This window comes from Dermochelys coriacea, chromosome 7, assembly GCF_009764565.3.
Source record: "Dermochelys coriacea isolate rDerCor1 chromosome 7, rDerCor1.pri.v4, whole genome shotgun sequence".
Taxonomy (NCBI): domain Eukaryota; kingdom Metazoa; phylum Chordata; order Testudines; family Dermochelyidae; genus Dermochelys; species Dermochelys coriacea.
Window position 1 is genome coordinate 30,358,055 of NC_050074.1, and position 66,637 is coordinate 30,424,691.

At 55.9% G+C, this 66,637-nt stretch overlaps 6 protein-coding genes across 9 annotated transcripts in view; 3 read left to right on the forward strand and 3 right to left on the reverse strand.

Annotated features, from left to right (window-relative positions):
- Positions 1–225: 225 nt before the first annotated feature.
- Positions 226–12,496, forward strand: BBS1 (Bardet-Biedl syndrome 1). Of its 3 annotated transcripts, none has more exons than XM_038411378.2 (17): positions 226–434; positions 2,614–2,690; positions 4,593–4,627; positions 4,972–5,244; positions 5,470–5,516; positions 5,891–5,929; positions 6,626–6,698; positions 6,962–7,093; positions 7,251–7,357; positions 7,780–7,900; positions 8,212–8,370; positions 8,649–8,718; positions 9,073–9,231; positions 9,815–9,948; positions 11,518–11,652; positions 11,731–11,817; positions 12,024–12,496. In XM_038411378.2, exons 1-17 carry the CDS (start codon positions 406–408, stop codon positions 12,108–12,110), a joined length of 1,764 nt encoding a protein of 587 aa, XP_038267306.1. In that variant the 5' UTR covers positions 226–405; the 3' UTR covers positions 12,111–12,496. The 3 variants fall into 3 exon arrangements, with proteins under 3 accessions (XP_038267306.1, XP_038267307.1, XP_038267309.2); XM_038411379.2 differs by having other exon boundaries at positions 293–434; positions 11,518–11,598; XM_038411381.2 differs by lacking the exon at positions 6,962–7,093 and having other exon boundaries at positions 293–434.
- A 103-nt stretch (positions 12,497–12,599) lies between these two features.
- CTSW (cathepsin W) lies at positions 12,600–17,955 on the reverse strand. 2 transcript variants are annotated; one of them, XM_043519540.1, is made up of 11 exons: positions 17,812–17,955; positions 17,101–17,167; positions 16,514–16,627; positions 16,129–16,265; positions 15,797–15,896; positions 15,120–15,200; positions 14,450–14,563; positions 13,930–13,994; positions 13,713–13,803; positions 13,519–13,577; positions 12,600–12,967 (listed from the first exon to the last, which is right to left on the reverse strand). In XM_043519540.1, exons 1-11 carry the CDS (start codon positions 17,905–17,907, stop codon positions 12,854–12,856), a joined length of 1,038 nt encoding a protein of 345 aa, XP_043375475.1. In that variant the 5' UTR covers positions 17,908–17,955; the 3' UTR covers positions 12,600–12,853. The 2 variants fall into 2 exon arrangements, with proteins under 2 accessions (XP_043375475.1, XP_038267311.1); XM_038411383.2 differs by having other exon boundaries at positions 16,132–16,265; positions 17,812–17,954.
- Positions 17,956–26,316: 8,361 nt separating this feature from the next.
- On the reverse strand, positions 26,317–28,909 carry LOC119858688 (transmembrane emp24 domain-containing protein 10-like). Its single transcript, XM_038409861.2, has 5 exons — positions 28,303–28,909; positions 27,863–27,983; positions 27,439–27,512; positions 26,917–27,043; positions 26,317–26,737 (listed from the first exon to the last, which is right to left on the reverse strand). Exons 1-5 carry the CDS (start codon positions 28,504–28,506, stop codon positions 26,616–26,618), a joined length of 648 nt encoding a protein of 215 aa, XP_038265789.1. The 5' UTR covers positions 28,507–28,909; the 3' UTR covers positions 26,317–26,615.
- A 7,989-nt stretch (positions 28,910–36,898) lies between these two features.
- On the forward strand, positions 36,899–47,221 carry FOSL1 (FOS like 1, AP-1 transcription factor subunit). Its single transcript, XM_038410303.2, has 4 exons — positions 36,899–37,426; positions 43,419–43,661; positions 44,999–45,106; positions 45,550–47,221. Exons 1-4 carry the CDS (start codon positions 37,298–37,300, stop codon positions 46,036–46,038), a joined length of 969 nt encoding a protein of 322 aa, XP_038266231.1. The 5' UTR covers positions 36,899–37,297; the 3' UTR covers positions 46,039–47,221.
- Positions 47,222–60,090: 12,869 nt separating this feature from the next.
- On the reverse strand, positions 60,091–61,750 carry CCDC85B (coiled-coil domain containing 85B). The gene is made up of 2 exons (XM_038411214.2): positions 61,624–61,750; positions 60,091–61,441 (listed from the first exon to the last, which is right to left on the reverse strand). The coding sequence occupies exon 2, from the start codon at positions 61,222–61,224 to the stop codon at positions 60,613–60,615; it is 612 nt and encodes a 203-aa protein (XP_038267142.1). The 5' UTR covers positions 61,225–61,441; positions 61,624–61,750; the 3' UTR covers positions 60,091–60,612.
- A 4,552-nt stretch (positions 61,751–66,302) lies between these two features.
- The window catches only part of LOC119859297 (FGF1 intracellular binding protein), a 6,151-nt gene continuing 5,816 nt past the window's right edge, over positions 66,303–66,637 (forward strand). The window contains exon 1 of the mRNA XM_038411210.2: positions 66,303–66,454. The gene's annotated coding sequence lies outside the window, so the exon portion shown is untranslated. The remainder of the gene's footprint in view (positions 66,455–66,637) is intronic.

Below are 66,637 nucleotides of genomic sequence, written 5' to 3' on the forward strand. Positions count from 1 at the left end.
GATACAGGGCCTTTTCCCTCCTGGGGACGCTGGTACTGGTGCCTGTACTGTGGGGCAGTCAAGTTGGGGGTCCCAGCACCGCTCCTAGGGGGACCATCTCCCTTGGAGGCTGGATCCAGGTGGAAGTCAGGCTCTTGGGGTGACTCCTCCCTTGCAGGAGCTGCTCTGCTGTCTTCCTGCCCCCGTCGCCTCGCGCCCCAGATTCATTGGGGGTGGATGTGGGGTGGGAGGCGGGGCGGAAACAGTCCCCACTCATCCGGAACCCTGAGTTGCTAGGGTTGGTCTCCCCCGGAAGGACCCTTTTGAGTGAGACACCGTATCTGGCTAGGGGACTGTTTTCCAGTTACTCCCATCCACAGCCGTTGGTTGCCGCAGCAACCGATCCTGCCAGTCCTGGAGAGGAACATGGCGGCCACCTCCTCCAGCAGCGAGAGGTGAGGGGGGTGTTGGTGACCCCTGAACCCCATTTTCCTGGGCCTGGTTAGCTGGGGGTGGCAATGACTGTGATCCTCTTCCCAGCGGGGGAGGGCCTGGGGCTGGGAGCCAGGACTCCTGGGTTCTATCCCAGCTCTGGGAGGAGAGTGGGGTCCAGTGGTTAGTGTAGGGGAGGGGCTGGGAGCCAGGACTCCTGGGTTCTATCCCAGCTCTGGGAGGAGAGTGGGGTCCAGTGGTTAGTGTAGGGGAGGGGCTGGGAGCCAGGACTCCTGGGTTCTATCCCAGCTCTGGGAGGAGAGTGGGGTCCAATGGTTAGTGTAGGGGAGGGGCTGGGAGCCAGGACTCCTGGGTTCTATCCCAGCTCTGGGAGGAGAGTGGGGTCCAATGGTTAGTGTAGGGGAGGGGCTGGGAGCCAGGACTCCTGGGTTCTATCCCAGCTCTGGGAGGAGAGTGGGGTCCAGTGGTTAGTGTAGGGGAGGGGCTGGGAGCCAGGACTCCTGGGTTCTATCCCAGCTCTGGGAGGAGAGTGGGGTCCAGTGGTTAGTGTAGGGGAGGGGCTGGGAGCCAGGACTCCTGGGTTCTATCCCAGCTCTGGGAGGAGAGTGGGGTCCAGTGGTTAGTGTAGGGGAGGGGCTGGGAGCCAGGACTCCTGGGTTCTATCCCAGCTCTGGGAGGAGAGTGGGGTCCAGTGGTTAGTGTAGGGGAGGGGCTGGGAGCCAGGACTCCTGGGTTCTATCCCAGCTCTGGGAGGAGAGTGGGGTCCAATGGTTAGTGTAGGGGAGGGGCTGGGAGCCAGGACTCCTGGGTTCTATCCCAGCTCTGGGAGGAGAGTGGGGTCCAATGGTTAGTGTAGGGGAGGGGCTGGGAGCCAGGACTCCTGGGTTCTATCCCAGCTCTGGGAGGAGAGTGGGGTCCAGTGGTTAGTGTAGGGGAGGGGCTGGGAGCCAGGACTCCTGGGTTCTATCCCAGCTCTGGGAGGAGAGTGGGGTCCAATGGTTAGTGTAGGGGAGGGGCTGGGAGCCAGGACTCCTGGGTTCTATCCCAGCTCTGGGAGGAGAGTGGGGTCCAGTGGTTAGTGTAGGGGAGGGGCTGGGAGCCAGGACTCCTGGGTTCTATCCCAGCTCTGGGAGGAGAGTGGGGTCCAATGGTTAGTGTAGGGGAGGGGCTGGGAGCCAGGACTCCTGGGTTCTATCCCAGCTCTGGGAGGAGAGTGGGGTCCAGTGGTTAGTGTAGGGGAGGGGCTGGGAGCCAGGACTCCTGGGTTCTATCCCAGCTCTGGGAGGAGAGTGGGGTCCAATGGTTAGTGTAGGGGAGGGGCTGGGAGCCAGGACTCCTGGGTTCTATCCCAGCTCTGGGAGGAGAGTGGGGTCCAATGGTTAGTGTAGGGGAGGGGCTGGGAGCCAGGACTCCTGGGTTCTATCCCAGCTCTGGGAGGAGAGTGGGGTCCAATGGTTAGTGTAGGGGAGGGGCTGGGAGCCAGGACTCCTGGGTTCTATCCCAGCTCTGGGAGGAGAGTGGGGTCCAGTGGTTAGTGTAGGGGAGGGGCTGGGAGCCAGGACTCCTGGGTTCTATCCCAGCTCTGGGAGGAGAGTGGGGTCCAGTGGTTAGTGTAGGGGAGGGGCTGGGAGCCAGGACTCCTGGGTTCTATCCCAGCTCTGGGAGGAGAGTGGGGTCCAATGGTTAGTGTAGGGGAGGGGCTGGGAGCCAGGACTCCTGGGTTCTATCCCAGCTCTGGGAGGAGAGTGGGGTCCAGTGGTTAGTGTAGGGGAGGGGCTGGGAGCCAGGACTCCTGGGTTCTATCCCAGCTCTGGGAGGAGAGTGGGGTCCAATGGTTAGTGTAGGGGAGGGGCTGGGAGCCAGGACTCCTGGGTTCTATCCCAGCTCTGGGAGGAGAGTGGGGTCCAGTGGTTAGTGTAGGGGAGGGGCTGGGAGCCAGGACTCCTGGGTTCTATCCCAGCTCTGGGAGGAGAGTGGGGTCCAGTGGTTAGTGTAGGGGAGGGGCTGGGAGCCAGGACTCCTGGGTTCTATCCCAGCTCTGGGAGGAGAGTGGGGTCCCGTGGTGAGAGCAGATGGGGAGGGATTGGGGCGGCTGGAATTTCTGTTCTTTGTGTTGATTGAAATCTATCCCAGTTTCTCACTGTCGCTCTGTGTCCCCACCCTGTCCACATCCCCCTCCAGTAATGAAGCCAACTCCAAATGGCTGGATGCCCATTATGACCCCATGGCCAATCTCTACACGTTCTCCTCCTGCATCGGTAAGTCCAGGATCCTCCCATAAAGCGCCCTTAGCTGAGAGAGCTGGGGAATGGTCCAGTGGGATTCTCCTGGGAGGAGGCCCATTGAGTAGTTAGAGGCGGGGAGGGAGGGGAAAAAGGGCCTGGAGTTCTGGCTCTGTGAGCTGAGTGAGGGCTAGTGGTTAGATTGGAGGGGGACTGGGAATCAGGACTTTTTGTTTCTATTCCAGTGATTATAACGTGTGTGTGGTGGGGTGCTGAGAATCCAAACAGTTGAGTTCTGTTCCTGCCCCTGCCATGTTGTCTCTGTAGGTGCTTAGCTAAGTCCCTTCCCTTATCTGCCCCCCACATTCTCCATCAATAACTTAGTGAGGTACCTTGCAAATGAAGCTCTTCTCAAGGTCACTTAAGCACATGTGATGCTGGCAGATGGCAAAGCATAGTTATGTACAGATACATGGGATCTGAACCCTGGGAATACGAAGTAAACTCTCCCCTCCCTCCCACCCAGGTTTGTTAACATTCATGGGGATGGGAGCTCTTGTTTTCTCCATAGTCGCCTCTCTCTCTCTCACAGTGAGTGTGTGAAACACACAACCACAGCAAACAGGATGTGGAACTTACAAACGCAGGGAAAGGTAATGAAGGGATGGTCTGATGCTTATTTAAGTCTGAGGCCTGATGCCCGGTTGGCAGGAAAGTGTCCTCTGTTAAAGATTTAACCCCTCCCACTCTTCAGTGAGAGAACCCCAGCTCCACATCTCTAGGTCCCCCAAGGAGAACTCACTGGAAAGCAGCTGTTGCATTCCTGATAATGCTGGGAAGAAAACCTTATAACTGTCTTCATTATCCCTTCCCAGAACTGGGGATAAACCCACATGTTCTAGCCCCGAGCTCTAACCTCCTGGACCCTACTCGCCTCCCAAAGATGAGGTTAGAAGCTTGGTTCCCAGCCTGCCTCGGATTACCATTAAATAACTAACTGTAGTGCATTGCAAGCAGCCCCAGCTGCCAGGGCCCTGTGTAATCCCTTCTTTGTTGTATGCAGTGTAGATGTAGCTGTGTCAGTCCCAGGATATTAGCGAGACAAGGTGGGGGAGGGAATATTTTTTATTGGACCAACTTCTGCCGGTGAGAGAGAGATGCGCTTTCAGAGTACCTTTCCCACACCGGAGGAAGAGCTCTGTGTAGCTTGAAAACTTGTCTCTCACACCAACAGAAGTTGGTCCAATACCTTGTCTCTCTAATTCCTTCTATGGCACCTTGCCTTCATCCTGTCCACCACTAACATCCCTGGGAGGGGGAGATAGATGGGAGCTGTGCTGCCAGGGATAATGACTAATACTGTTGGGCTCACACTAGCTAGAGCCTGTGAGGGCCACCCATTACAGGGGTCTCAGATACTCTCCCCTAGGGCATATCCCCCAACCTTCCATGCCACTATGGACATTCGTGGGACCCTGCTGAGAGCATCCCAGAGGGGAACCAGACACACTGCAGTGATAGACACAGCCCTCTGGTTACAGAGCACTGAGCATAGTGGCTAGATAGTCTGCCTTCTAGAGTTGAGGATAGAACTCAGGAGTCCTGGCTCCCAGTGATGCTCTTACACTCCATGGTTCCAGAGTCCCTTTCACCTCAAAGTCCTTCAAATTGTTACATGGCTCTGGAGCACAAGCCTCCACAGTTGGTATGGAATGAGCCAGCACATCTGTGAGGAGAGAACACCTCCTACTACTCTCACCCCCAAACACTCCCTGCAGCACAAGCCCTCTGGCACCATGCTGGGGCGCTGTGGTTAGCATTCACTGGGAGGGGAGAGCATCCCCTTGGTCTCCCATGCAGATACTGCACATGGCTGGACCTGCTTAGCCGGGGGGAGCTTGTCAGGGATGCTGACTCCACATCTCTCTTTTGTTCCAGCCCTGGCTGACCTGCATGGCGATGGAGAGTACAAGGTGAGGAAAGATGGCCTGCCTGCCCACCCCAGGCAATGGGCTTACCCAACCTGGTATCTCCCCCTCCACCACCTCCCAGATCAGCCCCCTGGACCTGGTATCCCGCACACTCCACCATGTCTTGGCTAACCCCCCAGGGGCAAACAGCATCTGGATGGGGAGTGTGTCTCTTGGGGCGGGATGGGGGCAAGCGTTCAGAGTGGGGGTGAGCATTCTGGGCCGGTTGCCTCTCTGGGCAAGAGGCAGTGAGGGTGTCCATGCCCAGCCCAGCAGGTGGGAGCTGCCCTGGGGTCGGGGGTGAGGACCCCCCAGCACTACCCTTCTGTCTCTGTCTACCCCCCAAGCTGGTGGTGGGTGACCTGGGCATGGCTGGACACACCATGAGGCTGAAGGTGTACCGGGGTACGGGGCTGGCCAGCGAGAGCACCTTATTGGACCTGCCGGCTGCCGTGACCACCTTCCTAATGGACCAGAATGAGCCACGCACGCCTGCTGTGGCCGTGGCCTCCGGCCCATTCATCTATGTCTACAAGAACTTGCGGCCCTACTTCAAATTCACCCTGCCCCCCCTGGATGCCAACCCCTTGGAGCAGGATGTCTGGGAACAGGCCAAAGAGGTGAGCAGGTTGGGGGTGGCACAGCCAGCACAAGGTACCTGTCCACACCCCTGGCCCACATCAAACCAATGGGCCCACCCCTCCCTGGCACTCCACAACAGACCCAGCTCTGGGAGTGGGGTCTAATGGTTAGAATGCAGAGGCTGGGAGCCAGGATGCCTGGGTTCTATCCCAAGCTTGTAGTCATGTGCCTTCCCGTCTCTCTCTGTCTGCATCTCCTTCCAGGACATGATCGACCCCCTGACTCTGAAGGAAATGCTGGAGGGGATCCGGTGAGTGGCTCTTCCTTCCCCCCATGAACTGTCACATCACCACACCCCCCAGAAACTCCATCCTGGTCCCTGGCTTAGCAAGTGCTGGGAGCTAATGCCAGAGGCATTTAACATTCAATCCCTGGGTGTGGACACTGGGGAGATCCTTGAGGTTAGAGCTGGGCATGCTGAAAGCCAGGACTCCCGGGTTCTATCCCCAGCTCTGGGAGTGGAGTGGGATCTAGTGGTTACAGTAAAGGGGGTGAGAAATCAGGACTCCTGTGTTCTGTTCCGGGTTGTGGATGGCAGGGTCTGTGATGGTGAATGTATCATACTGAGTTTCTGTCCAATGTCTTCCTCTCTGTTCAACATCTTCCTCTCTTGGTGTGTGTCAGGGACAAGGCGGAGATCCCCCTGTCGGTACGATCACTGAGGTAAGACCATATGGTACCACTGAGGGCAGGGAGTGGCATGAGCACTTCACCCTCCAACAATTTCCTGGCTAGCACCAAAACCCTGGGCTGGGAGCTCTAGGAACCCAGCTTTTTCAGGGATTGGAGCAGGGAGATTGAGGCTAGTGGCCAAGGGAGAGGGGGTGTGCAGGGGTCAGGGATGGATCCTGGCAGCAGGGAAGCCAGGTGGTGTAGGGAGCACAGGCTGGAGGGGTGGGAATCAGGGAGGGATCTTGGCAGTGGGGAGGCAGGGGGCGTGGGGAGCACAAGCCAAGGGGGTGGGTGGGGATCTGGGAGGGATCTTGGCAGTGGGGGGGACGGGTGGTGTGGGGAGCACTAGCCACGGGGCAGGGATCAGGGAGGGATCTCGGCACTGGGGGAGGCAGGTGGTGTGGGGAGCACAAGCCGGGGAGGTGGGATCTGTGCGGGACCTCGACTGTGGGGGAGGCAGGTGGTATAGGGACCACAAGCCGGGGGGGTGGGTGATCGGGGGTGGATTTCGGCACTGGGGGAGGCAGGTGGTGTGAGGAGCATAGGTTGGGTGGGGGGACATTGTCCCAAAGCTTGGAAGGCTCTCAGCAGAAGAGCTCCTGTTCTAAGGGGTACGGGGGACACTGGGGGCCAGAGCAGGCTATGTCACTATCCCACAATCCCCTTCTCTGTCTCCCCCACCCTTAGGTTCCTGGCCCAAGATGTACCAGAGATGGAGAATTTTGTAAACCTACATAAGGGGCAACCGATCAAGCGCCAGGTGGGTCCTGCCCTGGGTCTGGGGGAAACTCCCCAGTGGACCCTCCCAGAGTAAGGGACTCAGGGGGGTAGGGGTTGGAGAAAGAGAGTATTTTAGCATTGCCAGTTCCCCACCAACGTCTTGTGGGTCCCAGCAGGGCCTTCCGGGTACCCTTTCTTTTCAGCATACCCTCTGAGGAGACTGGCACTGCCCTCCCTGGTAGAGAAGGGGACTGGGGAAGGGGGAGAGGTCCATGCCCCTCTCCTACCCATCTCCCTATCCAGACTGTCATCACGTGCATGAGCACACTGAAGAAGAACATGGCAGATGAGGACGCGGTCAGCTGCCTGGTGATCGGGACGGAGAGCGCCGATGTCCTCATCTTGGACCCTGAGGCCTTCACTATCCTGGCCAAGGTGAGTGGGGTGCCAGGTGAGGGGGTCCCTATATAAGCAGTCCCCGCGTCCCACCCCAGAGGTGGCTGCATCTCAGTACCAGGCGAGGGACCCCTGCTCATATATAGCTTGTTCCCATGGGTGTGGGGCTGCCCCAGCTTTCCATTTTCTATTGCAGATGACGTTGCCAAGCGTGCCAGCCTTCCTGGATGTGATGGGGCAGTTCGATGTGGAGTACCGGGTAACGGTGGCCTGCCGGGACGGGAACATCTACATCCTCCGCAGGTGACAGCCAGCCGTGAGGGGTGCCTGGGGCTGCAATGGGACAAAGGGGAAGGCAGGGGAGTGCTGAGGAACATCAGATAAGGAACCTGCTATGTCTCCCCCTCCTGCCAGATCAGATCTATGGTCCTTTCCAGCTTGGTATTCCTTTCCCTCTCCAATCAGATCCATGGGCCCATCCCAATACTCTGCCTCCCTGCTGCCCCACTGCCCAACAGCCACCAGTGCCAGGCCCCAGTGCCTGAAGGATTAGTTTTGCTGTAACATTCCTGCTGGTGAGGCCTGTCTCTGCCCATTCCCTGGGTGCAGGGGGTGGGGAGGGTGACTGGAGCCCACAAGGCAGGAGTGCGAGGAGGGGACTTGGTGGGGCAGCAAATACTGTGGGGGACTGGCACTGACCTATCTGCCCTCCCTTCCCTCTCCAGGGAGTCCAAGCGGCCCAAGTACTGCATCGAGCTGAGTGCCCAGCCTGTGGGGCTGGTGCGGGTACACAAGAATATCGTGGCTGGCTGCTCCGACGAAACCCTGCAGGGCTATACACAGAAGGTGGGAGTGGGTGAGGGCACCCCCTATGGGGCACTAGGGGTGGGGCAGCTGGGCAGGTCTTGGAACCTGTGTGCCCCCAGATCTGCTCCCTACACCACCTGTTACCAAGGCGCCTTTTCCTGAGGGCCAACGGGAGATCTCCATGGCTCCATTCTAAGTCTAGTCTGCTTAGAGGGTCAGTGTCACAGGGGTGCCACACAAGGGATCCTTGTATAAATAGCCCCTCTGCCCCACCCCAGAGTCAGATAAACAGCCTTGCACCTCACCCAAGAGATGGCTACCTCTGAGTGCCAGATTTCTTTCTCTTACAGGGGAAGAAGCTGTGGACAGTTTATCTGCCAGCCCCACTGATGACCATGAGCCTCCTAGACCATAAATCACGTGGCTTCCAGGCCGTGATGGTAGGTCTGGCCAACCAGGAGGTGCACATGTACCGGGATAAAAACCTTGTGGACATCATCCGCACCCAGGTAATTTCCCCACCAGGCAAAGCCAGTGCCAGGGGTAATGCAGGACTCTTGAGTTCTATCCCAACTTTGGGAGGAGAGTAGGGTCTCGTGGGTTAGAGCAGGGGGCTGGGAGCCAGGTCTCTTGGGTTCAATTCCTGATTCTGAGAAGGGAATGGGATCTAGTGAGTTAGAGTGAGGAGGCTAGAAGCCAGAATTGTGGGTCTGGTGGTTATGGGTGAGCCAGGACACTGGCCGAGCTGCCTGATACCCCATTACCCCACCCCCTCGCTCCCCCACAGGACGTGATCACCAGTATTTGCTTTGGCCGCTATGGGCGTGAGGACAACACCCTGATCATGACGACTAAAGGTGGGCAAGGGACGTGCCGGGTGGGCACCATTCAGTTCCATGTGCTGCTGTGCAATACTGAATGCACCCTGCAGGGGATACTGTCGGTTGTGTGCAGGACACCCTGCCTAGCCTGATCTGTAAGGATACCTTGACCCTAGCTTAGAAATTCTACCCTTAGGCATAAGCTGGGCTCCAGCTGATGGGTCAGGAAGGAATTCAACGTCCGTGGGACAGTGCAGTGCAGCAAGTGGCATTAACGGGACCAGCCACTATTGGAGACAGTACACCACGGGGGATGGGCCCATGGGTCTGATCCAGGAGAGGGGATTCAGGAGCTTTGTGCCCATTTGTACTCTATCCGGTACCACCCAGGTGGGGGGCTGATCATCAAGATCCTGAAGCGCACGGCCGTGTTTGAGGAGAAGGACTTGTCACTGGGCCCTCCTGTGGCCCAGAGCATCCGACTCAGTGTGCCCAAGAAGACCAGGCTGTACGTGGACCAGACACTGCGGGAGCGCGAGAATGCCATGGGTGAGTGGGGCAGGAATGGTGGGTTGAGGAGGGGGACTGCTTGTGGGCAAATTGGGGATAGAGCAGCTGGGAGTGTAGGGGAATGAGTGGGGGGAGTGGAGATTGGGGGTGGGAGGCGAGGTGGGGCATCTCCCACTCCATTTCCCATGCCCCCCCGACTATGGGTCTCCTCCCATGTGCCCAGCCATAGAGCCACCAGTCCCACTCTGAGCATCCACTATAGGAAAGATAGAAGCCACTGGACTGGGATTTACTTACCAACTCAGCATGTCAGTGCAAATGCATGAGCCAGCCACTGGGGGATGCTGTGCTGCAGGAAGCAGGGTGGGGACTCAGTGGGAAGCACTCCCTTCCCGCAGTCAGTGCTGCCTCAATGCCCCGGGGGGCGCTGTGCTGCAGGGAGCAGGGTTGGGGCTCAATCAGGGGTGCTGACCCTGATGCTGCAGTGCCACACTAAGGGGCACTGTGCTGTAGATAAGGCATAAAACCAAGATCCGTTGTGATTGGTAGAGACCCCCCTTGTTGACTAGCTGCTGGCCCCAGGCTGACTTTCTGTCCTCGCTGTCCCTTCACCCCTCACCAGCCATGCACCACGTGTTCCAGATGGACCTGTACCGGCTGCGGCTCATGGCAGCCCGGGCCTATGTCAAGGCGCTGGAGTCCAGCCTGGCGCCCATCACATCCACACTGCAGGAGCCCCTTAAAATGAATGCAGTGGTGAGTGGGTCATGGGGACACCAGACCCTTGGAATGAGAAGGGTATGGGGCATTTGGAGGGAGCCGGGAGACGGGGTGAGAAAATTCAGGATTGTGCAATCGGAGGCTGGGAGCCAGGAATCCTGGGTTCTCCACAGCTCTAGGAGGGGAGGGGGGGCCTAGTGGGTGTGGGCTGGGCTGTTTTCCCTGCTGTGGGTTGTCCCTGTGTGGACTATTTTTTAAATCTTGCTCCCATCCTGCCCTGCAATACCCACTCCTGCCTTGTCTCTTGAATTTTTATCCTGCTCCTGCTATTATGGCAGTGGGACCCATGGAATCCCAGTCCCACTGAAGCGCTCTAAAATTGCCCCAGCAATGGCTGAACGTGCTGCTTTCAGCAAATGTCTCCCCACCAGCACCCATCTATTCCCTGTACCCCTGTGCAATGGGATGGGAACCCCCTGACCCTCTCAACTTCGCCGTTCAGAGGGATTGGAATCCTCATCCCTACAAGGGGATGAGCAGCCCCTGCATCTCCTCTTCCCTACGCACAGGGATTAGAAACCTCTAACCCTCCATGCAAATGGCTGGAGAGCCCCTGCATCATGATGCAAAGGGGACAGGAAGCCATCCCCAGGCACAGGCAGGGAGAGTTCCCGCTGCCACCCTTAGTTCTGCGCAGCTGCTGGCGGCGGCGGCACTACCCTCAGAGCTGGGCAGCCAGAGAGCAGTGCCTGCTGGCCAGGGCATTCATGTTGTTTGCAGTGTGGAAGGACTATCTTTTTAATCCTGGCCCCGTATTGTTTCTTGAATTTTTCTCCCGCTCCCACTGTTTGGCAGCGGGACCCTCAGGATCCCAGTCCCGCTGCAGGGCTCTAGGTTGAAGCTCATGGTCTAATCACTAGACTAAGCTGCCTGCTTTGGCAGGTCACTGGTGGGAGAGAAGCATCTGACTTCTCTGCTGCCCAGGGCGGAGGTGCTGGGAGCGCAGCAGACAGCGCCTGCGAGGCCACTACAGGATGCTGCATGCACTTGGGGGGCTGCTCTTCCACGAGGTTACTGACCCACTGGGGAGGGGTCAGCGAGGAGCCATGCGAACAATGCCAGACTGGAAACCCTGGGCCTCAGGGAGCCCTGGTGGAAGAGTTCCTCTGAGGTCCTAGGGGGGCTTGATTCTGGTCTTTCTGCATGGTGGGAGGATTTGTGGGAGCAGGGCGTTCATGAAGGTCGCAGACCAAGTCTGAGCAAGAGCCAGGAGCCACCATCAGCCACAGCCAGTGTTTAACAGGGAGAGGGATTTGCCCTTCGAACAACGGGGGGCAGGGAACTCTCCATTGCTTGGGGGCTTCCAATCCAGAGGGGATGTGCCTCTAGTTCACTGAGCAGATCTGGGCTGAACTCGGGAACGGAGGGGGTGAGATTTGGGATTCAATCATCTCTTTAGATTTCCAGGGGGTCCTTTCTAGTGGCTCCTGTGATAGAGAACCCCCCAACCCCAGGCTGCCTGGATTGGCTGTGGGATCAAGGACTCCTCTCTCCCTTACATTGAACCTGTGCTCAGGATCTACCCCCTCCCCACCCCACCCCCAGGTCCAGGGCATCGGTCCCACCTTCAAACTGACCCTCCACATTCAGAACACGTCAGCTGGACACCCTTCCATCAACCTGCTGGTGAGCTTCCTCTATGACCAGAGCCTCTATGCCATGAAGAGAGCCTTCTTCAAGGTACCCCCACCCCACAACACCTCTGACCACTCCTATGCGCCCCTGCACTCTGACTAACTCAGCTTTGTCTCCCTGTAGGCCCCCATGCTGGTCCCAGGACTGAACTACCCCATTGAAACCTTTGTGGAGTGTCTGAGTGACAAGGGGATCTCGGACGTCATCAAGGTTTGTACAGGGACACCCCACCCCAGAGAGATGCCTGACCCTTTAAAATGCTCCCACCTTCCTCCTGCTGTGGGTGGATGGGGGGTAGGACCCAGAGGTGGCTGCATCTCAGTGCCAAGGGAAGGATCTGTCTATAAAGCGTCCCTGCGCCCCACCCCAGAGGTGGCTGCATCTCAGTGCGGGGCTCTCTGTCTCCTCTCTTGCAGGTGTTTGTGTTGCGCGAAGGCCAGAGCATGCCCTTGCTGACTGCCCATATCAACATGCCAGTGAATGAGGGCCTGGCTGCTGCCTGAACCGCCTCTGAGGGGCGATAGAGACCAGAGCTGCAGTAGATCCCATAGGAACCCTCATTGGATCAGAGCCAGGACTGGGAGCCGAGGCCCCCTGCTGTGCAGTGAACCATCAGCTGCCCTCAGGGTGCACACTGCTGACGTGGGACTATGTAGAGGGGGTGTCAGGGCTGCCGTCCCCAGCCTGGGGTGCAGACCCAGCTGCTTTGTCTGGGATCAGGCCAACTCCTTACAGCAGAGGGGGCGGGGGTAGGACTTATGCCTGGTTTGGTATCAAGAGCTGCTGGAGGAAGGGGTGTTTCTCCCCCATCCACGGCCCTGGGGGTAGCACCTAGAGACCCCCTTAGCTGTGATTGTAGCATCCCAATAAAGCCAGGACAGTTGCTGTACCAAGGGTGCTGGTGTGTGGAGTGTGCAGCATAGGGGGAGTCAGGGGTGGTACACTCAGATTAACAATTCAGCAACCTCCCCCAATCAAAGGGGCCACACGCATAGCACATAAAAGCAGTTTAATGGCAGTTTCACAGGCCCCTTTTGCTGCTGTAGCAAAGGGAAGGAGCATTCGCTTGGAGGCAGTGTTGCTGGAAGGGCTGAGCCCAGCTCTGGGTACCTGTGGGTATGGAGCTATAGCAGTCTGAGTATCGAATTCATTCCCCCATCACACAGCGAAGCCCCATGGCCCCAGTTATTTCTGTCTTGGTGATGGCAGGGGAGTCAGCAGGCTCTCTGCAGCAGCAGCACCCCCTTCAGGGGGGGCAGTGGACTTCATGTCCTGGGGCCCCAACGCGATGGACGGTGGCTGTTAGAGGGAACGTGGTGATGCCACAGGCGTTACTGCCACGATAGAGACGGTAATAGCCCTGCCGAGGGGACACACAGTTAGGAACAGATAGTACTGGACAGTCTTTCCTCACCCAGGGCTGCTCTACACTGGGAACTTACATTGGTGTAGCTCTATCTCTCAGGGGTGTAAAAATCCACACACCCTGAGAGATGTAGCAGTGCCGATCTGCCCCTGCAGTAGCCTGTGCTAGGTGGATGGAAGAATTCTTCCGTCAGCCTAGCTCCTGCCTCTCGGGAGGTGGATGAACTTCAGTGACAGGAGATCCCCTGCCATTGGTGGAGGTGGCGGTGCAACTGTGTCGTGGTAGCGGTTTAAGTGTAGACATACCCTCACTCAGCCTTTGCATCAAACTGGAACGGGTCTGAACCTGGACAGGGAGTGTATAATAAAAGCCCACACCTCACCCCAGTGGTGGCTGTTTCTTAGTGTTAGACAGGGGATCCCTGTTTAAATGGTCCCTGCACCCCACCCAGAGGCCATCTCTGTAAGATCCTACAGCACAGCTTCCAGCCCACACACCCACAGACAGCACCGCCCTGTGGGCAGCCCGGTACGCTCCCCACTCACCTTCTCTTCCCAGTCTTTCCCCCAGGAGTTCTTGATGACCCAGTACTGCCTTCTCTTTACTGCAATTAATTGATGAAGAGAAAGGCACAGTGGTCTTAGAGTGCTTGTGACAGCTGAGCCCCCTGCCGAGCCCCCAGTTCATTTAACCCCATCTCACCCAAATCCAAACCCTTGCACCGCCCATCTCCACTCACCATCCCCGTAGCCAACCAACAGGGCAACATGATCCACCTGGTCTGGACTGCAGTTCTTCACCAAGGGCTGTGAGATGCCCTTTTTATAATTCTGCAGAGGCACAAAAATGAGCAGAAAGTGAATCGGGGGGAGGGGGGCTTAGTGGGCAGGTCACCATGGGATGGGTTGAGTAGCCAGAAGGCTTCTTCTGCATTGCTACAACAGGGAGGCACGTACCTTCATGGCAGCTGAGTTCAGGGTAACTGTGATTGGGCCCTTAGTTGCGACGTGTGCAGCTATTTCTACAAGAGGAAACCCAAATGTACTGGGTGAGGAGGAGGACCCAGGAACAAACATCCCTGACCCAGGCATGGCTCTACCAGGCTGCTGCTGTCCCCACACACTGGCTACATTGGCCCTTGCCCCTCCCTGTGTCCTCTGGGCCCTCTGCCCCCTTCACATTCCCTCTCTGCTGCTCAGAGCTCCCCTGGGGGGAAGCATGAAACTAACCAGCCCCCTGTTGGTTTCACACACACCACCCCATGCACAGCTGCCTGGAAACTGACCAGGTCTTGATCCATTCTGCCCCCACCCAGTCCCTGCTTCTCTTCTTTTCTCCCCAGACCTCTGTTACCCCCTAATCCTGTTCCACTCCCCTCACTTGCTCCCTTTGCCCCCACCACTCCACCCTGGATGGCCCACTTCCCCCTGGCCCCAGTGCTGGCCCGACCCCAACCCCTCTCCCCCGAGACCTCACCCTCCTCATCTCTAGGTAGTGTCTGGAAGCCCTGGATATAGGCAGTCGGATCATGCTGCTGGCATTTCTCCTGTCTCCCTGTGTAGGGGTAGGCAGCCTCGCTGGTCAGTCCACCTGGGAGGGAGTGTATGTGAAAGGTCTGGGATGAGCCCAGAGCGCCTCATTCCCTGCTCCATCCTTCCCCTGTTCTGGACTCAAGGGTCAGAGTAAACTCCCTCCCCCCAAATTCAACCTGTCACAAGGAGTGGGGCCAGAGCAGGGTCTAGGAGTGAAGAGGGATCTCCCTTCCGTATACAGTATTGGGAAGATTGCTCCTGGTCTGGGTCAGGGTCCATGCAGCACCTGGTGTGATGTGGGCCCCCAATCTCAGTCAGGGTCTGCGCAGTGTCTGGTGATGGGGACTGCAGACTGGGCTGGTGTCTGCACAATGCTGGGGGTCCAAATCTCAGTCAAGGGGTCTGTGCAGCACTCGTGGTGACAGGCCCCAATCTGGGTCTGTGCAGAGCCTGGCATGATGGGGTGCCCCAATCTGAGTCAGAGTGAGTCTCCATGCACTAAAATATCCTCACAGTAAACAATTGTGAGTGGTGAATAGGGGACAGACCAGGGGGATGTTGGGGATTATTGCCTGCAGGGCAAAGGACCACACGTCCCTCCAGGGCCTACATACGCTGGTGTAGCACCGTAGTGAAGGCGTCCCACACGTAGCCCCCTTTGCATCCCGCTCCGCACCAGCTGCAGTCCAACACCTCTGCAAGGGAAGTAGTGGGTGAGCAGCAAGCCATCTCCCCTTCACCCCAGTCAGACCCTGGAATCCTCCTCCTGCTGGGTGGCACACACTGGCCCATCCCACAGCAGCTCCCAGCGGGGTGACCAACCCACCCCTGGATGGAGAGACTCAGCACCTGCCACCCCTTGCTTTAACATCTGGTGGGGAGAGTTCCACAGGCAGGGCTCAACTGAACTGGGGAGGGGATCCTAGCCTACAGGGAGGCAAGTCTGTGGTGAGCTGTCCGCGGCCTGCACCCCAGGGATTGCAAATGTGGTGCAAATATATGAAACCCAATGCATGGGGTCATGGTCCCTGTATACCCCACACACCCAGCCTGCTCCCAGGTCCCTCGAGGGTTACAAGCTCCCAGTTTGGGACAGGAAATGAAGGAGGTACTTTACACACACCCAGAAAGATTCTGGGCTGGGAAGGGGGCGGAGCTTAGAACATCCCCAGGCACCCCCTCCTCTGTGCCCCATTCACCCTGGCCTGTGGGGCTGCTGCACACAGCAGGGCAGTGCTAGGGTGCCCTGCCCTGTTCCAGCGGAGGGGGCGGGGCTCCCCCCAGTCCCTACCTTGCACCGAGAGGTTCCGGGGCTGGCGGAAGTGGATGTACCAGAGGGACTCGATGTTGGCGACGGCAGCGAAGGCCCAGCAGGATCTGCAGTTCCGGCCCTGTGGAGAGAGGGGTGAGGCGCTAGCGTGTGCTGTGCTGTGGGGCAGGAGGGGGAGCTCTCCCCAGCCTCAGCGCTGTCTCCAATGCCCCAGCTGAGGGAGGGGACAACTGGGGTTAGCAGTGGGGAAGAGGGTTGGAATGATTTTGTCATTACTAAGCCCCTCATGACACCTCCTGTCCTGCCCTATCTAACTGTCCGTCTGGGGGTTCCCAACCCACCCGTCCCACAACTACCTGGTCCCTCACGGCAGTCACGGCCCCCGCCTTCCTCCAATCGCAGGACTTAGGGAGTTTCTTCCTTGGGCGCCAGGCCTCCTGGTGCATGGTACGGGGCGGGGGGCTTTGGAACATCCCCCGGAACTCCTCATCTGGGCAGACAGAGGGAGATGGTGCTGAGGGGGTGCTGGAAGGGGGAGTGAGGAGTGCAGAGTGATGGGGGTGGGGAAGGGAGGAGTGCAGAGTAGGGGGGCAGGGGAAGGGGGCGCAGAGCTGTGGGGGCAGAGAAGGCACAGGAGGGGGGCAGAGCGGTGGGGGGCAGGGAAAGGGAGGGGTATACAGCTGCAGGGGAGAGGGGTGCGGCGCTCAGAGATGCTGGGCGTCGGAGGTCACTCCCTACCTGTCCAGTCGCTGAAGCGGGTCACCCCGTACTGCCCCGTGCCCAGCTCCGTCTCTTGCAGCCGCCGTGCCGCAAGCAGGCTCTGCTTGAAGATCCCGAAGCGTCTGCGCTGCTCTGGAGGGAGATGAGAGGTCACGGCACTGGGGGGGGCACAACACCCCCAGCCAGTGGCATCGGACATCCTGCCCCCCCAGCACAAATCGGGGGCGGGAATCTTCCACCCGTCCAGCACCTCTTTCCGCTGCTAGCTGCAGAGCTGAGCCACAGGGAGCTGGGTGTGAAACCAGTGGGACGGAAAGAGCGACACAGCAGCGCCCCCCCCCCCCGCCCTCATGCGGCCCTGGGACTTGGAGGGAGGGGAGCATGCGGCCCCAGGGTAGGCGGCTCACACCAGCCTGGGCAGGCCAGACTCAGAGGTGGCTGCTCACAGAGGCGTGGAGAAGAAGATCGGACTGGTCTGTACACTCCCACCTCAGCCCCATCCATCCCTCTGCTGCCCCCCGCCTTCTCCCCATGGTAACAGCCCCCAGGAAGAGCCGCCTGCCCCCCCACACTGACAGCCCCCCCACACCCTGCCTGTCCGTCACCTGCGGGGCTCCTGTAGGTTCTGTTGAACTGAATCATAAAATCCTTGAACAGTCCAGTCACTTCAGCCTGAAATGCACAAACCAGCAGGATGGTGGGCAGCGAAGGGGCATCCCAGCAGCCAGTGCCCCTGCCTCAACCCCCACTCCCAGCCCCGGCTACCCACAGCCCTTCTGGTGCCCCCCAGTCTGCACCCACAGCTCCCTGCTACCCCTGCCCTGGGCTCCTCCCACCCACAGCCATGCTAGTGCCCCCCAATCCCCTCCCCCAACCCCCTGTTAGCCTAACCCTGGGCTCTGCACCTCCTCCAAGCTCTGCCCATAGCCCTCCATCCCCAGCCCCTGGCTATCCCTGCTTTGGGGTGTAGGGTGGAGCCCACTGATGGATGGGGGGATATACCCATCTGGGTGAGTGTGTTGGTGTCTGGGGGGGAGCACATGGACGTGTGCAGAGGATGGCATGTGAGTGTGCAAGGAGCATGAGGCACAGACTGGCCTACAGTGGGGGGAATGGCTAACAGACCTTCCCCTCGTGAGGGTGCTGGCTCCAATCCCTGTCCCTGGATTCACCATGCATGCACCAAGGTGCTGGGTCTCAGCACAGTAGCCAATGGCTCTTGGCACAGATACGCGGTGTCTTCTGTGTCCTTCTCTGGCTTTCAGGCCCACTCTGCCCCAAAACTGCTCCCTCCAGGTGCGTCCTCCATCCCTTACCTTGCTGAGTTCAGGGGGCAGGACAGAGCCAGCTGGGAGGGCACAGACCCAAACCCCCAGCAGCAGGAGGCAGGGACTCAGGACTCTAGACCCCATGGCAGTAGCTGCTCTGTGTCTACCCAGGCATCCTGTGGGGGGGGGGGTTATATGGGCAAGGCAGGCAGAAGAGTGACGGAAACCACAGAGCAGAGGAGCTGCAGGTGTGAGATCCGGGGACGGGGCAGATCGGGGGTGGGGAATCCAAGGTGTGGGGGTTGGGTTTCAGACCTCCAAGCAGCATCCAACCTGCTCCTGTGCCCTCGGGGTCCGAACCATGGAGGGGGACAGATTTGGGGACAATGGGGTATTGTTCCATCCATTCCTATCACTCATCTGCTCTACTACATTTAGCCCAAGGTCCCATCTCCTGGTGACCCCCCCACACACCCCCATGGGAGGTACCAGCCCGCCAGAATCCAGGGACCTCGGGAGAAAAGACGCTTATGGCAGCCACAGCACAGAACCTCTGTGTGGGGCTGGCCTGGCCACGCTGGAATCTGGCCCGGATGCCTGGGTCTGCACCCTGAGTCCAGGGAAAAGGATCAGCCATGACCTCCAGGTAACACTGCACTGGAGAGGTGAGGCACATAGCGCCCCCTACTGAGCCCCCCGCAGCTCAGCACCCCATCAGGCTCCACTAGGGCACTGGGGCCAGCACTGATTGTGAGGGGAGAGTGCCCCCTACTGAATCCCCACCCTGCAGCCTGTCTAGCTACCCAGGCAGGACCTGATCAGAAACATGACTGAGTCCACTCCCACCCCGCTACAGCCTTGAACAGGTGCAGGCACTGAGCTTGCAAACAGCTAATCACCTTTACAGATTTCAGCCCTGCAGGGCCCCACCCTGAGCTCATTGTACCCAGCACCACAGGGCTTTGTGCTTCATCCTGACACAAGCAGCCCCCTGCTAGCCCAGCCCTGGGCTCCCCCTTACTCTGCCACTGAGCCCCCCCATGACAACTCCTCAGCTTTAGACCCCATTTATCCCCAGGACCCCAGGCTCCCAATCCCTCCTCCTGCTCCCCACTTGGGCTCATTTAGTTGAGCAGCCACTGTGTTTTAAGGGTCCCAGACCCAGGGCCTGTGCAGGAAGGTAGAGGGATCATTAGTGTGAAAGGTCTGAAGTCTCAGTCATTTCAGGAAACATGGTGCCTGATTCACCAGTGAATGGGGAGCCTAGGGCTGGGAGAGCAGGGGGCAGTGGGTCGGGATTGGGCCCAGGGCTAGGAGAGCAGGGGGCAGTGGGTCGGGATTGGGTCCAGGGCTAGGAGAGCAGGGGGCTGTGGGTCGGGATTGAGCCCAGGGCAGGGAGAGCAGGGGGCTGTGGGTCGGGATTGAGCCCGGGGCAGGGAAAGCAGGGGGTCGGGATTGGGCCTGGAGCTGGGAGAGCAGGGGGCTGTGGGTCAGGATGGAGGTGGGTGTGTTCAGCAGTGTTGGGACAGATGTTCCCTTCATGGCCCTATTGGAGTGGGGAGTCCTGTGTGAAATATGCCAAGGTCAAGTCTGTCCGTGCTGGAAGTATCTTATAAAAGGGTTTCATCCAGCCCAGCTGCCCCACCCCTGGATTCCCCTACATCCTGTCCCTGGCTGCTCTCTATCCCCCAGGACATGCACCCACTGCTCCCCATGATGCCCCTGTTCACTCTTCTGCTGTGCAGGGCCATCTGGTCTAGCTGCTGTGCCCCTCCCCACATGGACCAGGACCAGGGGACCCCATCAGATAGCAGCAGCCTGACCCTCAGCTGCAGGTGAAGGGGGATGGGAATGGCTTGGAGCTCCTAGGAGCTTGGGTTCAATTCTGGGAGCCAGGACTTCTGGGTTCTAGCCCAGCTCTGGGAGGGAAGTGTTGTTAGAGCCAAGGGACTCCACTCTCAGCTGATTGTGATGAGTCTGTTTCCTGCTGCTGTAGCCCAACGTGGGTCACAATGCCTGTGGGCCAGAGCAACCTCCTCAGGGTCCCAATCCCCAACTCTGCAGGGCCAGATCACTCAGTGCCACACTCCCTCCTCCCTTCCTGCCCCCAGAGACAGCAGTGCTCTGGTACTCCCTTCCCCCAGGGCACCTTCTGATCAAGGAGCAGGGAGTGGTGCTGAGCTTACAGGTTTAGGGGCATTTTGGACTCAGAAAGAGCCTCTAACACTGAAGCAGGGTGGGCTGTGGGTCAGGATTGAGGGGCACCAGCAGAGCTAGTGTGGGGATCCCAAGGCTGGGATTGGGGGTGGGATTGAGGGACATCTGTTCTTGTGTTGTCTGCCCAGCTGCAGGGAGCAGGCCCAAGTGTGTGTGTGTGTGTGGGGGGGTGTTGTGTAGGGAGTTCTGGTGTGTTTGTGTTGTCAAGTTTTCTCTCCCCAGCTGGTGGGGGTATTGTGTTTTTATGTAGCAGAGATGTGCTGGGGATGGGGGGTGCTGAGTAGTTGTTTTTTTATGTAGCTGTGCTGTATTGTGTTGTGTAGGGGCATTGTGGTGTGTAGTTGTGTAGCAGTGTTACGTTGTCATTCTCCAGCTGCAGGGAGCAGGCCCTTACCCCATGAGGATGATGTTGTATAGCAGTACTGTGATGTTGTGTAGGGGGTTATGGTGCAGAACTGTTGTATTGTGGTATGTTGTATAAGTGTTGTGGTGTGTAGTCATGTAGAAAGGCTGTGTGGTGGTTGTGGTGTGTAGTTATGTTGCACTGTTTGTAGCCATGGTGTGTTGCATAGGATTGTTTATGTTGTGTAGTAGTACTGTGGTAGGTTCTTGTGTTGTGGTGATTGTAGTATGCAGAGTTGTTCAGCAGTGCTTTGTTTTTTAGGGGTTGTGTAGCTGTGGTATGTTGTGTAGCAGTGTTGTGTTGTGTGGTTGTTGTGGTGTGCAATTGTGTAGCAGTGTTGTAGTGCAGGAGATCGTGTTACGTTGCTATGTAGTACTGTTGTGTTGTCTCAGGGACTACACTGCTCTGGCTGCTGCAACTGGACTGAGCCCCCAAGATCCCAGGCTCTGAGGGGGGGCAGCTGTGGGTGGCCTGGGCCAAGGCCAGCACATGGCTCCCAGCATCCCCTGTGGGTAGCATCTGAGTGAGTGACACCCCCTGCTCCCCTCTCACCTGGAACACACCCTACAGCCCCACCCTCTAGTCCTTTCCCCCTGGGGGCAGCACCGGCGTGATACCCTCCCCCCTTGCACCCCACAAAGCCCCCCAACCACCTACCCTCACATTGATTCCCCCCTCCCCTGTACGCCTCCCAGTGACCCACTGCTTCTCACTTTGTACCCTCATCCTTCCTTTGCCCCCCTCAGTCCTGCCCCCTTCTCAGGGGTGGGGGGTCAGCACTGGAATGAGTGACACTCCCCTCTCATTGGCTGCTGCTCGCCTACTCCATAGTAAACAATCAGGTGATCCCGTTTGTGTGTTTGCAGATATATCTTCCCAACAGATGCTCCCTGATCTCACTACCTGATAAAACCACTGGATCCTTCCCCCAGCAGCCCATGAGGGCCAGGACTCCTGGGTTCTATCCTGGCTCTGGGAGTGATAACTAGTGGTTTGAGCCAGAGGACACCAGAATTCCTAGCTTTGCCCCTTGCCTTCCTGAAGGTCTTGAGGGGGGACTTCTCTATAACCTCCCCTTACATTCTCTCTGCAGACCCCAGACATCTGGTCCCTCCCATTCCTATCACCCCCTGAGTTCCACAGCCCCCAAAGGACCCCCATGTGGAGACAATCCCTCCAGTCCCTACTCCTCTTCCTCCTAGACCTGCTGACCCCCATAGGCCCCAATTCCTGAAGACTCCTCTGCAGAGAACAAAAGCCCCAGTCCGTTTCCCTGTGACTGAGAACCCCCCTCACATCCTCCCCTCTTTGCCCCCGGATCTCATCTGGCAGAACTGGGTGCTGCACCCCAAGTCCTTCGCCTTCACTGAGTTCCTGGGCCCGAAGCCTGTGGCCTGGGCCCCCCAACCTGCCAGACAGAGATAGTCACAGAACAGGTGGGGAAGCACCACCTTTCTTTATGCTTCCCAGCTGCCACCCTGTCACATGGCTGGTGGGGAGAAATGCCTTGATCACTGCAGGGTGTGGGGCTGTACTGTCTAATTCCTGGGGGAGACCTGGTACCAGCTTGATCATAAGAGGAGGTGAGGGCCCAATCGTAGCCCGATCCCTCAGAAGAGTGGGAGGGTGACCAGTATTGGCCCAAGCCCTGTGTGGGGTGCCCTGACTCACTGCAAGTCGTAGTGGTGAATTACTTAGGGAGAACCCCCCAAGCTGCTAGCCCTCGGTTCTCCACCCTGCAGGACCCTGGCTGGCTTCCTGCACAGCGCAAGGCTGGAACTGCATCTGGTCCAGCCAGATGGCACCTGCTCCTACACCCCCCTCGAAAGCCTCAGTTTGGACCTCACCATCATCACTGTGGGGATCTTCCTGGGGGGGCAGCTGCTGCCTTAAGTCACTCTCTCTCCTTTACCAGCTGGGTGCACCCCCACACTGCTCCTCCCAACTGTCCTCCAAGCTGTGGCAACACCATCCCTTGAGGGTGCAGTGGAGACAGATGACTCTGTGGAACCTAAGATGTCCATCCCCTCCCTGCCCCACTGAGCCCCATAATCCAACAGGCACCCCACAAATCCCTCCTACTGCAAGAGGCTGCAGTACAGAGCTCCCTGCATGACTTTGGGAGGGGTTGCATTTGAACAGTGCATCAGGGGAAGAAAAATAATGGAACCCTGATAAAATTACCCCTGTACAGGTCAGTGTTATGGCTCTGTGACAAGTGGGGACACAGCTTAGCTACCATCAAAGACCCCACTACTCTCCCATGCTGCCAGTCACTGCTCATGACTCCAAGACCCTGATCCTGCCCATGAGGCTGGATGCCAGTGGGGGAAGGATTCCTCCCCAGAGCTGATGGCTGGAATTAGACCTTCTGTTCTGCTTTGAGCAAGAGACCAGCTCAATTTCACAGCTGGGTCTGTTTCTGAATAATTCAGAAGGGTCCATCAGATCATCTAGTCAGCCTGGGTTTGAGAAAGAGGAGGAAGTAACCAGGAGGACAGCCATTGTACAGTTGAGTCTCACCAACAGGGAGGAAGTGGTAGTAAACCTAGACGTGGAAGGCAGTTTCAGTTAAAGTGATCAGGAAATGCGTTCATTCCTCTAAGGAAAGGAAGAGCTGAGAGCAGCAAAATAAGGAACATGGACTTCACCAAAGCAGACTTTAACAAACTCTGAGAACTGGTAGATAAGGTCCTGTGGAAAGAAAATCTATAGGATAAGAGAGTTCAGGAGATTTGGCAGTTTCTCAAGGACATAATATTAAAGGCACAACAGCAAACTATCCCAGTGTAAAGGAAAGATGAGAACAATAGTAAAAAGCCACTATGGCTGCTTCAGGAGCTCTTTACATCACCTGAAAAATCAAAAAGGAATTCTACCAAAAGTAGAAACAGAGGTAAATGGCTACGTGGGAGTACAACAAACAGCACAAACATGTAAAGACAAATTCAGAAAGGCAAAGGCACAAAATGAGTTACAGATGGCAAGGGACATAAAAGGCAATAAGAAGAGGTTCCTTAAATAAATTACAAGCATAAGAAAAATGAAGGAAGGTGTAGGCTCACTACTTAGCATCAGTTACTGACTCTCCTTACCTGCTATCAGGAAGGCTGAGGTGTTTAATGCCTATTTTGCTTTAGCCTTCACTAAAAAGCTTAATGGTGACCAAATACTCAACACAATTAATATTAACAAAAAGTAGGAAGTCATGCAAGCCACAATAAGGAAAGAACAGGTTAAAGACTAGGTTAAAGAACAGGTTGGCAGGGCCTGATGAAATTCACACTAAGGTACTTAAGGAACTAGCTGAAACAACCTCAGAACCATTGCCAATTATCTTTGAGAACTCATGGAGGAAAGGGGAGGTCCCAGAAGACTGGAGATGGAAAAACATTGTTCTCCTTTTTAAAGACAGGTGCTATCTCATTTCCTTCTTTGATAGGGTTAGTGGCCTAGTGGAGTTGGAGGGAAGCAGTAGATGTCATCTTGATTTTAGTTTCAGAGTAGCAGCCGTGTTAGTCTATATCCACAAAAAGAAAAGGAGTACTTGTGGCACCTTAGAGACTAACAAATTTATTTGAGCATAAGCTTTTGTGAGCTACAGCTCACTTCATCAGTTGCATGATTTTAGTAATGCTTTTGACACAGTCCCATATGACATTCTCATAAGCAAACTAGGGAAATGTACGCCCACTTTATAATTTATTCTAGACCACAGCTGGTTGAAAGACCATACTCAAGTAGTTACCAATGGTTCACTGTCAAACTGGGAGGATGTATATCGGGGGATCCCACAGGGGTCAGTCCTGGGTCCAGCACTATTCAATATTTTCATCAGTTACTTAGATTGCAGACCATGTTTATAAAAATTTGCAGATGTCACCAAGGTGGGGTGGTTGCAAGTACTTTGGAGGGCAAGATGAGAATTCCAACTTACGTTGACCAATTGAACTGATCTGAAATTAACAAGATGAAATTCTATAAAGACAAGTGCAAAGTACTGCACTCAGGCAGGAAAAAAAAAAATCAAATGTGCAACTATAAAATGGCTAGGCGCTAGTACTGCGGAAAAGGATCTGGGGGCCATAGGGGATCACAAATTGAACGAGTCAACAATATGATGCAGTTGCAAAGACAGGCTCACATAATTCTGGGGTGTATTAACTGGAGTGCCATATGTAAGAGACAGAAGGCAACTGTCCTGCTTTACTCACCACTGGTGAGGCCTCAGCTGGAGCACTGTGTCCAGTTCTGGGCACCACACCACACTAAGAAAGATGTGGAGAAATTGGTGGGAGTCCAGAAAACAACAACAAAAATGCTAAAAGGTTTAGAAATCCCGATCTATAAGGAAAGGTTAATAAAAACGGGGCATGTTTAGGTTTGAGAAACGATTGAAGGGGTTGTGACAGCCTTCCAATATGGTAAGGGCTGGCACAAAGAGGTTGATGATCAATTGTTCTTCATGTCCACAGAAGGCAGGACAAGTCATGGGCTTAATCTGCAGCAAGGGAGATTTAGGTCAGATACTAGAGGATAGTTAAGCCCTGGGACAGGCTTCCAAAGGAGGTTGCAGAAATCCTGTCACTGGAGGTTTTTAAGAACAGGCTGGACAAACATGTCGGGGGTTGTCTAGGTTTACTTGGTCCTTCCGCAGCACGGGGGCTGGACTTGATGACTGCGTGAGGTCCATGCCAGCCCTATATTTCTACCCTGAGCCTCCTGTCTATCATAAATCATTAAATCACACCCAGTTCTCTGTATTGAGCCCCAGGACCTTGGTTAGACCAAACCATTTCAGTCCTCAGAGGATTAACTTGTTGCGTGCCCCAGATAGAGAAGAGAAGAAACTGAGGGGCCCTGTATGCCCAAGACTCCTGCGCTGGCAAGGAATTGCAGAGGTGAGCCATGCCCAGGTGATCGCAGCAGGCGACTCGCGCCCTATGCTGCAGAGGAAGAAGAAAACCGTCAAGGTCCCTACCAATCTCTGACCAGGGAGATTCCTTCCTGACCCCAAATCTGGCCATCAGCTGGACCCTGAGATGTGAACAAGACCCCCAGCCAGGAAGCTAGAGAGGAATTGCTGAACCACCTCAGAGGCCGACCCACCCCAGCTAGTGTCCTGTCTCCAGCTGTGGCCAATCCCTGATGCTTCAGAGGAAGGTGAGAAAAAAAAGCCCACAAATACCTAGCATGGTCCCCAACATTGTGGAGCTGCCCGGCCACAGCATTCAGAGCGAGAAATGCTGTCATTTGGAGAGCAAGGACCTTGCACGCTCGGTCAGCTACAATGGTAATGGGAGCTGCATATGAACCTGAAGTAAATAGATCTGTTCCCAGAGAGCAGCACTCAAACCTGCAGCACACACACAGTGGCCCTCCAGAGCAGATGGACAGGGGAGGAGCAGGAGTTTGGGGGAGGGAGGATTTAAAAAGAGGACACAAAGACAGCAAGAAGAGTTCCAGGCAGTTTACCCCCAACAATGGGTGATCTGGATCCAGCCAAGATCAGGGGAGGCGGGGAGAAGGAACACTTCAAATCAACACTGTTAGACACAGTGGAGACCTTGGGGGGGTGCCAAAAGGAACCTTGGAGGAGCCCAGATCCAGGCACAGCTGGGGGAAGGGAGGGGTTACAGACAAATAAACCCTCTGGGAATCCTATATCAGGGTCAGTAGCAGAGCCAGTAGAACCAGCAGACCTGATGCTCAGTGCTGCTGCCCCCCCATGTTCTAATCCACTAGCCTCTCACCTCCTCAAGCCAGAGACAGAACACATCTGTCATGCCACATCCCAGCAGGCAGTGCACAGAGGGGATAGTTTTCTCCAGAGCAATCCCAGGGACATGATGGGATGGGGCTCCCAATAGAATCAGGGGTGGGGTGGAAGATGCCCCCCCACTTCCTCACAAAATGACATCACAAGCCAGCAGCCCAATTAACTATTTATTTTAAAATAATTACAACCCAATCCCCCGATCATGGTGCCAACACTACTGGATCCTCTGTTAACTACAAGATCCTTAAAAATGGGAGTAGTTGGATCCTTATTGGGGGGCCAGAACCCCCTCTTCCCACCAGAATCCATTCCTGATGGGCAGAGATGTCCAGTGCAGGCGCCACTTCCCACTAGAGCTGAGAGAGGCTGGATGTGGATTCTAGGGCCACGAGGAAGGGAGCCCAGCGCAGGAGGGCCTGTGAGAGAGGCAGGCAGACACACCCAAGGGGCTGCTCACTCGATGAGCTTCTTGGCCTTGAAGAAGCGGCGCAGGTAACAGACTTGCCAGGTGGCCAGGCCCACCAGACACAGCATGGAAAAGATGCTGAAGTAGAGCACGCGGGTGCTGGTGGACTCTGTGGAGAGAGAGAGAGACATGGGGTGAACAGGGGACCCCAAAGCATCATCACAAGTGGCTTCCAGCCACTTCACAGGAGAGAACCCAGGTGTCCTGGCTCCCAGTCCCTTCCTCCTGTGTTCTACCCCAGCCCTGGGAGGAGAGTGGGGTCTAGTGGGTACATGGGTGCCTCCTCACCATTCGTGTCCCTCATTTCCTCCTCCCGCTGCTTCATGTAGGCAAAGTCCTTGACGATGGATTCAGAAAGGTCCTCAAGACGTCGCAGATCCACCTCTAGGGGCTTCAGCTTCTCTGCCTTGGCAATCTGGTGGTGGGGACAGTAGGAATGAGATGCAGAATTCCACCCCACACTGAGACCCAGCCACCTCTGGGGTAAGGCACAAGGGCTGTCTATACAGGGATCTCTTGCTCAGTGCCGAGACACAGCCATCTCTGGACTGGGCACAGGATCTGTTCATACAGGGATCCCTCACCCCATGCTGAGATGTGGATGACTCTGGGCCTGGAGCACTGTTTATATAGGAAACCCTTGGAATTCTGGCCCTCAGGCTCTAGCAGAGCTGGGGATACATGCCCAGTTGGGTGGATGTTGTCAAGTCTGTCCTTGGGCTGAGATTGCTGGTGCCCCACCTTCCCCATCACACACAGGACAGAGGGACAGCTGCAGGGGGTTGGGGACTCAAAGGGGGCATTACTCACGTCTTCATAGTTCCGGGCCTCCACCCCATGTTTGACGTTGAGGCTGATCAGCTGGTCAGGAACTCGGAAACCCACTGGGGAGGGAAGGATGAAAGAAAGAAGTTATAACTGTCACAGGGGAGGGAAGAGCTAGTGCATGACCCCACTTCCCTTCCAGTCAGGGATAGAACCCTAGAATCCTGGTTCTCAGCCTGTCCTGCTGTAGCCACTAGATACCACTCTCCTCCCACAGCCAGGAATAGAACCCAGGAATCCTGGCCCCCAGCACCCTCCTCAATGCTAACCACTAGACCTCCCTCATAATCACAAGTTTCCTGGCCATGCTGAGTGCAGGAGACCCCAACTGAGGGTGGCAGGGAGCTGTGGGGTGGGAGGAATGTCCCCCAGGAAGCAGAATCCCTGCACCAGGAGTGAGACCTCATACCCGACTGGGCGTGGCTCTCGAAGCAGATCTCATAGATCTCATAGTCATCTGTGGTGAAGGCGAATTTGCCCTTCTTGGCATCTTCCTTGGAGTAGAGCAGGTGGCCAGAGGAGTCTGTGACCTGGGGTGGAAGTGGGAACAGACTGTGACCCCACACAACTACCCATCTCCCCGGACCAGGCTCCCAGTGCCCACAATGATCCTGTTCCCCAGGAGGATAGGGGTGTAGTGTGTCCCCTCCACCCAGGAGTAGGGGGTGTCCAATGGGGAGACAGGGGTCCCTGATGTCCTTCTTGGGGGAGGACATCACACAACTCCGTGGCAAGTCTTGGACCTTGCAGAACAAAGGGGGTCCCTGGGGGTGGGGCACAGCTTATGGCGGGCGGTGGGGGGGGGGGCCTAACTATGGGGGGGCGGCGGGGATCCCTAGGGGCTCTCACCCGGAGATCAGTCCTGGCCCCCGGCGCCCCGGCCTCCGACACCTCGTACTCCCCGGTCACCATGACGTCGCGGTGCATCTCCTCTTTCAGGCACTTGCGGGTCTGCGCCGGCAGCTGGAAGGAGAGCGCCCCGCACCCGCCGGCCAGCAGCAGGGGCAGCAGCAGGGGACCCAGGAGGCCGGGGCCCGGCCGGGGCACGCGCATGGCCTCGAGACACCGCGTCCGGCTCCCCCAGGCAGGTGGCGTCGGTCGCGTCCGGCTCCTCGGTCACACTGTCCCTGAGCTGATGCGGTGGCGTCGCACCGGGCGCTCACCCGACGTGGCGCTCGCTCTATGGTCTGGCCCCCACCCCACAGGGGGGACTGGCCCTAGCCGTGCTTCCGCTTCCGGCTCCAGCCTACTTCATCTCCGGCAGCGCGAAAGAGAGTCCGGCCAGCGCGAACTGCGGACCGGGGGGGGAAGGGCAGGGCAGTGCGCAGGCGCGCACGATCTCGGCCTGTGCGGTGCCGTGCGGGAAGAAGCCGTGGTCGCCTGTAGCTGGGCAGAGTGCTGGGGGGAGGGGTGACAGTCCAGCCCGGGCTACCCCCAAGCCTGACCTGGCAGGGATTTGGTGGGGCTTCTCTCCTCCCCTTCCTCGGGCTGTGGGGATCGGGGGCGGTGGATAGAAGCAGGGGGGCCAGGACTCCTGGGTCCTCTCCCCAGCTGCGGGGGGCGGGGTCTGTGTCCACCAACGGGCAAGAAATGTAAAATGTAAGTGAATCCGCTTTACAAGCGCAGCGGCGCTGGGTGGCGCCAGAGAGCAGGGCCCGGGCGGGGCCGAACGTGCAAGGAGTCAGGGGGAGCAGGCCGGCACCTCCGCCCCGCCCCGGGCCAGCAGCCAGGAAGAGAGGCCAAAGGCTCGCTGTACGGGGCAGGGAAACCCCCTATTCCTCCCAGCCCCCCCCAGTATCCTTTAGCACCCCAACCCCTTCCCTCACCCCCCCCTACGCCCTCTCCGCTCCCGAGCCTGCTCCACAGCTTCCCCCCCAGCCCCGCACACCCCTCTCCCATGTCTTCCCTTCCACTCCTGCTCCCCCCATCACCCCAAACATCATCTCTCTAGTCTCCCGCATGCCCCTCCCTCGTCTCATTCCAACCCGCCCCCCTTCCCTTCCTCCCCCCCCCAATCCCGGTCTGTCCATGGGTTGGCCAGGCAGGGAGCCCTAGGACTGCCCCCTGTGGAGCACGGCAGGGTGTGGGGATCAGCCCCCCAAGTGCTGACCCTGGTTAAAAGGCTGTGACGGGGTGAGGCTGAGAAGGCACTGGGTGAAAGGATGCCTAGAGTGTGGGAGTGTGTCCAAGCCCTGGCACCGCTCCCTGCCTGCAGCAGGACTGGCACTGCATAAAGGAGAGAACCTGGCATCCACTAAGCTGCTTTGGCAGCCACGAGGATATTAATGTGCCAGGGTGGGGTGGGGGCAGAGTGATCCTCTACCCCCTCAATGGGCCCCAAGAGGTGGATAGGTGTGAGTGGGAGAGAGGGGATAGCTGGGGACCACACACACACTATGGCCCCCCCTTGATATCAGAGCCACCTGTGAATTCAAAGGGGACTGGACTGATAAATGGGATGGGGGGTTATGGAGAGTGAGGCAGGAAGAGAGGTCTGGGGCAGGGAGGGGCTACGGGGCCCCTAGAGCAGCTAGGGGTGTTGGGGGAGGCACAAAGCAGCTGGGAAGTTATTGGGGATGGGAACATCCCACCTGGGCTGGAGAAAGCTGGATGCAGCCCTAGGCCCAGGTCCCAGCTGGCGCCGGGTACCCCCTGAGAAGAGGAATAGTGAACCCCCATTGCCCCTGGCAGCAGGTTCCTCCAGGGTTACCCCCTGTGTAATGGGCATGGGGCTGGGAATAGCCCTGTCTCCCAGCTGCAGAGTGTTATGGGAGGTGTCAGGGGCCTCCCAGTCATTGCATCTCCGATCGGAGCCCTGGGAAGGGTGAGTCTGAGCACAAAGCAGGACTTGAGCTCAGGGGTATTGGCAGCAAAACAAAGGAGAATAGTAGATTGGAAGGCTGGCTGGTTTGGTGGGGACTGAGATACGAGGCCTCTAGGGTAGTGCAATGGGTGGGGAATATCCCTTTATCCTGCCCCATCTGTGGTAGATGACAGTGGGAATGGAGCAATCGCTCTGCTTGCGTCAGCCCGGCCAGGTGTTGGCGTCAGAGCATGGAGGGTGGGGATGCGGCAAGACTGCACCTGCTGAAATCACAGCCCAGCTGAGAATGGGAACTGCCCCCTGCCTGTCCTGATCCCTACAGCGCCCCCTGCTGGGTCTGGAATAGCCAGGGGAGTGGTTCTCAAACTTTTGTATTGGTGACCCCTTTCACACAGCAAGCCTCTGAGTGCGACCCCCCCTTATGAATTAAAAACTCTTTGTTATATTTAACACTATTATAAATGCTGGAGTGAAGTGTGGTTTGGGGTGGAGGCTGACAGCTCGCGACCCCCCATGTAATAACCTTGTAACCCCCTGAGGGGTCACAACCCCCAGTTTGAGAACCCCTGAGCTAGGAGCTCCCTGTACAGCCAGAGTTTCCACCCTGCTCCCTATGGCACCCCCTGCTGCAGGGCTTGAGGGAACAGGCTGCTGTGGGCTCAGAACTTGAGAAAGGGAGCCAGGAGTGTGGCAGAATGTGCATCCCCACATAGAGGGTATGTGTTGCAATTGCTGTTGTGTGTGATTATGGGAAATTGTCAATGCATGTGTGCCCCTGTGCAGCTGGCTGAGTGCAAGTGTCTGTGCAATTGTCAAGCTGTATACATGTGTGCATGCACAATTGGCATTGTGAGTGTATGTGCAATTGGCATTGCATATGATTGTGCAAACAGGAGAGAGTCCATGCAGTCATCATTGTGGGTAGTTGAGTGATTGTTGTGTGTAAGTGCATTCACACAGCAGGTGTGTACCATCACATAGGTTGGTGTCTGTGCAATCCCATAATGAGCGTGCACTATGTGCTGGTTTGTGGCTGGCAGCCTCTCTGTTCAATGGATGCTGCTTGTCTGACATTGGGTGGGGCTATTTGGGGAGCCTCTCCCCCTGAAATACGGGTCTCCCATCCTAGACTGACCGAGCTGGACTCTGCTTAGCATGGGGACCTGCTGCTTTGGCTGAGGCCCAGTGGCTGATGGTTGCAAGCTGGGAGCACGGGGGGGGCAGGAAATGTCTCTCAGTGCTGGAGATCCCCCAACTCATGGGATTGGAATGGCAGGCACCTGGGTAGAGAAACGTGCCAGAGGCCTGCTGTGATTCAGAGTGGGATGAGACTTTGGGTCCTGGGGGGAAGGAAGAGGGGAGGTCTGGGCTGTGCAGATACAGGGGCACAATCAGTGCTAACTCAGAGCTCCTGGACCTGGCATTCTCCTTGTCCTAAAATGGGGCCCCCTTCCACTTCCAAAGGGGAGTTGGCTGTCAGTGGACCATTCAGCCCTTGGTCTCTGTTTTGGCTGGTGTGATGCAGATGCTCCCAGGGGGGCCCCATGCTCAGGGCCCACAACTCAATCCACCAGCAGAGTTGGGAATGGCCCGCAGTTATGAATGACCTGGGTCTGCATTGGACCTGGTGCCCCGTAGAGGCTCTGTAGCTACTTGCCCAATTCCCTGAGCCAGCCTGGGGTCAGATTGGAGCCAGTGCCCCAAGAGGAGAAAGGCCCCTTGTCCACTCCCTCCTTTTTTCTGTGTCTCACCCAGTCTTATTTTTTCTTCAAGAATCTCCTAGCTCTGAGATGATTGAGTTCAATGCTCCCTCCTGCTCCACAAACATGTGCTAGATCCAGGACAGGACACTGGCTGGGTATGGTGCCAGCAACCCAGTATGCCAACCTGGCACTATCTGCCCCAAGCCCAAGGAGGGCCCCACCCTGGTGCTAAGGGGCTGCCATGCAACTGCCTGCCTGATCTGGGAATAGAACCCAGGAGTCCTGACTCACAGGGATCTTCTCTCTGCATTCTGTATAGCACTGCCAGTACACGAAGCCTGTAGGAATAGGGGGAAGGCAAGAGTGAGGGGAAGGGACAAAACTGCTTTTGGTGAAGGGCACAGCCCCGGAGCCTCTCCATTAGGCCAATCCAGGCAGATATTTTACTGGGATGCTGGAAGAACCATGGAAGCAGGGTGGGGGAGTCAGGACTCCCGGTTCTCTCCCCACTCTGGGAGGAGTTGGGATGTGTGTAGGACACCCCCAGACTTTGGATCCAAGATTGGGGTGAGCAGAGACCCTCCCTCCCCCAGGCCAATGGCACTTGAACCATCTCATCCTGTGAGGCCCCAGCCTGACAGTATTTGAGATTCAGAGCAGAGGGAGGCCCCTAAGCTGGGTGGGGGTGAGGAAGGAATATCCCCTGGGAACCACTGCACAAAGTAAAAACCCTAACCCTAACCCTAACCCTAACACGGCTGCTACTCTGAAAACTGCACAAAGTGGCACTGGCAACTCAGCAGCTAGGGGGCGGGTGGGGCTGAGCACATGACTGGTGATCTTCAGGTAGCCCCTCCCCCCAGCACTGCAGCACCCAGGGTCCCTCTGCTCTAGCATGCAAGGGGTTAACATGCCCCAGGGATAGCTGGAGCTGTTCTGAGTGTCCCAGGAGATGGTAACACTTGAATTCCACAGGGGTAGCTCTCACTCTGGACTTGCAGCCCCCCTGCTATCCCAGCCCTGGGTCGTCCCCCCCTCATCTCTCCTGTTGCCACTCAATCCAGACTCGCAGCCCCAGTTATCCCAGCCCAGGATCTGTGCTGCATTAGGCTGGGATCCAAACCTCAAGTCGACAGAGTGAGTAAAGGCAGGAGGAAAAGGAAGGTGAGTAAGTGGATGAGTATACAGAGTTCTCCGCCGTCTCCTGTTTGGGATTTGGCCCATTCTCCCATTCCCTCCATAGACACAGAGGGGCCCTGCCTCATCCCTGGCAGCCACAAGCACTTGTGAGTGCCACGTGCTGATGATTTGGCAGGAGCCTGTGTGAAATCCCCTCTACACAGCTCCATTGCTCTCCAGGAACCCGCAGGAAACTTTCAAGTGTGGAGTGAGGTGACCGGGCAGTTTGAAAGGCTGGGACACACGCAGCTCTGTTAGTGTCCCTCAATGCCAGCCCCCTGCTATCCAAGCGCTGGACTCCCCCCACCCAGATCTGCCTGTGCCCCTCAGTGCCAGCCTGCAGCCCCCTGCTAGCCCCTCCATAGGCTCCCCCGCCCCACCCAGCTTTGCTAGTGCCCCTCAGTGCCAGCCTGCAGCCCCCTGCTATCCCAGCCCTTGCCTCCCCCCACTCAGCTCTGCTAGTGCCCCTCAGTGCCAGCCTGCAGCCCCCTGTTATCCCAGCCCTTGCCTCCCCCCACTCAGCTCTGCTAGTGCCCCTCAGTGCCAGCCTGCAGCCCCCTGCTAGCCCCTCCGTAGGCTCCCCTGCCCCACCCAGTTCTGCTAGTGCCCCTCAGTGCCAGCCTGAAGCCACCTGCTATCCCAGCCTTTGCCTCCCCCCACTCAGCTGTGTTAGTGCCCCTCAATGCCAGCCCCCTGCTATCCCAGCCCTGGGCTCCCCCCACCCAGCTCTGCCTGTGCCCCTCAGTGCCAGCCTGCAGCCCGCTCCTATCCCAGCCCTTGCCTCCCCCCACTCAGCTCTGCTAGTGCCCCTCAGTGCCAGCCTGCAGCCCCCTGCTATCCCAGCCCTTGCCTCCCCCCACTCAGCTCTGCTAGTGCCCCTCAGTGCCAGCCTGCAGCCCCCTGCTAGCCCCTCTGTAGGCTCCCCCGCCCCACTCAGCTCTGCTAGTGCCCCTCAGTGCCAGCCTGAAGCCCCCTGCTATCCCAGCCCTTGCCTCCCCCCACTCAGCTCTGCTAGTGCCCCTCAGTGCCAGCCTGCAGCCCCCTGCTATCCCAGCCCTTGCCTCCCCCCACTCAGCTCTGCTAGTGCCCCTCAGTGCCATCCTGCAGCCCCCTGCTATCCCAGCCCTGGGATCCCCCTCCCCATGTGGCTCTGCTGGTGCCCCTCAGTCCCAACCGGCAGCCTCCCAGTAACTGTCCCATGATAGTCCGCAGGGAAATGTGGTGACTCCACTGCTCTGTGCTCAGGGTTTAATATTGGGGAACAGGGGGGCCAGTACCCAGGGTGGGAGCCAGCCATGTCCCCCGACCTCTCATTGCACCCCAAGGCTAGTGGCAGGGTGCCAGCTGGCTGCTCTCCCCCCCATTCCTGCCAGGTTAGTCACCGGGAGCATGAGATCATCCACATTCCTGTGTCTCACATCCTGTCCCGCTCCTTGGGGAGAGGGATCGTTAACCCTCACGGGGCGGGGGGCGGGGGGGGCGAAGAGGAACAGACACTGGACCCCCCACCTCCCAGAAGAGCTGTTTGTTTCGAGGCTTGCGGGGAGGAGCCAAGATCACTGGGTTCTCTCCCTGGTACTTGGAGGGGGGTTCTAGTGGTTAAAACACGGGGGTCTGGGAGCCAGGACCCCTGGGTTTCATTCCCAGCTCCCCCAGTGACCTGCTGTGTGACCTTAGGGGAGTCTCTTCCTCTGTGCCTTAGTTTCTCCCCCTATACTTTGTCTATTCAGACAGTGAGCGCTTCAGGGCACGGCCTGTCTCTCACTGTGTTTTGTGCAGTGCCTGGGGGTCCCAATCTCCCTGGGGTCTCCCTCCAACTAGTAATGAGAGAGAACGAACGCCGTCAGGCTCCTTGTGGCTGTGGGGAGCCTGAGGGACATGTTTTCACTCTCTGCACGGAGTCCAGCCCTGTCAGTTTCACTTGCAGTCGCTTTCAGTTCCTGATTCTGAAGGTGACCAAAGGCCGCTGTGTCAGGAATTTACACCCCCGCAGCCCACTCAGAGAGAGAGAAACCACTGACCCCACTCTCCTCCCAGAGCTGTGTATGGAACCCAGGAGTCCTGACTCCCAGCCTTCTCTGCTTTAACCCGCTAGACTCCATTCCCTTCCACGTGTCTTGGCCCCAGCCCCCGCTCTAACCCAACCCCCCTCCCCTCCCACCCCCCACACACCAAAGTTGGGGACAGAATACAGGAGTCCTGACTCCCAGCCCACCACCTTAGCTGGACACTTCCATTCTCCATGCTAGAGTATCTTCCAGCGGCTTGTTTCTTAGGGAGAGGGGTGAGCTGAGCTCTCATCAGCGGGGGAGGGTGGGGGAGCCAGGCTCAGCGTCTCTGTTCAAGGGGCAGGGGCTCTCTATGATACAGCAGAGGGGAGGAGGCATCCAGATTGCAGGGGTCCCTTCCTGTGTTGGGTTGCGGGGTTCCTGTTCTGATGGGGGGCTTGGGAGGATTTATGGGGCATACTATAATCTCTTTGGGTCTAGCCCAGCTGCTCAGCCCCAGAAACTGGCAGTGCCAAGCATGTGCGGAGGGGCAGGGAGCTACCTATAAACTGCCCCTGCCTCCCACCTTCCCCTGTCGGGTTACAGGCACCCCGTCCCCTGAGTCCCCACCTTCCACATGGTCACAGGGACCCTCTGCCGCCATCCCCTGTGCCACTTTCGCTTCTATCCACCCATCCCCATGCACACCCCCATCTTTCCATTCACACACACCCTCTCTCTCTCTCCCTTCCCCCCATCAAAAAGAAAAGGTGTACTTGTGGCACCTTAGAGACTAACAAATTTATTAGAGCATAAGCTTTCGTGAGCTACAGCTCACTTCATCGGATGCCTTTGGTGGAAAAAATCAATCTCCCCTCTGTTTTTTCCACCAAAGGCATCCGATGAAGTGAGCTGTAGCTCACGAAAGCTTATGCTCTAATAAATTTGTTAGTCTCTAAGGTGCCACAAGTACTCCTTTTCTTTTTGTGGATATAGACTAACACGGCTGCTACTCTGAAACCTTCCCCCCAACACACTCCTTGGTCTGTCTAGCCACCCCTCCAGACACTTTCCTATCTCTGGACCAACCGGAGGCCCCTGTTGCTCACCTGTCTGTCTGTCTCTCTCTCTCTGCATATTCCTTTACTAGGCCGCCTGGCTCCTGGAGTGTCCCGGCCTGGGCCCCCCATTGCCCGTGGGATCCTACCTCGCCCCGAATTCATTTACTGCATGAGCGCGCGGAGGAGGGGAGAGTGGGGGGGGAGGGGGAGGGTGTCTTTGCACATTTGACGTGTGGAAACAAACTACCTGGCCTGATGTGAGTGTCTGTCTGTCTGTGTTTAGGGGTGTACGTTGTTGTGCAGCCTGTGTAAGAATGCCGGTGTGTGTAGTTTTGTGTGCAGAGCGACGCATGTAGTTGTGCAGTGTGTGTGTGGTTGTGCAGCGATGGATGTGTTGTTGCACAGCTGTGTGTTGTACAGAGATGTGTGCTATGGTGGTGTATAGGGTGTGTGCTGTAATACGCGGGTGGCTGGGGGTGGGGGGGTTGTACTGGTATGTGTGGTGTTGTGGTACGGGGGGGTGTACAGGTATTGTGAGGTTCAGGATGTGTGCGGTGTACAGGTGTGGGTGTTTGTGTGGCGTTGTTATTGTAGTGCTGGGAGGGGGGGAGCGTGTTTTTATCTTGAGCCGGTTTCTCTGAAACGCATCTTGAACAAACAGAGCTTGGAAACAAACACAGAAGGGAATCCTTTACTATTGCACGGCAAGCAGGAGGAAATCACACTATATTTGGATATCTACGTCACCGAGCACTGAGTCAATCCCTGGACTGTACCAAATAGATTAGAAGGGGGGGATATTGACTTTCCTGGCCTTTTAGGGGCTGACCAAACTCTGATTCCGGGCAGAAGGGGGCATCTTAATTGAATAGGGCCCAGCGGAGCCGCGGTGGGTTGTTGGAGAGGGGATTCCCTGCTTCCCTGATGACTTGAAAAAGGCGCGGGGTGGGACTCGCCCCTCCCCTCCCCCAGCTTAAAAGGAGGCGGCCCCGGAGTTCCCATTCATAAAAAAGTAACCGGGCGGGAGGCAGTTGAGAGGCGCTCGCCGGACTGACCTAGGCGTAGCACAGCCCCAGCGGAGAGACGGACATGTTCAGGGACTACGGAGCGGGCAGAGCGGACGGCCCGCGATCCTCGTACAACCCTCGCCCTCAGCACCCTGCCCTGCGCAGCATGGGACCGGCCGCCGCCTCAGGGACTCCGGGGCCAGCGCAACAGGTAAAGGGCGAGCGGGGCAAAGGGCCGAGAGCTCGGTTGGTCTGTCCCCACGCACGCTCCCCTTCTGTCTGTCTGTCTGTCTGTCCGTCCGCCCCGGTGCCCACCTCCCCCGCTGTCTGCCCCCCCCCATGCAAACCTCCGTCTGTCTGTCCGTCCGCCCCGGTGCCCACCTCCCCCGCTGTCTGCCCCCCCCATGCAAACCTCCGTCTGTCTGTCCGTCCGCCCCGGTGCACATCTCCTCCTCTGTCTGTCCCTATACGCACCTCTCTGGCCATAGGTGCTGGAACTAGGGGTGCTGCCGCACCCCCTGGCTTGAAGTGGTTTCCACCATATCTAGGCTTTACAGTTTGGTTCAAGGGCTCTCAGCTCCCCCACTGTACAAATTGTCCCAGCGCCCCTGTCCCCCACTGTGTGTCAGCCTGTCCCCATCCCCACCCCCCTGTCTAATCTATTCTCTAGCCATCCCCAGCTGTCTGTACACACACCCCTGTCTCCACACACCCCCCTTTCTTTCTCTCCAGCCCTTGCTCCTCCACACACCCAGCCGCTGTCAGCCATCCCTGCCCGATACCCTCCCGCCCTGCTCCAGCCAGCCTTTCCCCTGTCTGTTTTCTTGCCCTCTCCTTTCTCGCTCTCTTTCGTTTCGGGGGAGGGGGGCGATGACTAATACTCTGGGTTGATTCACCCCACCGCGTGGCGGCCGCTGGTTTGACCCCCCCCCCTTGACGCACGCAGGCACTCGCGTGCCGATGGCTGAGGAATGTAGGGGGTTCCCCCACCCGGGCCTCTACAGCAGAGCGATGTGGGGGGGGGGGGCTCCCCTCGTTCGCTGCTGCCTGAGCGCCCGGGTCACAGACCCTTGTATTGATCTGGCGCTATGCGGGCCTGGGGTGTCCCTGTCCCTGCCTCCCGCCCAGCCACAGAGTGGCAGCTGCAGGGAGACACGCCAGAGCCACCTGTACCAGTGGAGGGGGACTCTTCGCCAGGTGTCATCCTACAGGGTTTATGACACACAGTTTATCCCATCCAGGAGGGGGCTGCGGAAGCACGTGCACCAGGGTGTCTATCCTCAGCGGGTTTGTGGGTCTGACGGACACTCAGTACTTTAGCTCAGGGAAGGGAGGGGGGAGCCAGAACTCCTGGGTTCTGTGCCAGCTCTGCTCCCCTTTCACTTGGGAACCCACTTCACCTCCTGGCACCTCCGTGCGCCGCAGGACGGGTCCAGAAGGTAAGCCACAGGGCTGAAAACCGAGAGGGGGGGCTCAGGGCCAGTGTGTTTTGTCAGCTGTCCCCGGGCAGGGTTTAAGACTCGCCTCCCTCTCTGGGCTGTCGGCAACCAGCAGTGGGGACCCAAGCAGCCCAGTGGGCGGGGGGGGGAGACAGAGCCCAGGGCTGGACACACTTCCAGCCGTTCCGCCCTTCATAGCTGGGAAATTGTGAGGCATCCCCCCCCCCCCAGCGGCTGGATGCGTGTTGTGGGGCTGGGGCTCCGGGCTCCGGCAGACGGTGGCAACAGGACAGACCTGAAAATGGGGCGCGAATGGGGGAATTCCCTCCTGCTCCCCCATCCGCTGGCTCCCGGCTGGAGCTCCGCGGTGCTGTCTCACGCCGGGTGAGTCACTGGCTGCGCTCACCCCGGCGGCCCCTCAGCTCACCCCGGCCTGGCATGCAGGGAGCCGAGATTCCTCAGCAATTTCCTCTTGCATAAGGGCGCCGCTGCGACGGCTGCCAGCCCCACCCCAAAACCAGCTGCCGCGCCTGCCGGCCCCCTGTCAACAGCTGCCACACAGGGGATAGAAAGACCCCAGGCCTCCTGACGCCCAGCTTCCCTCCCTTTCCCCACCCCACCAGGCCCCCCTCTCCTCCCAGAGCTGCAAATAGAACCCAGGAGTCCTGGCTCCCAGCCCCCACTGCTCTAACCCAATAGACTCCGCTCCCCTCCCAGAGCCCAGAGAGAACCCAGGGGTCCTGGCTCCCAGCCCCAGCTTCTCTAACCACTAGCCCTGGGTAGGGTGGCAGCCATGATTCAGTGCTGGGAAGCTCTGCTCCCATGCCCAGCCCCCTTTGTGTTTTGGGGGAGGCCCTGGGGCAGTATCTCCCCGAGGTGTTCTCTGTCTGACACAGAAGTCGTGGCCAGTCTCCTGCCCCAGGGCTGGGCAGCACCAGTAAGCAGCACAGTGAGCTGGGGCGTGATGCCAGGGCTGGGGAGGGACCCACTAGGCCAGGCAAACTGGGTCAAGGGGTGGGGAGGACACAGGGAGGGTTATCTGGGGGCAGGATTTCTGCACACACCCTGCTGTTCACATGCAGGAGCATGCCAGAGGATCATGCTGACTCAGTGGCCCTGGGAGCTGGAATCACTAGTGTGTGCCCAGAGTGGCAGCATGAAGCCCTCTGTCTCCACCCACTCTGGCAGGTGCTTGGTCTCTGTGCCCCCACTGAGCCCTTGAGAGGACTGGCTAGTGCCAAGGTGGGGACGGGGCCCATGCACTATGTTGAGACCCAGCAAACTCCTTTTACATGGGGGTCACGCAATGGGCATGGGACAGAAGCAGCTGTCATGCTGTGGCTCTGGGGCCAGATCTGAGCTGGTGTCTTCTAGAGGGGAAGATCCCATATCCCATCTCCATACCTCTGAGCCAGTTAGTCTTGCAGCATGGGGGGTGGATTGGAGCTGGCGCCCATTCAAGGGAAAGGGGCCTGGATCCCATTCTCCAACCCCTGAGCCTGCCAGTCTCTTGGTCTTGGCTTCAAGGAGGTGAATTTCTCTGCCCTGGGCTCTGCCCCTGACATTCGCCAGTTCCTAAAAAGGTGATGGGGATGGGAAGTGACTCTAAACCTTCCTGTTCTGCTCTGCCCCATTAGCTTCTCATTCATGTAATAAGTAACCCCCATGGGCACCCCTAAATATGGGCAGGAGGCAAACAGTGGGCATGGCATGGCAGTAGCAAAGTATCTGCCCCTCTGCCTATTGCACCAAACCAGCTGCTGTGCCTGAACTGTTCTGTCCCCTGCTGAATGGAATCCTGACCACGTATCTGTGTATCCTACACCCTATACTGCCAATCACCAGTGGGGATTCTCCCAAAGCCTATGAGGGCCTGTGCTGTTGGGGTGGGAGGGTAGGAGGCCCCAGCCAGTGACTGGCCACCATACTCAGAGACAGCATGATCTGTAAAGGCCTTCAGATCAGCTTTGTATTGATTCAGACAGGCTGGGTATGGGATGGAAGGGGCTTTGTCTGAGGACTTTGTCTGAGGGCATTGCCAGGGTGACATAGGGCCTAATAGATAGTCAGGGCTCCTGGGTTCTACTCCCAGCTCTGGGAGGTGAGGCAAGTCTACTGCAGAGGGGTGCAGGGACGAAGAGGGGACTGGGAGTCAGGACTCCTGGGTTCTCTGCCAATGACTTGCTCTGTGAACCAGGGCAGATCTCTCTCTCTCTGTTGGTTGTGCCTCAGTTCCCCATCTGTAAAATGGGGCTATCAGGACTTGGATTACCCCATGACCCCCAAAGGTTTAACCCCAGTAGAAGCCTCTGCATTGATTTTGGGTTTAAAATCCCAAGGCCAGCAGGGTGGGTTATTTGACTGTTGGGAGATAGAAACCGCCTCCAACATTTCCAACCCCAACACACCAGCACTGGGGTGGGAGGGTTCACGGATCCACAGGCTCAGGGCTGGGTCCCAGCTGTAAACGGTTTCTTGGAGGAAATCCTTCAGCAATGGGGCCCACTTTTCCTTCAGGGCAGGCCACACAGCCTTGCAGCCTCTGAACCTGAGCCTCTGGGCTCCAGCCTCTTGCGCCACACCGGGTGTGCTGCCCAGCCAGTCCATCTGAGACAGACACCTAATCAGAAGCTTGTCCACTCTTCAGGGACTAATGCACCTCAAGACGCATGTGCAGTGACACCAGACAGCACTTTGCAAACAGGCGGGGCCTTGAGTCACCTGCAACTCAGCACTGGAAGTCCTTAGGTTAGCACAGAGAACTACAGGTTAAGACAGAGTCTGAAATGGAATCGCCTACAGCTGGGCTGGTGGGTTGCCCTGGCTTGGCTGGATGGACTGTTTTTCCCTGACCCGTCCATCAGTCCCAGGTGCAAGCAGCCAGCCTGGTCCAGAAGCTGACTCTAGCTCCTGCTGGTGACCTCCCAGTTCTTTGTCTCCAGGCAGGGCCAAGCTGAGTTCACAGCCTCACCTGCGGAAGCTTCCCTCTGCTGCACAATTATTGGCATGTCCATTGTCTCTCTGGACCCTGTCTTAGTCTGGGTCGGTTTCGATCAGTTCCTTAAAGACCCATTCCCTGTGGGCCAGGCAGCAAGGCAGTACCCACAGCTCCCATCCTCACTGCCCCCAAGAGCAGATGTAACCCTTTTCCTCCACTGGGGAGCAATGCAAAGTACAGAAACTGAGGAACACAGAGACTTCATAATAATGTTACAGAAAATCCTCACATTGTCACAGAGAGTGAAGGGTGAAATGAACTGTCAGATCCAATAATGGGGGTTGGGGGGATGGTGGAGGGGTGCTAAATATGGAACCTTCCGAGGCCTCATTGGGCACCTGGGGATGAATGTTGAATGACAAAGAGGCACTTTACAATTATTTAAAGTGTATTGTACTATGAATACCTGTATCTCTTTCCTGGTTCTCATGTGTGTTAGGGCAGCACCTAGAGACTGTGGGCTGAGAGGGAAGGGGGATCGCATTGTCCCAGGTGCTTCATGGACACACAGTAAGAGACAGTGTCTGCCCCCCAAAGATCTCACAGTCTAAACAGACAAACTGGCAGCTGTGAAATCAAGACGGGATGGTTTTATAACGGGTCTGCTCTAATTCAACCAGGAATTAGTTCAGGGCCGTCCTAGGGGCTGGGCTATGCAGGAGCTCAGACTAGATAATCACAATGGTCCTTTCTGGTCATATAATCTGTGAAGGGGAAACGGAGGCATTAAGAGTCCATGGCAGGAGCCTGGAGTCTTGAGCCCCAGTGTATTATTTGACTTGCTGTCAGACCTCTGAAGTCGTCTCCAGGCTCAGCCAGACGCTAGCAATTTCCATTTAACAAAATTGTTTTTTATTTTTACCCCAATGTAAACCTGGAATTCCCTTGTTTGTTGTTTAAAATATCAGCCCCTTCCCTCACCTCAAAGCACTTCACAAAGCCAGTCACTTTAAGGCCAGGAAACCTCTCTAATCATCTGCCTGACCTCCCACATTGCCCAGGGCAGAGTTTCACCCACCAGTCCCATGGTGCAAGGAATTCTTTCCTTTCCCTAACTTTATGAACATCAGCCTGTTACATTTCCCGCCTCTCTGTGTTATTCCATTTTACTGCTAGAGAGTTTTCCCCAGGGAGAGATGCAATGACTCACCTGAGCTCCCAGGTTGTCAGTGGTTAGAATTGGGAATTTAACCCAGGAGTCCTGGCTCCCAGGCCCTCCCAAAGCCACCCTGTATCCACTAGATGTCTCTCCCTTCCCAGGGTCAGTGGGAGAATTCAAGTGACTTGACTCCAGCCTCCTTGCTCTAACCCACTATACCCCATTCCCCTGTCAGAGCTTGGAGGAGAACCCAGGGGTCCTGATTCCCAGCCCCTCCCTCCCTGCTTCCTAGATATGCTGCCTCCATAAGGGTGTCTGAGGTCACAAGGAGATTGAATGCAGCCGGTGACCCAGGATTTGCTCCTGGAGCAATTCATTGCTGGCCCCTAAGCCAAGCCAGGGCCCCCTCTGCAGGCTGGAATTCTTCACCAATATCTGGATGCCCTTGGCAATGGGGATCTTTATTTGGAAGCACCAGGTGCCCTTGTGATGCTGGCAGTGCTGCCCTCCACTAGCTGCAGCCAGAACTGCTCCCCCAGGTCCATGTGTCAGTCTTGCCCCCTGTACAGCCCATAGCAATGGGGAACCCTCTTTGATGACAATGCACACAGTTGCCCTCCCCCAGCCTCTGGCCTCCTCTAACTGCCACCTCCTCTTGTCTCCCCAGAAGTTCACCCCAGGCGCGAGTGCAGGGGCTGCCAGCTTCGTTCCCAGCCTCAACACCATCACCTCCAGCCAGGACCTGCAGTGGATGGTTCGGCCCACGATGCTCAGCACCTGCTCCTCGCCCTCCTCCTTCACAGCTGCCCCATACTCCCGCCCCTATGCCCCCTACCCTGCTGGGGCCCGCCCAGGCGTCATCCGCACCATTGGGCCCACCCTTGGGATACGTCGGAGGCACAATGAGCATGTGAGTAGGGCAGTTATTGGAGCAGGGATGGGGGGAGAGGGGCGAATGCCTAGCCCAGGAGAGCAGTGGGGTGTAGAGGGTTAGAGCGGGGGAGGGATGGGAGACAGGAATCCTGGAGTGGTGTCCCACTCCAAATCCCCAGGATAGTGGGAAGCTGCTCCCTGATTTGCAGTGGCTGGAGGAGGCGGGAGAGTGAAGCGGGGCTTCACCCGGGCTGGGGGGCGGGGGGAGGCGAGTCCCCTTCTACCAGGAGAACCAAGTAAGGGTGGCTGGCACTCATTCTGCCCTAGGGCTGAGCCCCCTGCCACAAACGCCACAGGGCAGCAGGGCCACCTAGTGGCTAACATCAGAACCACAGACAGGAAACAGGGCGCTGTCCCTCCGGAGCTCTCCAAATGCTTAGCAAGGTGGGTTCAGAGAACTATCCCCACACCGAGAGCTGGGGATAACCCTCAGAAGCCCCGGCTGCCAGCCCCCCTGCTCTGACCACTAGACCCCACTCCCCTCCCACAGCCCTAGCTGCCAGCCCTGCTGCTCTGATCACTAGACCCCACTTCACTTTCAGAGGCCTGGCTGCCAGACCCCATGGTCTGACAACTAGACCCTACTCCCCTCTCACAGACCTGGCTGCCAGCCTCCCCAGTCTGACCACTAGGCCCCACTCCCCTCTCAGAACTAGAATCCAGGAACTCTGGCTCCAAGATCCATTGCTGTAACCACTAGACCCCATTCTGGTCTTAGAAGGGAATCACACAAGCTAGGATTTGGCTGGGACATTTGGGTTCACACCCTGGGGGCAGGCAGGAGAGGAAATGACAGTATGCTGAATCATGGAGCCACAGGGTGACTCAGAAGGGAAGGGGCACTGGGGCCAGCAGCATACCGGGACTGTTCCCTCCACAGCCTGTGGAATCCAGGCAGCATCTGAAGCCACTGGGGCCAGAGAGGGCTGGCTCTCCCTGAGCCAGATTTTAACCCTTGGGGATGCTTGCCATGTCCCCAAAACTACGCTTCCCCTCCCCCAATCATCCCTATATACCTCCCCCAAAGCTAATTCCCCCACCCTAACTAGAAAAGTACCCCAGTCTCATCTCAGCACTGAGTTAGGGATCCCTGTATAAGAAGCCCCCCATGCCCCACCCCAGAGGTGGCTGCATCTTTAATGCACTGTGAGGGATCCCTGTGGGTATTATTGCTTGGGGGTGAAAGCCAGACAAGGACATGGTCCTTGGAAGTTGTCCATGGACCGGCATAGAAGGGGATAGATATGGCATCACTGATTGGGTGATCAAATCACTCATTTGAAAACCCCTGCCCCTCTCTTGCCCCCACTTCAGATGACCGCCGAGGAAGAGGAGCGGCGCAGGGTAAGACGGGAGAGGAACAAACTGGCTGCAGCAAAGTGCCGGAACCGGAGGAAAGAGCTAACGGACTGTCTGCAAATGGTGAACACCCCCTATTGAGTCCCCACAACACTCCCTGTAGCACAGCGCCCCCAGCACCATGCAGGGGCATTGGGGTCAACCCTGGCTGTGAGGGGAAAGTCCCCCTACTGACTCCCCCTTTCAGTTCTCATTGGAGGTTGCCCATGCAAGTTCTGACCCTGCCTGGCTTTGCAAGAGATGGAATCAAAGCCACCTGAACTGTGATGGCTGTAGGGCAAGATGTGCCCTTCCCACTCCTAGAGCTGGGGACAGAACCAGGCATCTCATCCCCTCCTGTGCTAACCCACCAGACCCCACTGCCTTCCCAGATCTGGGGATTTTACTTATGAGTCCTGGCTTCCAGCCCCTCCCACCCCCAGTCTAATCACTAGACCCCACTTCCCTCCACATGCCAAGGATAGAACCCAAGTGTCCTGCCTTCCCCTGATCTGTCTCTCCCCCAGGAGACGGACCAGTTGGAAGAGGAGAAGTCGAGCCTGCAGAAGGAGATTGCAGAGCTGCAAAAGCAGAAGGAGAGGTTTGAACTGATCTTGGAGGCCCACCGGCCAGTGTGCAAAGTGCAGGATGAGTCCTCAGGAGAGGAGGACGAGCGGGGAGGGCCGCCCGCCCCACCCCCTGTCAAGCAGGAGTCCCTGGAGCCTCCCACAGCAGTCCCACGTCGGCACCCACCGCCGGTGCCCCCACGGATCAGCCTTCCCCCCAGCGGGGTCCTGGAGCCTGAGGCCCTGCACACCCCCACCCTGATGGTCACACCCTCGCTAACTCCCTTCACTCCCAGCCTGATCTTCAACTACCCTGCCCCAGGGGAAGGGGAGCCCCCTGCTGGCCATACCTTCCCGCCTGAGCCCTGCAGCTCTGCCCACCGGCGTGGGAGCAGCAGTGGTGACCAATCATCTGACTCCCTCAACTCCCCCACCCTGCTGGCGCTCTGACAGGCATGGCTCCCCCAGCCCTGTTCTTCCTGCTCAAGAACTAGCCTCATGACCAGGAACCTTCCAAGTGGTTCCAGACAACTCTAGAACTGATCCCTGTCATCCCAGGCCCTTCTGGAACCATCCACCTCAGCTGTGGTACCTTTGTGATCATTCTAGCACTTTTCCCCATTATCCCAACTTCCTGTTTGTTCCAGACACATCTGGAATCTCCTTCCACTTTCAAACCTTCACTGTCATTCTAGATAATTCTAGAAGCCACACACACACACACACTCTCTCTCTCTCTCTCTCTCTCTCCCTCTCCATTCCAGGCTCCCAATTATTTCACACCCATCTGGAATTTCCCCCTCAGCTCTAGAACTTTCACCGACATTCTAGAACCTTCCCTGCCATCGGTGTTTCTTGATTATTCCAGGGCTCCCTGGAATCTTTCACTCACGAGCCAGGAATCTGTCCATCCTTTTACCATCATTGCCAAAGAATGTCCTTGTGCTTCAGAACCATCCCAAACCCTCCCACAACCCCTTCCTGTGTATTCTAGAGCAGCCCTACCCTCCCATTCCTTTTGGGATGTGACAACTTTCCCAAAATTCCCATTGTGCTTGCTGGTTTTTTTCTGGAACCTACTAGAGCTTTCCTGACCTCCTTCTGGATTGCTCTGGAATATCCCCAGCCATTCATGATCTCATACTAGATCCTAATCAAATATCCGAGTTCAACAGGCACTCATTCTAGACTCTGACTGACCATTCTAGCACAACTTGTTCGTTCTAGAACCGGTCTACCTGTTCTACGCTGCCATTGCTCATTGGAGAATACTCACAGCTGTTCCAGACCTCTCTTGCTGTTTCTAGACCTCCATCTGACTGTTCCAGAATTCCCTCATTCTTGAACTCACCTGAACATTGCAAACTGCCCTTCCAATCATTGTAGAACCCACTCCCTGATCCAGAATAAACCCAGGTGTGCAGGATTCTACAGCACTGGCTAGCCAAGACTCAGGACTGATTTTTTTGGCTCCCAAGTTCCAGAAGCTGATCCAGAACCGCAGGGCGTGCTCTGGACTGCACAGCGTTCATTGTTGGAGCTACCATTTCTATGCTATTTATTGTCACTCAAAGAGTATTTTTCTACCAATGGTGTCTTGTGTCTCGGGAGACAATTAAAAGCTACAAGTAGAGACAGCTCACGTGTGTGTTTTGGGGGTGGGGTATAGGTGTTGGTTGGTATATGACTTGAGGGTGTTGCGGGAGGTGTGGTGTGGGGAGCATTGGGCAAATATAGGAGTTGTGGGAAGGGGGAGGTGGACTGTTAGGGGGATATAGAGAGTGGGGGGATATTTGAGGATGTGTGAGTGGCAGGGGTTTTGCTGGGGGGTGTATGAGGTGGGGCATGTGGGTTATTGGGAATAGTGTGTATGCAGTGGGGAGTATGTGGGGTGTTGGAGGAAGTATATGGGTGTGTGAGGGTAGAGGGTTGGTTGTGTTGTTGAGGAAGTGTGTGCACGCACACACACGCTGCCTAGCGTAGCCACAACCCCATGCCCCTGGCACCAGAGGAGTATCTTCACTAGCTGGAGCTGTAGTGCATGGATACCCAGTCTGCAGGGGACACGCCTTTCAAATATAGCTCACTGAGGTGCCTGGCCCTGGCCCACTTCCCAGCAGAATCACAGGGGCTGGGCCTGGCCATGCCATGAACCAATCCCCTTTTGCATCAGTGGCACCCATGTCCTGTGCCCCCCACCCCACTGGACTCCGACACCTCCCGGAGCTGGGGAAAAAGCACCTTGATCCTGGGACATGTGCATCCACACAGAGGGAAGAGGGTGATAAATGATAAATGATCTGGAGGATGGTGTGGATTGCACTCTCAGCAAATTTGCGGATGATACTAAACTGGGAGGAGTGGTAGATACGCTGGAGGGGAGGGATAGGATACAGAAGGACCTAGACAAATTGGAGGATTGGGCCAAAAGAAATCTAATGAGGTTCAATAAGGATAAGTGCAGGGTCCTGCACTTAGGATGGAAGAATCCAATGCACCGCTACAGACTAGGGACCGAATGGCTCGGCAGCAGTTCTGCGGAAAAGGACCTAGGGGTGACAGTGGACGAGAAGCTGGATATGAGTCAGCAGTGTGCCCTTGTTGCCAAGAAGGCCAATGGCATTTTGGGATGTATAAGTAGGGGCATAGCGAGCAGATCGAGGGACGTGATCGTTCCCCTCTATTCGACACTGGTGAGGCCTCATCTGGAGTACTGTGTCCAGTTTTGGGCCCCACACTACAGGAAGGATGTGGATAAATTGGAAAGAGTACAACGAAGGGCAACGAAAATGATTAGGGGTCTAGAGCACATGACTTATGAGGAGAGGCTGAGGGAGCTGGGATTGTTTAGTCTGCAGAAGAGAAGAATGAGGGGGGATTTGATAGCTGCTTTCAACTACCTGAAAGGGGGTTTCAAAGAGGATGGCTCTAGACTGTTCTCAATGGTAGCAGATGACAGAACGAGGACTAATGGTCTCAAGTTGCAATGGGGGAGGTTTAGATTGGATATTAGGAAAAACTTTTTCACTAAGAGGGTGGTGAAACACTGGAATGCGTTACCTAGGGAGGTGGTAGAATCTCCTTCCTTAGAGGTTTTTAAGGTCAGGCTTGACAAAGCCCTGGCTGGGATGATTTAACTGGGACTTGGTCCTGCTTTGAGCAGGGGGTTGGACTAGATGACCTTCTGGGGTCCCTTCCAACCCTGATATTCTATGATTCTATGATTCTATGATAGGTAGCAAGTTAGAAGTGAAGCCAAGTGGCTCTTAGATCTTTGGCCCTTGGGTTACAGGCCCAGGTGTGCATCTGAAGGAAAGCGCAGTCTGAGACGCTTGTTGTGAATGAAAAAGACTCAGCAAGGAAATATCAAACCCAACAAGCAGTTCCCAGTCTCGACTGCTCTAGTTCCCCTCAACTAATTCTAAATTAGGTAGATGCAATATCTCAGCGGGGTGGATGTAGTCTCCCTATTCAATGGGGTGTGGTGAGTTTGGGGCAGCTGGTCCAAACCTGTATGATGCTGTGACCTAGCCAGATTTCCAGGAGTGCCATTGCACCTGTGGGTCATGGCTAAAGCCACCCCTGGGCTCAAATCAACACAGCAGGTCATTGAACCTCCTGCTGAGGTTGCCACAAGACAGAAGAGCTTTGTTTGTCCTGCATGGCAATTTAAGGTGGGAGCCTAGCTCTGCAACAGTGTTTATCTCCCAGTAGGAGTTAAGTGCCTAAATACCAGCTGGGCCGGATGCAGGAGGGGAGGTTTTGGCCTCCTTTTTAAAGGCGTTGCTATAGTTTATCGAACACCTGTTGTGTGTGGTCTGAGTGAGTGTGGCTGGACAATCACCTCCTCCGCTGTCTGCCTGCTTGCACTGCAGCAGGTGTCTGAGCCAGCTCCTGTTGTGCAGCCCCCCGAAGCAGCTGAGTTGCCTTACCAACAATGAGCAGGAAAAGACAGGGGCTAATTGTCCTGCTTTGATCCTGACAGGCCAGGTGAGGCTTTGAGGAAAGCAGAGGTGGGAGCCAATCAGGATGGGTGAAGGGTCAGATAAAAATAGCTTTCCTGGGCTGGAGAGGAGGTAATTCACATGGAGGGTGGTCTGGCTTGGCCTGAATGAGTCAACCTCAGTGTTAGGGACCAGTTAAGTTTTGTGGGGGAGCCTGAATCTTGACCCCTGGCTGAAGATCTGAATTTTGACTTTGGGGTTTGACTCTCAGGCCTGTCCTTCCCCAGCTCTGAGGAGCAGGACTAACAACTTCACCCTTCAGAGAGAGAGAGAGAGAGAAGCAGCTGGGACTTTGTTTTATCACTGCTTGAGGCAGCCTGGGGCAATAATGCTGTTGCCGTTTTTCTCATCTCCCTCCCCTGAATCTTCAAGATCAGACACAACTGTGATGGTTAAATTAGGTGCCCTATCTGCTGTTTGAATACACTCCTTTCCCTCTAAGCCAGGAGTACCTCACTAACCATAGCTGACCAATTCGGAGCAGGGGTTGGCATCTGCTCCCAGGGAGTGATTAACAGGGCACTTTTCCCTACAAACAAACACACACTCGCATGTTCACCCTCTGCTGGAATAAGGGAAGTGTCCCTCCTAGAAGATGACTAAAAGTGTTCAAATGTTTTCAGCTTCCTTTCTGGGGATCTTTAACTCACAGGGGGCTGGGGGAGTTAAATGAAACCCAGCAAAGGAGCAGGTGGTCGGAGCTTGGAACATAATCAGGATCTCTTGGTAAACAGCAAATTGGTGCAATCTTCCACCACTTCTTCCTCTGGGGGGCCTGCCCTGGAAAGGGAAGGTGGCTTTTGGTGGGGTTACTGGGCTGAGAGCGAGCACTTCTCTGCCTCAAGGAGCTATGGCTGAGGGCATGTCTACCCTGCAATTAAAAACCCATGGCTGGCCTGTGCTAGCTGACTGGGGCTCGGGCTAAGGGGCTGTTTAATTGCACTGTGGATGTTCGGGCTGGACCCTGGGCTCTAGGACCCTGAGAGATAGGACGGTCCAAGAGCTTGAGCTGTAGCCTGAGCGAGAATGTCTATGCTGCAATTAAACAGCCCCTTAGCTGGAGTCAGCAGGCACAGACCAGCCACAAGTGTCTAATTGCATTGTAGCCAGACCCTTCTAGGGCTCAGTCTCCCCTTTACTCTGCTTCAGGGGCTGCCTCTGGAATCAGTTAGGCCATCTCTGCATTCAACCTGTAGTCCAAGTAGCCCAGTTCTCTAGGCCTTAGGTCACTGTGGAAAATCCCATTGTGAATGACTCTTTCCTTGCAAAATCCAATCTAGTAACCACCAGCAGATGCTCTTCCAAAAACATGCAAACAGGATACGTGCAGGACCCAGTCTGAAAGCAACAAGGTCAGCCATTGTCTGGGGGAACAGACAGGCAGGGCAGAGCCTGAGACTCCTCCCCCTCTCAGAAGAGTTGTTAGATAAGAAATGAAGGGTCGCTCTGAGGGCTAACCTAAGTGACCGGCTAGGGCCGTGGTCCCCAGTGACTCTTAACCTAAAGACACACACCACCTTTTACATTTCCGATCAGGGAAAGTCCACTTAATGTCGGATAATAAAAGTTTTTCCAGGACCAATGGAATATGGGTCTGTGTATCTCACAGGGCATTAACCCAGTGTAATGACAGTTGGTAAATAAAATCACTCCTCTAGCTGACAGCCATGTATCAAACATGGCTATCTGGCCCCATTACTGCAGTATCTCAGCATGCCACAATCTTTCCTGTATTTATCCTCCCAATCCCCTGGAGGGCAGTGTAGTTATCACCATGTTACAGATGGGGAAACTGAGGCACAGAGCCTAAGGCTAAAACTTTGCAAATCACCAAAGTGATATGCATGCCCATCATCATACACTGACTCACCAAGCTAGTGAGGAGGGCTTTAAACTAGGTTCAAAGGGAGCAGGGTGACCAAAGGTAAATATAAAAAAGGGCAACCTTAACTGAGAGTTAGATGTTGCAAGGGGACATGGAAAATTACAATAGCATCATAGAAGCAACAAGAGGGAAATCAGTCGGGGAGTCTGCTTGACATCTTAGATGTCTCAACACAAATGCAAGGAGTGTGGGGAAGAAACAGGAAGAACTGGAAGTATTAGTCCATAAGCTAAAGTATGATTTAATTGGCATCACAGAGACTTGGCAGGATAAGCATCTTGGAGTATTGGTATGGAGGGGTACAGTTTGTTCAGGACGGACAGGCAGGGTAAAAAGGGAGGCAGGGTTGCATTATCCATCAAGAATATATATACTTGTTCTGTGATCCAGGAGGAAGTGGGAGACAGCCTAGTTGGGAGTCTCTGAGTCAAGATAAAAGGGATAAAAAATAGATGTGATATCATGGGAGGGGGTCTACTATAAACCACCACAACAGGGAGAGGAGACAGATGAGACATTTGGAGAACAAGTAACAGAAATGTCCAAAACACAGGACCTGGTAGAAATGGGGAACTTTAACTACCCAGACATCAGCTGGAAATGTAACATGGCAAAACACAAAATGTCCAGTGAATTCTTGGAATGTATTGGGAACCCCTCTTTTTTTTTCCAGGAAGGGAAGGTAGTATCGGGGAGGACAGCCCTTATAGACTTGATTATGACTAGCAGGGAGGAATTGGTAGTGAATCTGGAGGTGAAAGGCAATTTGAGTGAAAGTGATCAAGAAATGAGAGAGTTCATGATTCTAAGAAAAGTGGCTGATCCTGCTTTCATGGTTCTGTGAGAGCAGCAGAATGAGGACAATGGACTTCACCAAAGCAGACTTTAACAAACTCCAAGAACTGGTAGGTAAGGTCCCATGGGAAGAAAATCTACGGAATAAAGGAGTTCAGGAGATCTGGCAGTGTCTCAAGGATACAATATTAAAGGCACAACTGCCCACGATCCCAATGCGAAGGAAAGAGAGGAAGAATATCTCTTTAATCACCTGAAAATCAAAAGAGAATCCTACAAAAAAGGGGAAATGGACAAATTGCTAAGCAGGAGTACAAAAGAATAGTACAAGCACCTAGGGACACAAAGGCTAAGGCACAAAATGAGTTCCTAGCAAAGGACATAAATAGCAATAAGAAGAGGTTATTTAAATACATTAGGAGCAAAGGAAAGTGCAGGTCCTCTACTTAGCAGGGAAGGAGAGCTAATAACTGATGATATCAAGAAAGCTGAGGTGTTTAATGCCTATTTTGCTTGAATCTTAACTAAAAAGGTTAAGGTGATCAGATGCTCAATCCAAGTAATATTAACAAGGCGGAGGATGGGAATCTAAAATGAGGAAAGAACAGTTACGAATATTTAGATAAATTAGATGTATTCAAGTTGGCAGGACCTGATTAAATTCATCCTAGGGTACTTAAGGAACTAGCTGAAGCAATCTCAGAACCATTAGCAATTATCTTTTGAGAACTCCTGGAGGACAGGTGAGGGCCCAGAGGACTGGAGAAGGGCAAACACAGGACCTAACTTTAAAAAGGGGAACAAAGAGGATCCAGGGAATCATAGCCAGTAAGCCTAACTTAATACCTGGAGAGATACTACAACAAATAATTAAACAATTTATAAGCACCCACAGGATAATAGGGTACTAAGGAATAGCCAACATGGGTTTGTCAAAAACAAATCATGCCAAACCAACCTAATTGCCTTCTTTGACAGGATTACTGGCCTAATGGATGCGGGGGGGGAGCAGTAAATGTGATGTATTTTTATTTTAATAAGGCATATGACATAGTACCATATGACATTCTCATAAACAAACTAAGAAAATATGGTCTAGATAAAATTACTATAAAGTGGGTGCACAATTGGTTGAAAGACTGTACTCAAAGAGGAGTTATCAATGGTTCACTGTCCAACTGGGAAGTTGTATCTACTGGGGTTCTGTAGGGCTCAGTCCTGGGTCCAGTGTTATTCAATATTTTCATTAATGACTTGGATAATGAAGTGCAAAGTGTGCTCATAAAATTTGGGGATGACACCAAACTGGGAGGGGCTGCAAGCACTTTGGAGGACAGACTTAGAATTCAAAACAACCTTGACAAATTGGAGAATTGATCTGAAATCAACAAGATGAAATTTAATCAAGACAAGTGCAAAGTGTTGCACTTAGGAAGGAAAAAATCAAAAGCACAACTACAAAATGGGGAATAACTGGCTAGGTAGTACTGCTGAAAATGATCTGGGGTTTATAGTTGATCATAAATTGAATGAGTCAACAACGTGATGCAGTTGCGAAAAAGGCCAGTATTTGGGGATGTTTTAACAGGAGTGTTGTATGTAAGACACAGGAGGTAATTCTCTTGCTTTACTCAGCACTGGGGAGGCCTCAGCTGGAGCACTGTTATCCAGTTCTGGGCACCAGACTTTAGGAAAGATGTGGACGAATTAACTTTAGAGAGCAATGAAAATGATAAAAGGTTTAAAAAACCTGATCTATGAGACCAGGTGAAAACAACTGGATATATTTAGTGTTGAGAACATACGACAGGGGAGGGATCTAGTAAGTCTTCCAGTATGTTAAGGGCTGTTACAAAAAGGATGATGATCAATTGTTCTCCATGTTCACTGGAGGCAGGACAAGAAGTAATGGCTCAATCTGCAGCAAGGGAGACTGAGGTGAGATATTAGGAAAAGCTTTCTCACTCTAAGGGCAGTTAAGCTCTGCAACAGCTTCCAAGGGAGGTGGTGGAATCACCATCATTGGAGGTTTTTAAGACCAGGTTGGACAAACACCTGTCAGGGACGGTCTAGATTTTTATGTGGTTTCCTCCAGGCACAGGATACTGGACTTGACTTCTCAAGGTCTCTACCAGCTGACATTTGTGTTCACAGAGACAGGTGGTTTTGAAAATTTTGCCCTAGCTGACTTGCTCAGAATGTCTGTGGCGGAGCAGGGACTTGCAAGTCCCCAGTGAATGGCCTAGCCATTGTGCCGCACGTCCTGCCAGAGTTACACTGGGATGTAATCAACGTATAGAGCTGGGCACAGGGGTCTGCACCAAGTTTCCAAAGCAATTGGAGTGAACCCAGATAGAGCTTCCCATGTGGCTGAGGTTTTTACTGTGCCCCCTTTTAACTTGGGGTGATATTAAACCTGCCAGTGAGGGGAGTGTGTGGCTTGCACATTGGCTTGAATAGACTTGATATTGTGTCATGGATCCACAGATCCGGTGCTCTCGTATGGCTCTGGAATAGTCTCTAGCCTGGTAGGACCCCTTCAGTGCATCCATCCCCCCTTAGAGTCATACACTTTCCCTGGCTAAGCCAGTTGGCTTTACCACCTCCTGGGAGCGAACTTCAGAGCCTTGAGCACCCCTGGGTCACGCTGCAAGCTCCCATCAGCGAGTCCACCTGAACTGGGCACCTGAGGGAGACTTACACACCCGAAGGGAGCAGCGAACCCCCGACTTCCTTAACCTGGAGTCCCTCAGCCAGCGCCATCACGGTAGGAGGGTTTATTAGGTGCGTGGAACACAGCCTCAAAAGTCCTTCGTTAACACAGAGAACGGAAAGTTACAGCCAAGTCCTTCTGGGACTGACCAGAGCCCTCTGTCCCCCCACCCCCTTTAGTCCTAGTCATCCACACTTAACAACCCCAGATGGCCCCTCCCCAGTCCTTTGTCCTCGTTCCTAGCAACCATTGTCACCTGGCCCTTCTTAGTCCTTCCTCCTTCAGCTGGTCACACCTGCTGGCTTCCTAAGGAGGGCCATCCATGGTCATTAGTCTCCAGGTGCCAAATGTCCAGGTAATTGCAGTGGCCATTGTCTTCTTGGATTCTCCATGGGCCCAGGTGTCAGTCACACCTGGATGTCAGCAAAGAGTAAACATCCTTTTCCCACCACCTCGTTAACCAAGCACCACATGGGGAAACTGAGGCACGCAGAATAGTCACACAGAATATTATGAAAAAAAAATCCTACTCTCACACATTGGTTTTCCTTGCGCTGGTGAATCCACAGGCTAACAGAGCTGGGTTTGAACTGAGATAAACACAGCCACACAGGGGGATTATTTCAGTCTTTAACCCAATGGAGCTTCAGCATTTGGATCCAGTACCAGGTACCAAATGGGCCTGGGAAGGACAGCTGTGAAGATGGTAGGGCGTTAAGATAAAATTGTTATGAACAATAGGTGTGACTCAGTTTCCCCACTTGCTGTGTATTACTACCCACTGGTTTTAAAGGGGTTAATGTTTCCTCGGGGGCAGGAGCAATAACAGGTGTGGGTTGGTGTCTCAGCCTGTCTGGGTTGGTAGGAAAGCACGATCAAGAATGGGTCCTGTATGAATAGGGGGCCTTGGAGAGATGGTAAGAAACCCAAGGACTGGGCATTAACTCTTAACGACTAGCAGCCAAGGAGGCAGAACTTGTGAATGTAGCAGGGTGGCAGCTGGGGTCAAAGGAGGTGCCAGGAGACAGCATTAAGGACTTGGCTGCTCAGGACAGAGAGACAGGGACTCAGACACAGAGAGTCGGGCTCCAGGAGGCGTGGGGAAGTGAGACAGGTGATGGATTCTGAATTCAGTGTTGCCTTCCCTTGATTCACCCCTCGGTGCTGGATTCCAGCTGATTAAGAATCCCTGGCTTGCTCTGAAAAGCCTGCCCCATCTCACAGCAGATCCTCCCTGGTGGCATCGCTCCCTAACGAGCAGAAGTCTCTGTCAGGAGTCCAAACCCATCAGAACTCCCTGGGAGTGCCAGTGAAAAACAGGGGGGCTGGAGCTTGAGGGCCCAGTCCTGAAGCCCTGGGGCTCACCCTGGCAAAAAGTTGAGTCCAGGGTCTGGCATGTTAAAGGGGGAACTCCCAGAGGAGACTGTACAAAGGCTGAGGCATGGGACCCCATTGGTCCGCATCTATTGCACACAGCAGCATCTCCCACGTCCATCACCGGGGCATCCTGACACCTCCCCGGTCGGGCATTAAGCAACCTAACTAAGGTCTGTCCAGTGGGATTTGTTCCGGCCCTGGGGAGGGTGAGAATTGTGCGTGCCGTGAGGGGGGCCTGTAGGGAAGGCTTTTGGTCATACCAAATCCGCACTGCCTGTGTGTTTCCAGCAGAGAATGCCGCTGGGAAACTGGCACAGGAGCTGGCTGGGATGGTCCCTGGGGAGAGGGGAGTGTTGAGCTCCCTCCCTCAGAGGAGGTTCCCTTTCCCACATGGACGATACCCTGCCCCCTGCACGAGAGGGATCACACTGAGCATGGGGAGGAGGGTGAGTTGTGACAGTGTGGGGTGGGGACAGGGACTCTCGGCTCCATACTAGCTGCCTCATCTACAGGCACCATTTCCAGTTCCTCCAAGGTTCTGTCCCTGGCTGGGGGAGGGAAGTGGGGTTTAGTGGTTAGAGCTGGAAACCTTCCTGGGTTCTGTCCCTGTCCATCCATATCTGTTTTGTGTCCAAAATAGCAGATGGGTCACTCAGCTGTGCTCTTCCTGAAATCTTGTCCTCTCTTGGCTTCCGTAACTGTCCTCTCCTGGTTCTCCTCCTCCTTCTCTAATCATTCCCAGGGTGTCCCTTGGAGGATCCTGCTTTCTGTGGGCATTCCACAGGCCTCTGCCCTTGGCCCCCTTCTCTTCTCCTTCTTCCTCTTAGTTCTGAGTAATCTCATCCACTAACACAAATTCAGCTACCATATCTATGCTGCTGACTCACAGATCTGCCTCTCTGCTCCAGACGTCTCTCCTCCTGTCCACACTGAAACCCTAGCCTGCCTCTGCCATCACCTTGTGGCTCTCTGTCAGCTCAAACACAACATGGCTAAACCAGATCTCAGAATCTCCCCTTACCTGCTATCTTCTTTCTCAGTCACTGTGGACACCACCCCATCTTGCCTGTCACTCAGGCCCCTACCCTGGGCATAATCTTCAAGGTGCTCACATTCAGGCAGTGGCTAAATCTCACCAATTCTTTCTTCATAACATCTCTAAAGTTCGGCCTTTCCTAGCCAAGGAGTGGTGTATTGGGCTGGAACTCAGGGCTCCTGGGTTCGGCTCTTTGGTGCCTCAGTTTTCCCCCCCCATGCATTGGCGACCGCACTACTGCAGAGGATACCATAAGGATACAAACCTAAATGACCACAAGAGGCCTGACAACACAGTGATGGGAGGCCTATAAACACCTTGGTAGACTTCTAGGGGTCCCTGGAAATGTCAGATGCTGACAAAAACGCAATGCCCAATTCCATCATAGGAGAATAAAAGTAATTAAGGGCTTGAACATTTTATTGCTTCTGTCAGCCAAGTGCATTACATTCAGCAGGGCTCCATGCACCCTGTCATTCACCCCATGGCTCCCTGGGTGCCACCTGCCCATTGTTCTCTATTTCAGGGACTCCCTCCAATCTTCCCCCCTGCCAACGGCTCTGTCTGCCCACCAATCTCCCACTGCCACCTAGCACTCTTCCCACACAACGCTGGGATTCCCTTTTCCCCCCCACCAGAGGCTCTGTTCACCCCTTCTCCATTACTCCCTATGCCACAGTCCCCCAACCTCCCCTGTGCGGGGGACTGTAGATACCCTCTCTAGTTTTTCTGATTTCCCCCAAAATCCATGGGGTTCTGCCCAATGCTTAATTTGTAATGTAAGGGGCTCAAGCAATTCTTTTACATTCATACCTGATCCCGCAACCAGAGGTGCTGGGGCTATGAACTGCAAAGCCCAGGGTGCTGGGGCTCAGCCCTGGCACAAATTAAGCACTGGCTCTGCCTGTTGTGGACATTCGGCCATTGTGGAATTGACCGGATGCAGTGTTCAAACGTTATCATGTTATTGACGCAAACATACGGTCAAGAAGGGACTTTGCATGCTCAGTCAGGCAGAGCTGGGGAGAGGAGGGTGGATATTATTTGTATCAGGCAGGGGTTGGGGCCCCAGTGCCCCAGGCAGGGGTTGGGGCCGCACTGTGCTGGTTACAAAACAGTGTGTGTTCTTGGCCCCCATGGGTCGCATGCTGCCACTAGGGGGTGCCAAGGTCTAAGCTTACACCCAAGCCAGGAGTCAATGCTCACCAGCATGAAAGCCCAGCGGTGGAGGAGCAGAAACAACGATTAGGGGATGTGCAGGTGGCTGGGGCCCGCATCCCCATGCTCCATTATGCCTGGTGCTGTGTGTGTGTGTGTGTGGGTAGGGCATGGTGCATTGCCCACCTGCCAGCCCTTGCAAAGGCCCAGTGAGGCAGCACTAACACAAACAGACAGGCACGTCCTGGCCTCCTTCTCTGCTACAGCCTGAGCAGAGCTAGCTGTGCCTGTGTCTGTTGGGAACTTGAAACTCTGCCAAACCCCTCCATGTGGCACAGCGCCCCTTAGAGTAGGGTGGGGCACTGGAGTTAGCTCTGACTGTGAGACCAGAATGCCCTCTACTGAGCCCCCCTATTCTCTGCAGCACAGTGCCCCCTAGTGCCTTGCTGGAGCATTGGCGTCAGTACTGACTGTGAGGGGAGGGCGCCCCCTACCCCACTGCTTGCAGCCCAGTGCTTTGTGTCCAGCTACCATGTCTCCAGCCTGGAGGCTCCTGGGTTTTGCAGAGCTGGGGGGAGAGAGAGCTGGCTTGCTGCTGTCAGCTCTTACTTATCATGGCCTCCGGATCCGGCCATCTGCTTCCTGGCCCGGCAGCCCTTTGTCTGAGATGTGGCCGGGCAGGAAGGGATGGCGGGATCCATCCCTGGTCTGAGCAAGACACAGAGAACTAGTTACTTCATGGAGCCTGGACTATCCAGTATCCAGCCACCTATCCTCCCCTTTGAACACAGCCCCTGCTATCTCAACCCTGGATACCCCCACACAAGCTCTGCTGGGGCCCCTTAATCCTGATTTGCAGCCCTTCTGCTATCCCACAGCCCTGTCCATGCCCCTCAGTCTTAACCCACAGCCCCCTGCTATCGCCGCATCCCGCCTTGACTTTCCCAAGGCTCCCAACCCTGTATCCCCTGCATGCACTGGACATTTCCTTGGGGCTGGGCCACAGGTGTGTGTGTGTGTGTGTGTGTGTGTGTGTGTGTGTGTGTGTGTGGATATTAATCACCCCAGGAACATAGGGGTTAAGCTCTTCTTCCCCCCCCCCCGCCCCTTTTTACAGCTGAACTGGTGTTTCACTGAAACTTTTTTCTTTATTGTTGCAAATTGGGAAATCCAACACTTGGAGCTGAACTCTAGATAGCAAGGAATTATGAAATTTCAAAAATAGAGAAAACAGGCCATTGCAAACTCAAAAAATTGGATGAAGTGAGCTGTAGCTCACGAAACCTTATGCTCAAATAAATTTGTTAGTCTCTAAGGTGCCACAAGTACTCCTTTTCTTTTTTCAAAAAATCCTGAAATCTAAAAATGAATGGACTCTGGATATGTAGGAACTGGAAAAGTCAGAGTCCTGGAAAGGAAATTACAATAAAATCTCTCTCCCCACATCACGCTGGGGCCATACCATGTAGGACCCAAAATTCTGGGCTCAGGCACTCAGAGAAGCAGGAAATCACCAATCAGGAGACACCGACTCTGCCCAAAGTAGCAATTTTAAAACATTTATTATTTTTTACTTTTTTTGGGGGGGGAGAGTTTGCCCTAATCTCCCCCGTCCCCTGAGTCACACTGCTCTGGCTGCACGGGGTTTGGAGTTAGCACCTGGGGGTGGGGGGGGAAGAGGTTGCTGAAGAAGCTAAGAGAGACGCTGCTTGGGTGGGGGGAGTAGCACCCAAAATGCATCTTTGACCTTTCCCAGTTCCCAGCTCCATTCCCTACCCCCCAAAGTCTGCACTGGGATCTTCACGGAGGTGACCTTCCCCCCCCATCCTCTGCAAAACCCCTTCCCCAGACCCAGGGGAGAGACCCCCACCAACAGCCTGCCTCTACTCTCCAGTCCTTCCGGTGGAGGCGAGTGGTGAAGTCACTGGGGAGCAGCTCCCTCGACGGGGGGCCCCCACCCCTCCGGCCCCTTGGGGGAGTACAGTCCTGGGGACAGGCCCCTGGGGAGGTCCCTAGTCCGGGTAGGTCCTGGCCCCCCACCCGCTCGGGGGAGTCTCTAGTCCTCGGGCGAGCAGGCCAGGTGCAGCTGGTCCGGGCTGCCCACGCTGCCGGTGCTGGAGCTGCCGTCGCCCAGGTCCCGGGGCCCGCAGGGCAGGCTGAGCTCCGAGGAGCCCACGGGGCTGCCGTCGGCGCGGGCGGCGCACTCCTCCTCCAGCGCCAGGCAGAGCGCCTTGAGCTCCAGGTTATCGGCGGCCAGGCGCTCCTGCAGCCCCTCCAGCCCGGCCAGCTTGTGCAGGCAGGCGGCCAGCTCGTCCCGCAGCACCCGGGCCGCCTGCTGCCCGAACAGCTGCCAGTCCCGGGCCAGCCGCTTGGCCTTCAGCCGGTCGTCGTCCAGGAAGCAGCAAAGCTCGCGGAGCTCGCGGTTCTCGGCCGCCAGGCGCTCGTTCACCTGCTTCAGCTCGCGGATCTCCCGCAGATGCTCCTGCAGCTGCCGATTGACGCCCTGGATCAGCCGCCCCCGCTGCACCAGCGCCGCCAGCTTCTCCGCCTCCTCCTGCCGCAGCCGACGCACCAGCTCCTCCTTGCTGCAGCCGCCCAGCTCCGAGTCGCTCAGCTGGGCCAGGGCCAGGGCCCGGCCGGCCGCCGGCTCGCCGGCCTCGCTGGCCATCGCGCTGCCGCAAGGTGGTTCCTGCGCCCCCGCCCCTTCCAGCGCCGCCACCCCGCCTCCTCCCGCCCCGCAGATCGGCCCCCAGCCGGCAGCCTCCCCTGGCGCAGGCCCCCGCTCCTCCGGGGCGCACGGGCCCCCCTAGCCACAGCCCTCGGTTCCTTCGGGGCGCGCGGAACCCCCTCTTCTTCGGGGCCCACGGGCCCCCCTGGCCACCGACCTGGGCTCCTTCGGGGCGCACGGAACCCACCTCCTTCTTCGGGTCAGGGCGCACGGGCCCACTACCCACCGCCCTGGGCTCCTCCGGGGCGCACGGGCCCCCCTAGCCACAGCCCTCGGTTCCTTCGGGGCGCGCGGAAGCCCCCTCTTCTTCGGGGCCCACGGGCCCCCTTGGCCACCGACCTTGGCACCTTCGGGGCGCACGGAACCCTCCTCCTTCTTCGGGTCAGGGCGCAGGGGCCCCCTACCCACCGACCTGGGCTCCTTCGGGGCGCACGGGCCCCATTGGCCTACGGAATCGCCTCTTCTGGGGCGCAGGCCCCCCCAACCCCGCACTTTGGCTGCTTGCAAGCGCACGATCCTTTTCTTTGTGGCGCACGAACCACCCTCGAGGGCGATTTTCGGCTTCTCGAGGGGCGGGGGGGGGCTCGACCCCCGTCTCCAAGACGCACCGTCCCCAGCGCAGTCCGCTTCACCCCTTCCAGCAGCGCGCGGCTCAGGAGGGTCCGGGCTGCAGGGGCTGAGGCCGGCGGAGGGAGAGGAGGATGGTTCCCCCCTTCCCGGGGCGGGGGATCCCGGCCGAGGCTGAGCGCCCCCGCGGTGCTGGTCTCTGCCGGGACTCAGTGCAGCCGGCGCATCCTGCGGCGGGGACCCGCCGGGGCGGGGGGCGCGTACGGGGGCTGCGGCTCGGGGCGCTGCTGGGGAGCGGGGAGGAAGCCGTGACGCGGAAGTAACAATGCGAAAGGCACAAATACCAGCAGCGGCACCGCATCCCCCAAGCCTGGCGGCGGGCTGGCTCTGGGGCGGGGACGGGTGGGGAGAGATGAGAGGCTGGGGAAGGGGTGGCTAGAGTGGGCCGCTGGGGGTCTAGATCGGGTGGGGTGGGGTGGGGACAGCGGCGGGGGGCGGGGGCGGGACAGGTGCCTGCGATGGAGGCGGGGAACTCGGGTTTCGCGGGGAAGGAGGGAGGGGGGACTAGTGCATGGCAGGAGCGAAGGGCTAGGGAAGGTTGGGTGGGTGAAGGGGAGGAAGGGCTGGGGGGACACGTTTCAGAGGAGAGGGGGATGAGTGTGTAGGAAGGAGGTGGGGGCAGGTCTTCAGTGGAGGGGCAGGTCTCCCCCCAGGGAGGGGGGGGCCTGTCTGTGACAAGTGTGCACCGGTGACATTGTGGGGTTGTTATTGTAGGGTCATAAACCACTGACCTGACGCCCTCCCTGAGCTAAATCTGGTATGGGGGGGGGGATTGATGGAGCCCCACAGGGGAAAGCGCCCCCACCCCTTCCTTGCAACGCAACACAGCACTGCACTGGGGCCGGCAGCGACTCCTCAGGGCCAGTACCCCCCACCAAGCCCCTACCCCACTCCTTGGAACACCCCTCCCATATTGGGGCCTGCTCTGACTGCCAGGGGAGAGCACTTCCTACTGAGCCCACCCCCACCCCAGCAACTTCTCCCATTGCCCAGATGTGCCCCCCCCCACACACACACACTATTCTCAACAGGAGGGGAGGGGCTGCCAGGAATCCTGTCCCAGAGACAGGAAGGATGTTGGGCTACAATGGAAGAGGAGATATGGGGTGGGGGGGAGGAAGGAAGTGCTGTTAACCCTTAAGGCCCCAGGCAAGTCTGGGTAGGGAGATGGGTGCTAAACACCACCCCTCCCCCCGACACAGGGATGCCAAAGGAAGGGGGCTGCTGTCTGGGAAGGGGCTAAGGAAAGAGGCGGAGAAGGGCAGGGAGCAAAGGGGCTTTGAACCCAGGTCTCTGGGGGAGGGTGTTCTCTAGCAGGGAGGAGGTCTGTGGGGGGGTTGAATCTAGGCATCCAGGATGTATTTTCTAGCAGGGAGGAGGTTCGCAGGTGGAACCCAGGATTCCGGGGCATGATTCCTAGTGGGAAGAGGGCTGGGGGTTCAGTAGCAGGAGTGTGTGTGGCAGGGGGGACAATCTCTAGCAGGGAGTGGGGCTTAGGGACTGAACCTAGAAATCCAGAGGTCATTCCCTAGCAGGGAGCAGAGGTTGGGGAGTAGGCGGGCCATGGCTGGCAGATAGATCCAGATTCCTGCAATGCCAAGGCTGGTGGGAACAAAGGGCCTCTGTGTTCCCACTGGGACATGGGTAGTGTGTGTGTGGGAGAATAGAGGCCTGGGTGGGGGAGGGAAGGGAAGCTGGAACATGGGCACAAGGCAGGAAAGGGAGTGGTGGGATGAGAGGTTGGGAATGGGAGACCCCAGTGCACCCCACTCAGGGTTACAGATTGTCCCCTCCCGAGGAGACCTCCAACTGGGCAGGAACAGGGTTGGCCTAGGAGACCAGGAGAATCCAGCTCTGCAGAGAATGGGGGTGGCGGGGGTGTTCTCCCCTCTGATTCAGTGCTGACCCCAATGCCCCAGCACAGTGCAAGGGATTCTTACATAAACAGCCCCCACGCCTCACCCTAGATGGCTGCATCTCAGCTCCCAGTGAGGGATCCCTCTAGAACAGTGGTTCCCAAACTGGGGTTCATGAAATGTTACAGGGGATTCTCGGGGGGCAAAAATTCCATAATGGCAGACAAAGCTATCCCTAGGGACCGTGGGCAGCACAGGCCAGCAGCCCGGAGCCCCTGGACTTCCAAGAGCTAAGCAGATCAAAGCGAGCATGTCTATCACACTGAGGAGATTTAAAGTTCAAAGACTCCTTATAAGAAATGGAGTACTTGTGGCACCTTAGAGACTAACAAATTTATTTGAGCATAAGCTTTCGTGAGCTACAGCTCACTTCATCGGATGCATTTGGTGGAAAATACAGTGGGGAGATTTATATAAACACACAGAGAACATGAAACAATGGGTTTTATCATACACACTGTAAGGAGAATGATCACTTAATATGAGCCATCACTAGCTGCAGGGGCGGGAAAGGAGGAAAACCTTTCATGGTGACAAGCAAGGTAAGCTATTTCCAGCAGTTAACATTGACCATCTGAGGAACGGTGGGGGGTGAGGTGGGGGGGAGAAATAACATGGGGAAATAGTTTTAATTTGTGTAATGACTCATCCATTCCCAGTCTCTATTCAAGCCTAAATTAATTGTATCCAGGTTGCAAATTAATTCCAATTCAGAAGTCTCTCGTTGGAGTCTGTTTTTGAAGCTTTTTTGTTGAAGGATAGCCACCCTCAGGTCTGTAATCGAGTGACCAGAGAGATTGAAGTGTTCTCCGACTGGTTTTTGAATGTTATAATTCTTGACGTCTGATTTGTGTCCATTTATTCTTTTACATAGAGACTGTCCAGTTTGGCCAATGTACATGGCAGAGGGGCATTGCTGGCACATGATGGCATATATCACATTGGTAGATGCGCAGGTGAACAAGCCTCTGATAGTGTGGCTGATGTGATTAGGCCCTATGATGGTGTCCCCTGAATAGATATGTGGACAGAGTTGGCAACGGGCTTTGTTGCAAGGATAGGTTCCTGGGTTAGCGGTTCTGTTGTGTGGTGTGTGGTTGCTAGTGAGTATTTGCTTCAGGTTGGGGGGCTGTCTGTAAGCAAGGACTGGCCTGTCTCCCAAGATCTGTGAGAGTGATGGGTAGTCCTTCAGGATAGGTTGTAGATCCTTGATGATGCGTTGGAGAGGTTTTAGTTGGGGGCTGAAGGCGATGGCTAGTGGTGTTCTGTTATTTTCTTTGTTGAGCCTGTCCTGTAGTAGGTGACTTCTGGGTACTCTTCTGGCTCTGTCAATCTGTTTCTTCATTTCAGCAGGTGGGTATTGTAGTTGTAAGAATGCGTGATAGAGATCTTGTAGGTGTTTGTCTCTGTCTGAGGGGTTGGAGCAAATGTGGTTATATCGTAGAGCTTGGCTGTAGACAATGGATCATGTGGTGTGGTCTGGATGAAAGCTGGAGGCATGTAGGTAGGAATAGCGGTCAGTAGGTTTCCGATATAGGGTGGTGTTTATGTGACCATCTCTTATTAGCACCGTAGTGTCCAGGAAGTGGATCTCTTGTGTGGACTGGTCCAGGCTGAGGATGATGGTGGGATGGAAATTGTTGAAATCATGGTGGAATTCCTCAAGGGCTTCTTTATAATAAATGGAAAGGGAGGTGGATATTTTTTGCTGTTTTTAAAATTAAATAGGCAGCTAGTATTGTTTTTAAAATTATTATGAAGGAGTTTAAGGTTTGTTGTAACGTGCATTGTTTGCCTGGACTGCTCAAGACCTGAATGCTTGTGGAGGAGGAACTCTTTGAGTTGGCTTCTTAAATACCTTCATGGGGTTTTTCACACCTGATACTCCTTGATGAAACCTAGGAGCCTTGTCTTATAACTGGCTTATGCAATGTGATACAAGCTACAGTAAGTGAGATCTTGGAAGCGAGTTGCCGTTTTCAAAATGTAATATAAATACTGTCATGATAAATAATAATTAATAATAAATCGAGTGTAATAAGCATGTCATAAAAACAAATGTTGTATTTCCAAGATCACTGCTTTTATAATATATACTCGGGTAAAGGAGAAAACCCCTGGAAATATTCATTGTTAGGAGGGGGTTCGCGAGAGTTGACATTTTAGTGAGAGGGGGTCACAGGTTGTTAAAGTTTGGGAGCCACTGTTCTAGAAACAGAGGGAAAGCCGGCTGCAATTGAGCGGCTAAAGAGAAAGCCCGGGAGGCTGCCCTCTTCACAGCCTCAGAGGGGAGAAAGCTCCCTGCTGCCCTCCCTGTAAGTGCGGAGGACAAAGGAGACCCCCGGGGCACCAGATGCAGCCTGCAGAGGGGCGCCCCGGGACCCTCCGCAGTTCCCCATGTCCACGTTAAATCAACGGCTGGAGTAGCGGCAGATCCAGATCGGACTCTGCCCCCCACTCTCCTTCCAGAGCTAGGGACAGAACCCAGGCGTCCTGGCTCTGGGTTGCTCGCACCAGACGGCTCCGCCCCGTGCAGGGTGACGCGGGCAGCCAGGCCGCTGCTGCGACCTGGAAGCAAACAGCCCGGAGGTCATATGGAAAGTGTCAAGCGAGGGACAGCTCCGCAGGTTCGTCTTTGTGCCCCGGGACTGGGGAGGGGTGGCAGCGGGGAGCCAGGACTCCTGGGTTCTGTCCCCCGCCCTGGCAGGGGAGTGGGGTCTAGTGGTTAGAGCACGGAGGGGCTTGGTGCCAGGACTCCTGGGTTCTGTCCCAGCACTGGGAGGGCAGTGGGGTATGCAGAGTGGGGCTGG

Coding starts and splice junctions, on each gene's coding strand:
- BBS1 (XM_038411378.2), top strand. CDS start 406: ATGGCGGCCACCTCCTCCAGCAGCGAGAG. Junction 2,691..4,592: donor CACGTTCTCCTCCTGCATCG/GTAAGTCCAGGA, acceptor CTTTTGTTCCAG/CCCTGGCTGACCTGCATGGC. Junction 5,517..5,890: donor GAAATGCTGGAGGGGATCCG/GTGAGTGGCTCT, acceptor GGTGTGTGTCAG/GGACAAGGCGGAGATCCCCC.
- LOC119858688 (XM_038409861.2), bottom strand. CDS start 28,506: ATGCGCGTGCCCCGGCCGGGCCCCGGCCTCCTGGGTCCCCTGCTGCTG. Junction 27,984..28,302: donor GGGCCAGGACTGATCTCCGG/GTGAGAGCCCCT, acceptor CTTCCACCCCAG/GTCACAGACTCCTCTGGCCA. Junction 27,044..27,438: donor AGGCCCGGAACTATGAAGAC/GTGAGTAATGCC, acceptor CCCCACCACCAG/ATTGCCAAGGCAGAGAAGCT.
- CCDC85B (XM_038411214.2), bottom strand. CDS start 61,224: ATGGCCAGCGAGGCCGGCGAGCCGGCGGCCGGCCGGGCCCTGGCCCTG.
- CTSW (XM_043519540.1), bottom strand. CDS start 17,907: ATGGGGTCTAGAGTCCTGAGTCCCTGCCTCCTGCTGCTGGGGGTTTGG. Junction 15,897..16,128: donor CTGCCGTGAGGGACCAGGTA/GTTGTGGGACGG, acceptor CTCTCTCCACAG/GGCCGGAACTGCAGATCCTG. Junction 13,804..13,929: donor TGAACTCAGCTGCCATGAAG/GTACGTGCCTCC, acceptor GTGCCTCTGCAG/AATTATAAAAAGGGCATCTC.
- FOSL1 (XM_038410303.2), top strand. CDS start 37,298: ATGTTCAGGGACTACGGAGCGGGCAGAGCGGACGGCCCGCGATCCTCG. Junction 37,427..43,418: donor CTCCGGGGCCAGCGCAACAG/GTAAAGGGCGAG, acceptor TTGTCTCCCCAG/AAGTTCACCCCAGGCGCGAG. Junction 43,662..44,998: donor GTCGGAGGCACAATGAGCAT/GTGAGTAGGGCA, acceptor CCCCCACTTCAG/ATGACCGCCGAGGAAGAGGA.